The following is a 72,089-nucleotide window of genomic DNA, read 5'->3' as shown; positions in this document are numbered from 1 at the left end:
GAGATTGTCCTCTGGCCTCCACATGTGTGCACTCTAGCATGCTTTCACACACACACACACACACACACACACACACACACACACACACACACACACACTAAAACCAGGAGGCAAGGCCATTTTTCAAAAAAAAAAAAAAAAAGATTGGTTGGATAAAGGTTGCCTTGGCCTTAAATGAGTTAGTTCCCAAACCCATAGGGAGCATGGGCAACAGTTTGCAGAAATTCTCCTCGTTAAAAGTTTCAGAAAAGAGAACTTGAACCAGGTAGGGCCCCTGGATGTGCGGAGGTCTACAGAGAAAAGTCCCTAAATTCGAGAGGCCTGTGTAGCCAGAGATTTCCGCCTTGCCCACAGTCAGGACAAATCTCTGCCACTCGCCAGTCCCACAGCCGTTCAGACCCAACCAAGTAAACACAGACACTTATATTGCTTTCAAACTGTATGGCCGTGGCAGGCTTCTTGCTAACTGTTCCTTTACCTTAAATTAACCATTTCTTTTTATCTATGCCTCGCCACGTGGCTGGTGGCTTACCAGCACCTTCACATGCTTCTTGTCATGGCGGCAGCTGCAGCATCTCTGGTCATTGCGGCGGCTGCAGCGTCTCCTTCTGCCTTTCTGTCCTTTTATCTGTTAGTCCCGCCTATTTTTCCTGCCTAGCCACGGCCGATCAGGTTTTATTTATTAACCAATCAGAACAACTTGACATACAGACCATCCCCCAGCACAGCCAAGTGCAGACCATCTCAAACACCTGCACTCAGGCCCATGGTCCTAATCATCCTCTATACGGACCTGCTGGGTAACGCCACAAGGAACCCAAGAACAGGCTCCCACAGGACATACAAATCATCCCACAGCAGGCCTGGTGCTGCTGGTTTTTCTCACAGTTTATTGGATAGGCAAGCATGCCTTTTTTTTCTTTTCTTTTCTTTTCCTTTCTTTCTTCCTTCCTTCCTTCCTTCCTTCCTTCCTTCCTTCCTTCCTTCCTTCCTTCCTTCCTTCCTTTCTTTCTTTCTTTCTTTCTTTCTTTCTTTCTTTCTTTTTTTTTAGTAGAAGGTGTGTGGAGAGATGCTGGTTGCTACTATGGTCCTTCATGCATGTTGGTGCTGATCAGTGGCTCACATTGTGGAGTGGGTGGGTGGAAGCTATCTACAGCTTCTTCATTCACTCCAGCTTCCTCTCAGCCTCTCAGACCTCTAGAGCAACCCCATCACTAGACACAGGAGCAGTAAATAGACATATATTGTCAAATATAGTCAAATATCTATGATAAATTGCATATTCCCTATGCTTCGTAGTGGTTCTTGCTATTGCCATTATTTTTCAGTAGTATTCTGACCAATACACCTTACAGACAGCAAGCATAAGAACACTGGAGTGACTGTATTCATGTTACACGAAATCATCTTCAAACCAAAGAGAACTGCTAGAAACCAAGGTGGACAATGCATAATGATGATGGGATGTCAGGGCAGGATGATGTGAGTTACAAATGTTGTTCTGTGCAATGACAGATCTATGAAATGCATGAAGCAAGACAGAACTAAAGGGATGCAGAGGAATCTTTCAATATACTTGGAGGCTTCAGTACTCTCATTTGGCCCTTGATTGGTACAGTCAACCAATTAGGCTTGGGTAACATTTATCCCATACGATAAGCACAGAGAACACGTTCATTTCAAGGACACATTGACCATTAAGGAAGATATGCAAGGACACAGAACAAGTTGTAAAGCACTTGGAAAGACTGAAACAATGTGTAGTATGTTCTCTGACCATGACAAAATTAAACTGTCAGTCACTTACAGGGTGATATCTGGGATGGCTCCAGGCATTTGGAAATTAAGCAAGTCTTTCTTCTTTTAAAAAAAAATGACATCTTCCTTGCACATATTCATTGAATATGTTATTGTGTTGAATATGGAATTTTCATGTAAGTATATACATTATACATTGAGCACATTCTCCATGTGTTCCCAGATTTCTCCTTCTGCCTCTTCCTGCTCCCATATCCCCTCAGACATCTTTGCTGCTACTGCCATGTCCTATAAAAATGCACGATTATCTGCACCTATGTGAAATCTAGGAACCTTTTGTGAGAGAGCTCAAATGATATCTGTCTTTCTGAGACTGGCTTAATTGGTTTATATGATGATCTGGCATCCAATGCTGCATTGTCTTTATGGCTTAAAAGTGCCATTGTGCATACAATCCACAATTTCTTTATCTATTCTTCTGTTGTTAGATGGATATGTCTAAATAACCCACAGATTAAGGGAGAAATTTTGAGAGAAATTAAATATTTTGAATTAAACAAAAATGAAAATATATATTTGTGCAGTGCAGCTAAAGTAATGTCGGGGAGTGGTGGAGTCTGGATGCTTCCTGTTGGGAAAGAGGCAGGTTCGGAGCAGAGAGAGGGCTCAGTGGGCCAAGGGCCTGCTGCACAAGTGTGAGGATATGAATGAGAGCCTCTGGAATCCACACAAATGGAGACATGGTAGCGTATACATCTGTAATGTCAGCACTCACCAACGGGGCACAGAGACAGGAGACTCCCTGGAAGTTCTCAGTTCAGCTAGCCTGCCACATGCAGTAGTGGACAAGAGACACCCTGTCTCAAATAAGGTGGAAGAGGATGACCATGACCTCCACACACACAAGTCATGGCAAGGTGTGTGCCTGCATCCGTGCATGAACATAAAGACAAAACGCCTTGATAAAATTTTATAGAACAAATCAGCCTAAAGAAATACATGTTTTAGTGTTAGAATATTAATCACTGAAATTTACACTAACAGAATAAACCTGAGTGATCATCTCCATAGAAGCAGGAAAGTACTGAACAAAATTAAACATGAGCTTTGGAAAGCTTTCAGAAATCAGGAAATGAACAGCTTTCCTCTGACTGATAGAACATTTATGTGAAATCCAGAGGCGATGCCACCTTTGGTGCTGAAGCTGCGTTGGGAATTCTTCCTGGGAACGGTAGAGCAAGGATGTCCGATGTCACTTATGTTCACATCCTCTCTGAAATCCTAAAAATTGCAACAAAGCCTAAGGAAAGGCTTACAGACTGGGAAGAAAGACATGAAGTTAATCATCTTTATTCTCAGGAGACGTGGTTGGGAACATGGCAGATCCCGAGGAATCTCCAACAAGGTTCTGGACACTAATCGATAACTGTAGCAATATCCTCTCAAACAAGGGCAGTATTCAAGAGTCCACAATGGTTTTATGTGCTGGCAACAGACAGTTAGAAATTGGGCTGTTTAAATAGCATTTACTCGGCCTGGGGGATGGCTCAGTCTGTAAAGCTGTAAAGTGTTTGTTTTGAAAGCAAAAGGACCTGAGTTCGATGTTCAAAGGCTGTGTTTAAAAAAAGAAAAGAAAAGAAAAACCCAAAAAGCTGGGCATGGTGACGTGCACTTGTGATCCATGTGTTCACTGAGAAGGAGGGAGACAAGCGGCCGCCGAGTCTATTTGATAAACTCTGGCCAGTGAGAGGCTGTCTCACAAGGAAGGAGACAGCGTCAGGGATGGCATCTGAGGATATCCCCAGACCCCCAAAAGAGCTACCATAAAACTGTCCTTCAGAAAGGAGCTTTACCGAGACAGCCTCATGACCATGGGGGCCATGATTGGGTCCTGAAGTGGGGGGCATTATGAGAGACAGAGCATCATGCCAGAGGCAGCAGCCTGGGGATTGGAAGGGAGGGGAGGCTTCCCTTTAAATCCTGAAGAGGGGGTTCATTAAGAGGAAGTTTAGCCGGGCGGTGGTGGCGCACGCCTTTAATCCCAGCACTCGGGAGGCAGAGGCAGGCAGATCTCTGTGAGTTCAAGGCCAGCCTGGGCTACCAAGTGAGTTCCAGGAAAAGGCGCAAAGCTACACAGGGAAACCCTGTCTCAAAAAACCAAAACAAAAAAAAAAAAAAAAAAAAGAGGCAGCTTAAAGCATAAGAGAGTCACCGTGGCCTGTGTGTGTGTGTGTGTGTGTGTGTGTGTGTGTGTGTGTGTGTGTAAAACCAAAGAGCACAGTAGAGAGAGAGAGAGAGAGAACACCAGAGTACCTTGCTTTATAACTATTCCCAAGGCGGTGGGAAGAAGCCAGAGGTCTAAGCCATGGTTTGTTGGGAGTGGCAGATACAAGGAAGAACATTTGTTTGCAGATGGTAGAGCCCGGAGTCAGGTAGAGACCCGATGTCCAAGAATGAGAGCCACAGCCAGGAGCTCTGTGAGGTAACATTCTGGCTAACACACACACACACACACACACACACACACACACACACACACACACACACGTTCCTCTGCTATGTGATCTGTGAGAGTAAGGTGCTGCTTTAGGGGCCACTCTGCTTTTCTTCTGGAAGCTTCCACACTCTCAACATGTAATGTGGCTTGCAGCAGTGTCTAGGTCAGGATGAAGCCATAAGTATAATGAGGACTCTTTCCCACTCTGTCTTCATTGCACCTGTTCTCCAGAGCAAGAGGGAGAAGAATACACGGAATTAGATATGGTGATATTGTGTTCTCCAAAACATTGTGCACCCTAATAAACTTATTTGGGGTCAGAGAACAGAACAGCCACTAGATAAACATAGAGGCCAGAAAATGGTGGCACACATGCCCTTAATCCTAGCATTCCAGAGGCAGAGATCCACCTAGATCTTTGTGAATTCAAAGCCACACTGGAAACATCCAGGCATGGTCACTCACGCCTTTAATCTCAGGAAGTGATGTCAGAAAGCAGAAAGATATGTAAGGCGTGAGGACCAGGAACTAGAGCTGGTTAAGCTTTCAGGCTTTCAAGAAGCAGTTCAGCTGAGATCCATTTGGATGAGGACTCAAAGGCTTCCAGCCTGAGGAAACAGGATAAGCTGAGGAACTGGCAAGGTGAGGTGGCTGTGGCTTGTTCTGTCTGATCTTTCAGCATTCACCCTAAAACCTGGCCCTGGGTTTGTTTTTATTAAGACTCTTTAAGATTCATGCTACAATTGGACACAACAGCCCTTGATTTCTGGCCAGGCTTCCCGACACACTACTCCTTCTGACTCTGGCCACACTGTGGCCACTCACCCAGAGCAAATCCACACGTGTTGGGTATCCTCTCTTTCCCTTCTCATCTCCGCCCATTTCCTACTCCTTCAGAGGCTCCCAGTGTCTGTGGTTGGGAGGACACTGTGGGAAAAGACAGTGTCTACCAGGGCTCCCATTTCCGGGACATGGGAAATGTACCTAACTTTTAGTTTCTACTGCTTACTCACCCGAGGTGTGTGACCTCTCCGAGCCTCAGTCACACCATGTGGTTGTTGGGTGTCACGATATCGATGTGAGATGTTGAAGATGCCACCACCTCTACCTTTCTTCCCCAGTATAGAAATATGCTGACTCCCTTGTCCTTTGGGAAGCATCCCTTGAGAGCTCTGTGACTGAACTCTACTTACTGGCTGATTAAGGTATTGCTTAGACAATGTATTTTAAAAATTAATGTAGCAAGATAATAATACCTGGTATTGATATAGTCTGGTCTGTTATCTTAATTATGCTTTATGAAGCTACTATAAAAGTGTTAAGTAAGATTACTGCAAATTAATTAATATTTATTAGACTCCTGGAAGCTAAGTAGTACCTTCATAAATCAGGTAGAGGGAATTGAAGATATTCTCCCTGAATTTGTAGGAGCTGGTGCCACCGAGGCTGCTGACTTCCAGCGAAATTAACCCTCAGCTGTCGGCCAAGACTGCCGGAGCCATCAGGGACCTTTTGGGAGAAATATTGGCAGGAGCTAAGAGCCAAGGATTCGCCGAGGACCTGGAGCCCCATGGAGTGAGCAGCCATTGCGTGTCTGTAGGGTAAGAGCTCCAGCTCTTCCAGCTCACTGCCTTGGTTTTCACGGAGTCTCATAGCTGGTTTCCTGACCTGACTTTTGCCCTGTAGTCCACGCACATTCTTTCAGGAGGAGGGAGAGAAGAAGGAGTGGGTAGGATGGGATGAGAGGTAGTGAAGTTTCTGGACCGGACACAGCGTTAGCTCTGTCCATTAGGTTGATATGCACTGAGCAGTGTCCTCTATCCTCCCCCTGCTTTGAGTTCCATGGTGGGACGGCATTTTGGTGTCTGTACATACTTTGATTGACGTGATCAAGCATAAACATGCTTTCGTACAGCCCTGTCACTCATCATCACTTACTTTCTATTGTTTCAGAACTGATTTATGTTTGGTTCTCTAAGGAGCCTGGCCAAGCTCAACCAATGCAGGAAAAAAAGAATTGGCCATTTTGTCTACAAGCCTACCATGGGCTCAGAATAGGCTGTGTGTGTGTGTGTGTGTGTGTGTGTGTGTGTGTGTGCTCTTGTGTAAACATAAACCATATGTAAATATTTACATAGTACCATATGTACAAGCCATATTTCTAGGATTTCTTTCGATGTTGGGATTTAACTACAGCGTGGTATGGGGGGAGGGATCTGACATTGGGTAAAAAGCCCTGTGGGTGAAGCTTCCTGGAGTCATGTCAGCCTATGCTCCATCTGCCTCAGTTTCCACTTCTTTGATGTAGACCCACCTCTCCCTGCAACCTCACATATCATATACTTGAAAGTGCTTTGCACATGGTGGAATTTTGCCTCAATCTGGTTCCTGCTTCTAGATTTCCGCAAATGTAGATATCCAGAGTTTTGCACAGGACTATGGATTAGATACTACACAAATAAAAATTTTGGAAGAACATAAAAATTTTGGAAGAACATAAATTCTGTATTTCCTGCTGTCCCTACTTCATACCCATTTGGATGGCTATTATCAAAGAACTCAGAGTAGGCCAAGTGTAGGCAGGGCTAAGGGGAAGCTAAAACCCTTGAACATTGCTGGTGGATGTCAAATGGTGCAGCTACAGTGGAACCAAAAGTGAAACTTAAATTACTCTATAATCAACCAAGTCCACTTCTAGACATATGACCAGGGATGTTGAAAGCAAGAACTTGAGCAGATATTTGTGAGCCAATGTTCATGACGCCATTGTTCATAGGCGCTCAAAGGTGAAAACATGAAACATGAAATAACATTGTGTTTCTCTCATCCCTGCTCTCCCCCATCCTCTCTTCTCTTCTCCCCCCATTTTCCTCTTCCCTCTCCCATCCCTCAGAATGCCCATCTTCCTTCACTGAGACCTTACCCACCACAGATCTGCATTTGTCCCTAGCAAAGAAACTTTTGCTCATTTCTCAGTACATTTTCCTGCATTTATGCTTCTGTCTTGGAACTAAACATTGTTCCAGCATTGTTTGCTTGGGCCAAATGCACCAGAATGTGTGTGTGTGTGTGTGTGTGTATGCGTGTGTGTGTGCATGTGTGCTCGTGTGTGCGCATGCATGGTACATGTATGCATGAGTGTGAGTGCATGTGTGTACCCATGTGTGTATGTGTGCGTATGCTTGTATGCATGTATGTGTGTTTCTGAGCATGAATGCAACCTCACTTCTTTCTCCCGCCTGGGCTGGCCATGATGTTCCTTTACTTCACAGGGTCTTTCTCCAGTTTCTTTCCAAGTTTCTTTGTTGGTGTTGACACTATGCTGATTTTTCACATAATCCTTCTAAATGACACTTTGGAAATTTTAGAATATTTTCCATGTGCTCCTTTTCTAATGATGTTATCCCATGAAAGGCACATGACTTCAGGGAGCCCCATGGCAGAGGAGGTGAAAAGAGTGTAAGAGCCAGAGGGGATGGAGGACACCAGGAGAACAAGGTCCTCTGAATCAGCTAAGCAAGGTGCATGTGAGCTGAGACAGCAAGCACAGGGCCTGCATGGGTCTGCACCAGGTCCTCCGCATCTGTATTATAACTTTTAGCTTAGTATTTTTATGGGACTCCTGACCATGAGAACAAGTGGGTCTCTGTCTCTATTGTCTGCTCCCAGGACTCTCTTCCTCCTGTTGGGTTGCTGTGTCCAACTTTGATATGATGATTTTTTGCTTCATCTTATTATAGTTTACTTTGTCATGTTAGGTTGTTATCTCTGAGAAGCCTGTTCTTCTCTAGTGAGAGACAGAAAAGGAGTGGATCCAGAGGGGAAGGGAGGTCAGGAGGAACTGGAAGGAGTAGAGGAAGCAGAAACTATAACCAGGATGTATTGTGTGAGAAAAGAATCTATTTCCAATAAAAGAATAAAAAGAAAAATGATGAAAGAAAAAGAAAGACATGTGACTCTAAAGTGAGCCTTTGGACCCCTGCTGATTCCTCCCCACGGGCCAAGCTCACATCATCAGGTCATCCTGGCCTTCCATCTCAGAACTGTGACTCCATGTGATACTTCCTCAGGTCGATGTCCCAGCTTTTGTTGGCTGTGGAGTTCAGTAGCCTGTGTGGGGTGGTGGGTGTGAATGTGGGGTCTACTGCTGTCCAGGCAGGGGGCGCTGCCCAGGTTAGCAGCTCACAGCGCAGCCCTTTGGACACTATGCCCACCTCTTGCTGGACTGTGTTATCTCTGAACATGGAAAGGGAACTCACCTCTCTGGGCCTGTTTCCTGGTCTGGACAAGTGGGATCTTTCTCATCTCCACGTGATTAGCTGACACACAGGAAGTGCTCGGCACTATGTCCAGATTAATGACGGTTGGGGCCTGGGCTATTGTCCAGGATCTGGATCTACTGGATCTGCCTTTCCCTTCCCCATCTTGCTCACTGCAGTGTCCCCAGCCCTGCACTGTGGCTGGTAGAGTCAGGTGAGCATGGAGGCAGGCTGAGGAATGAAGACAGGATGGAGCTTTATGGAGCCTGTGTACCCCGGGAGACACCACACTAATCCCTGGGTCATCTTGCTAAGCTCTGGTCTCCTGGATTTGCTAGTTTCTTGCTTCTGTACCTTCCCCTTCTCATCTCCACCCTATCCAGATCTTCTTCATAGCTTTAATCTTTCCTGAAGTTTCCTGGCGAGAAACATGCCATGTCCTGTCCACGCCCCACACCTGTCCAGCTCACCAAGTGGTTTCAGTCTTGCTTCGCCCTCTCTGTGCCCAGAGACCTTACTCCAGGAGAAGGAGTCTATGATGTCTGTGTTGCTGGCGTTTTTAGACTCACACATCAGCCTTTCTGCTGAAAGTCCCAGGCACTGCTGTAATCTGATTGAATAACACTGGGGTGCCCAGTCTCAGGGAGAAGCTGTGCCCATTTCAAGAAATGTCTCAGATTCTGCCATCCTGACACATCATGTAGGAGCCCAGGAGCCGCCATGAGAAGATGTTAAGATACCGGTAAGCCACGAGCCACATGGCAACTTATAGATGAATAGAAATGGGTTGATTTAAGATAAAAGAACAGTTAGCAAGAAGCCTGCCATGGCATACAGTTTATAAGTAATATAAGTCTCTGTGTGTTTACTTGGTTGGGTTTGAGCAGCTGCGGGACTGGAGGGTGAGAGAGATTTGTCCTGACCGTGGGCCAGGCAGGACCGGGAAAACGCTAGCTACATAGCTGTTCGGCCACTGACTGACAAGTTGCTGAGCTTCTCTGTTGCATCTATACAATGTGACTATTAACAGCTTCTGTGTCTCACAGTTACTGTGATGCTTAAGTGAGCTCCCTGTGAAAAGCTTCTTGTCTACAATGCAACAGGCCCCCAGACCTCAGTAGGCCCCAGACCTTAGCACAACTGACACCATGATGGAAGCACCATTCAGACCTTGGAACCCAGCACAGAGGCAGCAACCCCTGCTACAATGAGAACAAAGACCCAGTCCATCAAAGCCCATAGTTCTGGAGAAGTTCCTAAAGGTACGAACCTTGCTTTTTGGCTTCTGTAGCTCCACTTTTGGCTAACTGTTCTTGTTAACTGAAGTATGTCAACCCAGGATATTTTTGTGTGCTTAAAAGTTCACCCTGAGAAAGGCCTGGGACTGCACTGGGGTCCCAAACACCCAGTGTGGTCACTGGTGGACAAAGAGTTTCTATTGGCTTAAACTCGAGTTTGAATAGTCTTCACTGGTGGATACCCCAAACGACAATGCTCTATTATTTCCTGTATTTTTATTTTTATTATTTTTATTTTTTTTTTAAAAGAATTCTTTATTTATTATCTATACAGAACAGGGTACCAGATCTCATTACAGATGGTTGTGAGCCACCATGTGGGTGCTGGGAATTGAACTCAGGACCTCTGGAAGAGCAGTCGGTGCTCTTAACCTCTGAGCTATCTCTCCAGACCCCTGTATTTTTATTTTAATCCTGTTAAGGTTAACCAGTTTCCCCATGTTTCCTTTTGTGTGTCTGTGAGTATATGTGTGAGCATGTGTCCGTGTGTGTTTGTCTGTGAACATGTGGAGGCCAGAGGTCAACCTTGTCTTGTTGTCCCTATGGAGATGCCCATTTTATTTTTTTGATCCAGAGTCTCTCACTGGCCTGGAGCTCACCAAGTGGGCTGGGCTGGCTGGAAAGGCCCAGGGGTCTGCCTGTCTCCATCTTAGTGTTGGATTTTAAACGTGTTTCTTCCTTCCTTCCTTCCTCCCTCCCTCCCTCTCTCCCTCCCTCCGTCCCTCCCTCCCTCCCTCCCTCCCTCTCTTTCCCCTCCCTCCCTCCTTTCCTCTCTTTCCATCCATCCATCCATCCATTAATCCATCCATCCATTCATTTGTGTGTGTGTGTGTGTGTGTGTGTGTGTGTGTGTGTGTGTGTGTGTGTGGTGTGTGTGTATGTGTGTTAGGGGGTTCTGGGGATCGAACTCTGGTCCTCATACTTACAAGGCAAGCATTTTACTTACTGAGACATCCCCTCAGCATTGTTTCCTCCTTTCCGGTTTTTGCTCCCCCAAGCCTCCTGGAAGTCACAAGGGAAATTGTTTAGTTGACTCCACTTCCTCCTCCCACTGCCCTCGCACTGCTGGCCTCATAGGAGCTGCTCACATGAGCAGTGGTGTTATCTTGGGCACCCATGGGAAGCCAGGCAGTGCCACTAGAGCAGCTTTGGTTTTTGAGCAGCTCGGGGTGACCACCTTTGGCTGTGTGGCAAACACTTCTTGGATGTTTGCTGTGAGCCTGGCCCAAGAAGCCAATGCTCCAGAAAGTGGGAACGCTCTTCCTCTCTCTCCTTTCCTCCATTCTCCATCTCATCCAGACCCGACTCTGTGTTGGGGTTTTTAGAGGGGAAAAGCTGGGGTGATAATCCCATCGCTCTCGGGTCCCTCCTCTCCTTTGTGTGTGTGGAGCACAGAGCTCATCACCCAGCAGGCTGTCTCCAGGCTGGAAATTCTCTTGGATTTTCCAGCCGTGGGTAGCAGAAGTTTGACTGCGGAGGCCCCTCTCAAACTTGCAATGGGCAGACTCCTGAATCTTGGGATGACAAGTGCATGGCACGCTAGTGGACTGTCCCTTCTAGTCCACCCTGTGAGATTTTGCACACCCCCACCTCCACCACTCATTAGGTCCTGGAATTGGGACAGCCATTCTCTTTCACCACTGGTTCCCTGTAGACTGTTTTTGTTCATTCTTGTTTTCCCAGGGCCTGGGACAGTAACAGAGATGCAAATAAATGAATCAATTGTTCATTATTAATTTAGAGGTGGCCAAGGAGAGCCCCGCTCACTGTTTCTTCGGAATGGGATTTTCTGCAAAATTCTAGGAAACTTAAAATGGTTATTTGCTAAAACTTGGGGAGCCATGCCATAATGAGAGCCACATGGGGGTACAGTTTGCATATTTTGCAGAAACTGAGGTGAATGCAAAAAAAAAACATGACACCCTCTGGGGAAATTCCCAGACTATCGGTATTAAGGTATATCCCAAACGTCACCTCCCTGGAGAGCTGTAAAGGAAGCTAGGAGCGGGGGTGGCATTGGACCACACACCCTATGCTTTTCAGGACTCAGGAGATGGGAAGAATCCTCCCCAAGCAGGCGAGACAGCAAACGCATTTGCAGCAGCTCTGCCGCAACAGATTCATTTTCGGTTCTGAGATGGTGCGCGGCAGACAGGGGACTCATCGGATCCATCATTAGGGTGCTAATGAGAAAACATCACACACCTATCACCTGAAAGCTGCAATTGAAAGCCTCACTGTATCACTGGAGGAAGCTGAAAATGGAGTAATCAACATCAACAAAATCTATTGTTCCCAGAGAGCAAAATTGAGGGATTATTTCTACCGAGATTCAGAATGAAACCTGTTTACATTTGTCAGCAAAATGATCACATTTTATACCATTAACATTTGGCAAGATGGAGCACCATCCATTAGCTAATCTGCAGATGCCCCAACCACAGATTCAGGGAAAACAAAGAACAGCCAGAACAGGGGCTGTCTGGTCTGCACCAAGCCCAGGACGGGAGCTGAAGCTGCTCCTGGGTTTCTGCCCAGGTTCCCTGGGCGGCAGGGAGTGGGCAATCCAGAAGCTAGTGGATGCTGGAAAAGATGTCAGTGGAATTCATGCAATGCCAGGGGCTACACAGGCAGGGGTCACTAGCATGGTAAGATGTGTCTGGAGTACCCACACAGGCTATTCATTGACTTACTGTCCCAAGCACGGTGGCGCCGTGCTGGTGTATTTGGTCCAATGTCCTTTCTCCACCCCCTCTCTTCTCCCTTCCCCTTCCTCTTCTCTTCCACCCTCTTCCTTTTCCCTCTGACTTTTTTTCCGAGACAAGTTCAAACAATGTAGTCCATACTGACCTTGAGTTGTCCTTCCTCCTGCCGCAGCCATCTGGCATTACAGATGTTCAGGTACACCTGGATGAGAATCTTTTCTTGAATCCCACCCCAGGATAATGGCCGCATGAGAACTCAGGTCATTCTTGGCCCTGGCTTTCTCTGAGCATGTAGTTACATTCCTGAGCTTTCTCAAGGCAGTCCTTGATAGGAGTTAGTGGTTGGCTTAGTCTAGCCCTCAGCCTTCCCCCCTTGGCTCGAAACGAGTTCCTCTTCAGAGCTGCAGTTCACAGGGGCCAATCCATCGCTGGAGCACCCAGCGCTCACAGATGTTGAGAATCTAAACTTGGTTGTGAGGCAGTAAGTAGCTTTAGCCAACTACACCAAGCACAGAGGCCAGCTCTGATGACTTGGGAGTTAGCCAGCGGGTCCATCCATAGCGCCGCATTGAGTGCCATCCGTCAGCCCCCTGCTGTGTCTTCACAAGTAGTGACGTTGCGAGTTTTGTAAGCATGAATCCAAGGAAACATTCTAAAACATACACATAACATTTATTAAGAAAGGAGTATCATTCAGAGTCTTCCTGACATATAATGGAAGCACAGGTATTGACTAAAGGAATGAAGCAAGGAATCCTGACCCCAAGAACCGACAGGCCTGCAAAGCTACTACTGTTTTGGTTTGCAAACTGTCCAACTTCCCAGAAACAGGACAAAAGCAAATAAATACAGGTCTCCGGGAGCAGAACTGCCTCAAATACTTGTTTTATGCATGAAGCTTAGTGATGATGGAGACTGAGAAACATCAATGTAAAGTCCTCTAAGTCAGCAAACAGGCCGTTTAATATGGGGTGGGGTGGGGGATAGCTTCGGCTTGCCAGGGTTGAGCCAAACTAGCCAGACATCTTTCAACCTGGAAGACCAAACTGATATACCCAACCAGTGTCCGAGTCATGTTGAATCACCAGGAGAATCTGCAGTCTAGACAACACACTGCCATTCTTCGCCGTTCTGTTCTTTGCCGGGGGACTTCCGTCTGTTACTTGGTTTGCATGCACATTACCTCTGGGACAAGAAGGGACAGGCATGTCCTCTGTTGGGAAGCTAGATAGGGAAAGCCGCCAGAAGCTCCATGACCACCCTTGGGGAGGTAGGGTGAACTGGACAGGAACCCACACTCAGTTCTGCTGGAACCTAGCGAGATGCACTTCTGCTGTGATACCCGATTCTTCCTGTCTCTAGCGAGCCTCTTGCTTGTGACAATCCTCATCCCCACCCCCCACTCCCTCCTCACACTCTGTAAGTGGGACCCCCACTTCATACCTCATCTCTCACCTTGGAAATAAACTTTCAGAGAGGCCGCCACGGTTCACCCCACCCAAACTCGTCACAGGACTCATGCCCTTCTTAGAACTTACCAATATTCATGATCAGATGCTTATATTTCTGCATCTTTCAGTATCTGTTCATCCCGGTAGCATGCCACTACACCAGGACACAGACCCTTTCTCCATTTCCTGACATAGCCCAGGTCATTGTCGTCAGCCCTGGCCACACTGTGTATGAAGTCCTGTTCTGAAGTCCCAACCCTAGCTTCTGTGGACTCCAAGTCTCCTTTGCTAGCTAGTCCCAGATTGGGCAGGGTGTGGAGGTGGGGTGGGGAGGAAGGAGACGAAGGTTGTTAGCTCTTTTGGGCTGGCTCTTCCTGCCAGGGTTTCCCCAGCAGTAAATGTCATGTTTGATTCTTTCCCTAGCGGGTGATAGGCTTTTCTTTTTCATTTGCTTTTCCACACTTTAAGAAGTCACCATTGCAGCCAGAGGGATGTGTGGGAGTCCCTGAACCTATGTCCCTGTTCAGGGCACCATCTGCGGGAGGCCAGCGCCCACCTTTTAAAGGGTTCCTATGAGGAGGAGAGAGGAATAAGAAACTTTCAGATAGAAAGGTAGTGGAGAGGAGACAGACAGAAATACAGAATAGCTTCAGGAGGACCTGGATCAAAATCCACCGGCCCATACATTTATTCAAAAGGGCTTTTTATACCAATGCCAAGGGGTGGGGCAAAAGTCCTCCCCCTTGCTAGATCAGAGCACACCACACAGCCAAGTGCAGACCCTCCCAAATACCTGGTAACCACGCCTGTTGTCAAATCATCTCCTTACACTACCCTGCTGGGTAAAGCAAGCTCAGATTCACTGACCCTGAGTAATTTACGCCTCCACAGGGATGACTCTGTGATTAGGAGCACTTGCTCCTCTTGCAGAGTACTGGAGTTTGATGCCCAGCACCCTTCTGTGGCAGCTCACAATCACCTGTAACTCCAGCTCCAGGGGACCCTGAACACCTTCTTCTGGCCTTCTGGGGGCACCCACAAGCACATGCATCTACAAACATGTAGACACATATACACATAAAATTAAAAAAATAAGAAATCTGAAACCAAGAGGTTGCAACCACAGCTCCTCAGATTCAGAATCTGAGTTCTGCTGGGCACCTATTCCAAGGGCCAGTAGGGCAGGTCATAATCACCTCACCGTCCATGCTCTCCCTCCCCAGGTGGGTTGTGGCTGCTCTAGTCAGGTGTGGGTCACTTTCCTGTCCTCTCCCTTTGCCCCTTCCCCAATGCTTGCCCAGCCTGTCTCCTGTAAGATTCTTCCTGTTAAAATAGAGGCTGTAGCTTCTCTCCTGACTGGACCCCTGCTGATGTAATCACCATGCTTAACATCTCCTGGTTAACAGTTACTGACTGCCTATGCATCAAACTGTGGCAAGTGTTTTCTGAGAATCCCTCCAAATCTCCCAGGCCTGTGAGCTAGGTGCAACTATTACCCTCAAATTAAACAAGGGACTGGGAGAAAGAGAAAGGTCTGGAAAAATTGCCAAGACTTTGCTACTACTAAACAGCAGGATTGTGGCATTTCTGAATGGGTCAGTGACCTCTCTGGTTGAGGGACTAGAGGACACCATTGTGTAACTGGAGTCGTGACAGTCCATTTCACCTGGCCCACAGGCTTTGGTTTGGTTAGATCTAGTGTCTCAATATTTCTTGTATATTATCTGTGTGTGCATGTGTGCATGTGCTTGTGTGTGTGTATGTGTGTGTGTGTGTGTGTGTGTGTGTGTGTGTGTGTGTGTGTGATGATTGTGGGAATGGAGGCGAGAGGCTGATGTCAGCTGTCTTCCTCAACCACTCCCCACCTTATTTTTTGAGACAAGGTCCTTCCCTGAACCTGGAGCCCACTGACTCAGCTAGACTGGCTGTCCAGCAAGACCCAGGAATCCTCCTGTCTCTGCCTCTCTGGGGCTGGGTTACAGGTGCATGCAGTCATGTCCAGTCTTTTATTTGGGTTCTGTAGACCCCAACTCTGGGGTCCTTACCCTTGCACAGTACATGCTATATTGACTGAGCCAGCTCTGCAGTCCTTGGAGCCTGGCTAGTTCTGAGTGCTATGCTTTATGTCTTTTATTAGAGAGAGCACGAAAGGAAACAAGAAAGCCCCTTTCTCTAAATTGCAGTGTGGTCTCTGTTTTCATTCCAGGTGCCTCCAAATGGCAGGAGAAGTGTTCCCTCATGGTCAACAGGGGAGGCAGTGGGGTGACATGCAGTGATGTGTTGCAGTGGAGTGACATGCAGTGATGTGTTGCAGTGGAGTGACATGAAGTGATGTGTGGCAGTGGGGTGACATGCAGTGATGGGTTGCAGTGGGGTGACATGCAGTGATGTGTGGCAGTGGGGTGACATGAAGTGATGTGTGGCAGTGGGGTGACATGGCAGTGATGTGTTGTAGTGGAGTGACATGCAGTGATGGGTTGCAGTGCAGTGACATGGCAATGATGCGTGGCAGTGGGGTGACATGGCAGTGATGTGTGGCAGTGGGGTGACATGGCAGTGATGTGTTGCAGTGGAGTGACATGGCAGTGATGAGTTGCAGTGCGGTGACATGCAGTGATGTATTGCAGTGGAGTGACATGCAGTGATGAGTTGCAGTGGAGTGACATGGTAGTGATGTGTGGCAGTGTGGTGACATGGCAGTGATGGGTTGCAGTGGAGTGACATGGCAGTGATGTGTGGCAGTGGGGTGACATGCAGTGATGGGTTGCAGTAGAGTGACATGCAGTGATGGGTTGCAGTGGGGTGACATGCAATGATGTGTGGCAGTGGGGTGACATGGCAGTGATGGGTTGCAGTGGGGTGACATGCAGTGATGTGTGGCAGTGGGGTGACATGGCAGTGATGGGTTGCAGTGGAGTGACATGCAGTGATGTGTTGCAGTGGAGTGACATGCAATGATGGGTTGCAGTGGGGTGACATGGCAGTGATATGTGGCAGTGGGGTGACATGCAGTGATGTGTGGCATTGGAGTGACATGGCAGTGATGTGTGGCAGTGGATTGACATGCAGTGATGTGTGGCAGTGGAGTGACATGCAGTGATGTGTGGCAGTGGAGTGACATGCAGTGATGTGTGGCAGTGGAGTGACATGCAGTGATGGGTTGCAGTGGGGTGACATGCAGTGATGTGTGGCAGTGGAGTGACATGCAGTGATGTGTGGCAGTGGGGTGACATGCAGTGATGGGTTGCAGTGGGGCATGCAGTGATGTTGCAGTGGGGTGACATGCAGTGATGTGGTTGTGCAGTGGCAGTGACATGCAGTGATGGGTTGCAGTGGGGTGACATGCAGTGATGGTGGCAGTGGAGTGACATGCAGTGATGTGTGGCAGTGGAGTGACATGGCAGTGATGGGTTGCAGTGCAGTGACATGGCAATGATGGGTTGCAGTGGAGTGACATGGCAGTGATGGGTTGCAGTGCAGTGACATGGCAATGATGGGTTGCAGTGCAGTGACATGCAGTGATGGGTTGCAGTGGGGTGACATGGCAGTGATGTGTGGCAGTGGGGTGACATGGCAGTGATGTGTGGCAGTGGGGTGACATGGCAGTGATGGTGGCAGTGGGGTGACATGCAGTGATGGGTTGCAGTGGAGTGACATGGCAGTGATGTATGGCAGTGGGGTGACATGCAGTGATGTGTGGCAGTGGAGTGACATGCAGTGATGTGTTGCAGTGGGGTGACATGCAGTGATGTGTGGCAGTGGGGTGACATGCAGTGATGGGTTGCAGTGGGGTGACATGCAGTGATGGGTTGCAGTGGAGTGACATGGCAGTGATGAGTTGCAGTGCGGTGACATGCAGTGATGTGTTGCAGTGGGGTGACATGCAGTGATGGGTTGCAATTGGCCAGTTCTTTGTACTTTTCCCTGCTGTACAAGACCCAGAAGAGCCACTGGGAAAGGCACCATGTTTCTGGGGCCATAATTTGGAGAGATGGGGCCTCAAAGTGCTGGTGAGTGCCCTGCTTTTTAGCAGAGCTCTGATTTTGGAGTAATGGTTATCAGGAGTTATGCTCTGCTATTTGTCTGGGGTACTCTGGGACAGAAGAGGTTTTCCTCTACTCTGCAAGATAATTACTTCAATTCCCCTCATTCACATGGATGTTTAATTTTATAACATTGCTACTAGGCCCAGAAAAAAAAATCCCTCTAGAGCCCATTATTAACGTCCTGAAAATGGAAAGCGTAATCTCAGAACAAATAGCTAAAATAATATTTTGCCAGGGTTTTATTTTTTCGCATCAAGAAGGAGGAAGCTAGGCAGCCGCTGTCTGTCTCTCTTTATTCCTTTTAGGGTTTGGTATATTCAACTGAAATGCTAACAGAAATAAAGGAGACAAACCGCAGCCCTGAAGTTCAGTGACCGTGCCCTTGACAGGCACCTTGCTCACCAATCCTGTGTGCTTGGGTGGTTCCTGGATGGCATGCATCAATATTACCTTGTACATCTGAGCTCAGACTTAGTGTCTGTCCATCCAGGAGCTCTCTCAAGATGCTACACCCATAGTCAAAGCCGGGATGGGCATTATATCACACCGTTCCACTTGCTGAAGCTTCTGGCCACTGAGCGGGTTTTGGACCCGTTTTCTCAGCTCCAGCGCTGAGTGTCTGTATCTGCTTCATCCCAGAGCCCAGGGCAGCGTAGTTCACATCACAGGGGAGCGGACAAGGGAACAGAAGCTGCCCCCTTCCCTCAGTTCCTGTGCTGTCTGCCTCGGGTCAGCGCATTCATTTTAAGCCGTGGCACTGATGGGTGATTTTGTGCTGGGGCTTCCTGTGCCCATGTGTCACCCTCAGAATGAGTGCTTGGTGAGTTCCTGCAGCCACGGTGACTCAGAGCACGTCAAGGACACTTGTCATGCCACTGTCCTGACTTAATCCTGGCTGGGCAGCTGTCTTCAAGTGATCAATTACAGCATACCATTTTAACACTGCACAGTTCTGTTTCATAAGCAATCATAAGAAAGTAGTTTATAAAATATGAGTAATAATATATTGGCACAGGAGGCTCTAGCTTTGATTCTTATTCCAAAATATGCATTAAAATTATAGGACAGAAATGCAATTTAAAATTTAAATAAAGGGGCTAGAATGGTGGCTAAGCAGATGACAGTGCTTGTTGTGCAAGTATAAAGATCCGAGTTCAAATCCCAGCTAAGCATGCCTGCTAACACACCATAACCTCAGGCAGGGTGGGGAGAGACAAGAAAGAGGCCCATTTGACTTTCTAGCTGTTAACTCAGCACAAGGCTCACTGAGGAGGCCCTGACTCAAGGGAATAGACAGAGAACGATAAAGCGGGCCAACTGACGCCCTCCTCTGTCTTCCACGCATGCACACCCCCAACCCACACACAGTAAAAAGTAAATAATGATCATTTTAAATAAATCCACTAGGTGTTTGTTTGTTTGTTTGTTTGTTTTTTGTACTCGGTGAACACTGTAATGATTACATTTGAGAGCGGGGCCTGCGATGATCACATGCTTGCCTAGCAAGAGTGTGGCCCTGAGTCCAAACCCTAGCACCACAAAACTAATCCAATACAACTCACGGAGTCGATGTTGGCACTTACCATGGCATTCCAGGTCCCATTCCAGAAACCCCGGGCGGTTTGTTAGACCCATCAGAGGTGATGTGGGAACCTTCCAAGGCTACAGTGAGCTGGAGCTGAAGCAGTCCCTGGACACGGCAATTGAGAGGAGCCAGGTGGACCATGCCCCTGGGACAAGTGGTGAATACCCACGCTTGTCTTAATTACATCTGTGGAGTAATGCACTGATTTGTTGGATACTAGAGTCAGTGCCCTGCGCCTGCGCTCCTCCCTCCTCCTCCTGCGCTCCTCCCTCCTCACCCCTCCTCCCATCCCAAGCCTCCTCTGCTGACACTTCAGGCTTTATTTCACATGCTCATTGTACTCAGCTCTGAGCTCAGGTGCTTGGAATCCCCCATTACTATCACTTGGGTTCTTTATTGCTTTTTTTATTTGCTCGTCATCCCACAGTCCAGTTGTTCTTTGTGGCCAGGTGGACTATAAAATACTCTGATAACAAGTTCACACTGAGAGTCGGTGACGGGCTCAATCAGTAGCAAGCACAGACTCTCCTGTAACCAGTGTGTCCCCAAACCACAGCTCTCAGAACTGCGACACATTCTGGTCCTTTCTATGAAGCGCTCTTCCTTGCTCTTCTGGTTCACTGCTTAGAGAATAGCTCCTTTCATGCTCACAATTTTTCTTTTAAATACTCAAGCCTTTTCCACCCTTGCTTCTTAATTACCTCTTTTCTCTAAAGGTATTTTAATCTATTGCTATGCATTTAATATTATTTCTGTCTACATTAGCTCTCATAAATATGAAATAAAGTTGGTCTCTGTGGAACGCCTTCATTAACATGTCACATTCTGCTGTGTCTTCAGGGTGCACCTCCCAGGCTTGGTACCCGGCTGGGGAGTGATGTCAGCTCATGATACAGTCTGTGGGGTCAAAGTGTCTGTGGGTCACAAGCTGTAACCTTGACCTCTCTGGGCCTTAGTTTTCCATTTTATTTGTTGTATGGACTAGTGACAGGTCCTTCCTCCTTCCTTGGGGCTCTCCTGAGGATGGCATGAGAAGGCTGTGTGATCACCTGGCTCACAATGGCTTGGACATTACAGTTTGTGCCCTCCTCTCTCTGAGCATTCTGTCCCTGGATAACAGCTCAGACCTTGCCTCTCCCTGTCAGCTTCTCCTTGTCTTGAGGAAGAATACTTAACTGCCCTTTGCCTCTGCCTGCTGCTCTGAGGGCCAAACCATGAAAGCCCATTGAAGCTGGCCTTGAGCTGGTGGCCTCTGCTTTGGAAGTGAGAGTTGTTCCCAAATGATCCAGTTCAGGACCCAAGCTATTTTTAAGCTTGTGTTGACTCAATAACAACCCAATTTTCAACCTAATTCCTCAACCAAATTTCATTTTTCTTTTCTTCTTCTTCTTCTTTTGGTGTATATAGCTGTGAGTAGAGGTGGTCATGTAGTGTGGAGGTCAGAGGACAATCTTGGGCATTGGTTCTTGGACATTCCATCTTTTTGTTTGAGATAGGTCCCTTATTGACCTAGAAGCTGCAAAGGCTAGCTTAGCTAGCCCAGAAGCCTCCGGGAACCCAGCTGTCCCCACCTAATCTTGCTGTCACTAGAATGATAGGTGCATACTCTTACCTGGTTTTTGTACAGGTTCTGAGGATTTGAACTCAGGTCTGAACATCTCCCCAGCCCCGATTTTGCTTTTAAGTTTATTTTTCCAAAAACATACACATGACTTCTGTAGCTGGAGTTTTTCCTGCCTTGCCCTCATTCAGGACAAATCTCTGCCACCCGCCAGTCCCACAGCCGCTCAGACCCAACCAAGTAAACACAGACACTTATATAGCTTACAAACTGTATGGCCGTGGCAGGCTTCTTGCTAACTATTCTTATATCTTAAAGTAATCCATTTCTACAAATCTATACCTCGCCACGTGGCTGGTGGCTTATCGGCGTCTTCACATGCTGCTGGTCATGGCGGCGGCTGCAGCATCTCTGGTCATTGCGGCGGCTGCAGCGTCTCCTTCTGCCTTTCTGTCCTTTTATTTCTCCTCTCTGTTAGTCCCGCCTATCCTTCCTGCCTAGCCACAGCCGATCAGGTTTTATTTATTAACCAATCAGAACAACTTGACATACAGACCATCCCCCAGCACAGCCAAGTGCAGACCATCTCAAACACCTGCACTCAGGCCCATGGTCCTAATCATCCTCTATATGGACCTGCTGGGTAACGCCACAAAGAACCCAAGAAGGGCTCCCACAGGACATACAAATCATCCCATAGCAGACTTCCATAACCATTGGCCAGATTTTGGAATGCACCAGACCAGAGTCAAGAATAATATAGCTTTTGTTATAAAACTTTATAAAACACATATAACTTATAAACTGTTTGCCAATCAAAGCCAGAGACACTCAACAGGCATTCTTAACTCTAAATCCTGAACCATGGGTGATATTTTTACACATTTTACAGATCAAGAAACTGAGGCTCAGAGAGGCTAAAAATCTTTAAGTGGTGGCTGGCATGCCGTCGCAAGCTTGCCACTTCCTGCTGTCACAAACCTTCTCCTAACACCACGCTCTGCAGGCAGACTGCACCTCTGGCCTCCCCGGGTTCCCCGTGGACTGGGACTGTCTGGTCCCTCACTTCCCACAGCCACCTGGAATCCTAGTGCCTTAGTCAGGATATGCCAACAGAAGGAAGCAGAATATCAGATGAAGAATTTGTCTTCTGGAACCATCTTCTCTCTGAGACCAATGGTCAGCAATCCTCTAAGGACAGTGGCCCTTCTAGAGCACATCAATCTTATTTTGCTTAAATCTGGGAATTGTTGTATCTGAGTTTATTCAATTAAAAGTAATAAAGTTGAGATCCTTCACTCTTCCACTGCATTTTTCTTTAAGGTGTCTTACTCCTTTTGGAATAGAAAGGACCTTGAGATGATAATGAGCAGATGAGATAACTCATCTGTAGGACTTGAAATCTATGATCCCAGATAACTACACATTTACAATATGCCCACCCATTTCTAAATGTTATTTGAGGTGACTCAGAGCAACGAATATGTAGATGCCCACGTGCCTGGGGATGGCACTGCCCACAGTGAGTCAGGCCCTCCTACATCAATCAGCAATAAAAAAAAATGCCCCTACAGACATGACCATGGCCAATCTGGTGGAGGCAATTCCTCAACTGAGATTCCCTCTTCCCAGGTATGTACAGGTTTTGTGTCAAATCGCAAGAACTAATTATGATAGCAGAATGAATTGTGACTCTCTAACTTTAACCAGAACAAACCATTCCTTCCCAACAGTTCTTCTTTCAGGGATTATTACAGAGAGGAGAAAAGTAACTGATGAAGGTGTTCAGATGTTTGAAGACACAGGCATGTCTGGGTTAAGGTGAATACCTTAACACATAGTTCAGTGCATAGCACTCTATGAAGGTTTGCTGCCTAGGAGCAACAGGTTAGGCCATGCTGTTAGGTGTGTAGGGGACTGTGCCGTGTAGGCCTGCGTAAGTATGCCCAGTTGGTGTTCACACCGTAGTGAAACCTCCTGACAATATGCCTATCAGAACATATTCCCATTACTAAGGGACGCGTGAACTATTTATTTCATCAAAGCCTCCCAGCTGTCAATTCCTGGGTTCAAGATGGGATAACGACTTGGTGCCTGTGAGAATTTGCCAGATGCCTCAGCCTTTGCAGGTTCTGAGAAACACTGCCCTCAGGACTGGCTCACAGAGCTGCACAAAGCTCCACGGCACAGCGTTCCACCTCAGGAAGCTTCTTCCAGACCTGGCCTCTGGTCCACTTGCTCCCCGCTCTTCCTGTTCACTGAGGTGAGTCTACCCTGCTGGACCCTTTGCTCGTCTTCTTCCCATCCCTCTGGCCTGGTCATCTTCCTTCCTGTCACACTCCCTGGCCTAGCTGGCCCCAGAAGTATGGCTCCTTTGGTGACAGGATATCTCTGAATAGCACATGATCACCCACTTGTTGACCTTTATCACCCAAGTGGGCCTTGGTTGATCCAACTATCAACTGCCAACCATTTCGCCTTTTTCTCAAGGCTCCCAAGAGTGACATGTTTATTGTAGTGACACACTGAGGATTGTTGAGTGAGTGAATGATAATCAGCATCACCCCGGACCACATCACATCACCAGGATAACTGACAGATAACTGGTAGATGCCAGAGGCAGGCTAGACACCCCAAGCCACACACTTATGAGAGGCAGACATTGTTGAAGTGTGACCTCTTTCCTCCTGGGCAGGTTGTGTCTAAACAAGGCTGGGCTCTGAGTGTGCTACATAGCCTAAGCTGCTTTCCAGCCTGGATTCCATGCAGACGGTGCTTCCTGAAGATGTGTAGACACTCAGTGCTGCTCTCCTCTGGTCATCTGGGCTTTTTCTATGAGGGCACTGGCTATGTTTTCTTGCCCTGGTGCTGCCACCAAGGACATATCCTTCTAGGGCATAGCCAGCCGGTCCCCATTAGATGACCACCAAGCTTTGAGCAGGACCAAGCCTGCCTCTTCACAAGCTGTCTCTGCCTTGGGAAGCCACAATGGAATATTCCACGAGTGTCACACTTGGCTTCCTTAGAACGCCTGTTCAACAGATTGTTTGGATGGCAACATCACAAATCCATTTTGTGAAAAGCCAATGATATTTGCACCCAAGAATTCAATAATGGGACATAAAACTCAGGGAAAGAGATAATCAAATTGTCTATCCAGAGTGGAGTTAAAATTGTCATAAACATTGATCCTTCATTGCAGGGGACAGGAATAATAAACAGTTACTGAAATTGCATAGCTGCAGAGATTTCATTCTCTAATTGTCAAGAAGCATTAAACATCAACCATTTATTTTGCAGCAGAGGGAGGCACGAACAGGCTTTGGTTGCATTCCTTCACTGGAGGTTGTCCCTAATTGTCATGCATCGTTTGCAGCAAGGTTACTGAGAAAAATTGTTTGCATTTATTAATCAAAAGGAGTCAAAGACACACACAGATATCATCAAGGCTCCCTTGTGCGAGGGGGAGGCTGACAGGGAACATTCCTGATGAAGTGTTTGCAGAGGGCGCACAATCTGTTCCGAGCCCCTTTTCTTTGCAGGTGCAAAACCTTTCTATCCGAAACATCAAAGAAACAATTGAGAATTAAACAGAGTAAACATCGAGATGCAGGTTTCAATCTTCCATTTTTTGAAGACAATGGGAGAGGTATAATTAATTTCCAGGCAATATTTGTGTGCTTTCAAAATTCATTTGTGCACATTAGCATCTCATTACCCGAGTAGTGAGCACGGCTGCTCCTTCCCCCCTCTTAGGCACCTTTTGTTTTTCGAAAAATTAGAAAGTTGAACTACTCCTAAGATGTCTTTTACTCCAAAGCATCCGTGCATGGATAATTATCTTGTGCGGCTTGTTTGATCAGTTGAATAAGTCAGAACTGCTGGAGTAAAGACGGGAAGCCGGAAATAGGTTCAGAAAAAAAGAAGTGCTGCGTTCCTTGTACATAATGCTAAGAACTGCAGAAGCGTGGTGGTTTGCATGAGAAATGTCCCCCACAATCTTGGACATTTGAATACTTGGTCCCTTACGAGGTGTGACCTTGGAGGAAGTGCGTCATTAGGGGTGGGTTTTGAGGTTTAAAAGCTTGGGCCATTTTGAATGTGGTCTCCTGGCTTCTTGCTTGTGGCTCAAGATGTCGATCCCAGCTGCGGCTCTGGCTGCCATATTCTCACCCATTCGTGGTGGACTCCCCCAGGCACTGTAACCCCAAATAAACTTTTTCTCCTATAATTGCTTTGGTCATAACATGCTATCACATCACCTTCTGTGGTCAGAGTGGTGACAGGAGTTTTGTTGCTGTGACAAAATGTCTGTCAAAAGCAACGTGAGAAATAGAGACTTGATTTGGGCTCACAGTTCCAGGGGATAGATCGCTCCAGGGAGGTTGTGGTGGTAGCCGGCCATGTATCTGCCTATAACACCTGTGCTAGAGTGGGGGATGGAGATGAGAGGATCCTGGGGACTCACTGCACTAGCCAGCCAGTTTAGACAGAAAGGCGAGCTTTCGGTTCAGTAACAGACCCTGTCTTGGAAACTAAAGTGGAGAAGCATCTAAGGAAGGCATCCTGACGTCAGCCTCTGGCTTCCTTCCACATGCACCTGTACAAGTAAGTGCACACACACACTCACACACCCACACCCACACCACTTAAACAACTAAATGAGGGCCATAGAGATGGCTCAGTGGTTAAGAGCACTTGCTGCTCTTGCAGAAGACATAGTTTTAGTTTCAAGCACCCACATGGTAGCTCACAACCATCCATAACTCCAGTTCCAGGGGATCTGATGTGCTCTTTTGACCTCCGCAGGCACCCGGCATACATGTGGTGCACATGCACACAAGCAGACAATACATACATGTATAAAATAAAATAAAATAAAATAAAATAAAAAGAATCTTTAAAAAAATGAAACAAGGGTGGAGAACAGCAACATATTAAAGGTGGCCTACCTTAACAATATTAAAATACATTGCTTAGCAGCAGGAGGGGCAGACAGCCATTTTTGCTTCTTGTATTAGTGCAGAGGACACTAACCCAGATCACAAAAAGCCAGGTTTCTACAAAATTACAGAGAACCCTGCCGAAGAGTAATTTTCTCTTCCTGTGGGGCTCTCTTTGGGTGTGTGTGAGCTCCGAGTCACCTTTGTGGCTGGCTGCTGTGGTGTGCTTCTGTGTCCTGTACAGGCTCGGGGATGCTCAGGTCTCCTGACATGCTGGGTGTCTCACACCGTCCCTTGGAAGTGCACCACTTTGAAGCAGCAGTTAAGAACACGCTGAAAGGCCCCGTGATTTACTTGTTTGTGCTGTCTTGGTGGCTGGATTTGATGCCAGGGGCCAGGCAGAAAACACAGCTTTGGAGCTGGAGAAGCTGGAGGTCCAGAATGCGCACAGCTAGGAGAGCAGCTACAGCCTGGGAGGTTCCCTAGACAATAGGGAGCACATGCTTGGTGTGTGCTGGAAGGGAGGCAAGTCTCTGGTAGCTTGGTTTATTTGCCAGGTCAATAATTTCAATGCCGCTTTTCAAAGATTTCCTTCAGAGAGGAGAGCAGCAGTTCCCCTCAGATGTGGAGCTAAAGGACATTTACTAAGAACTGCTGCTTTGCTTCAGAGAGCCTGAGGCCACATGCTGACCAAGGACAACCTCTCTTCAACACAGAGCACAGGGATGTGAACTGCAAAGGAAACAAAATGGATAGTGCCCTGAGTCCGTTCGCCCGCTGAGACTCCAAAACCGGTCCATTCTGAGGGGATTAAATCTTTTCTATTCGGCTAAAGAACACAAGATTCTTTTCTTCTCCTTTTGTGATTTAACATGGCTTGCTACGTGACCGAAGGCGAAGACATGAATGCATTTAGTCATCTTACAGGAAATATTTAGTGAGTGGCTATGCAACAGGTCCTGAGCTCACGTCTAGATGTGAAGATGAACATACTCGGTCCTTCATCTCAGGAGCACAGCCTCGGAAAGAGGCGCAGGCAACAGGGAAGAGCTCTCCTTTACAGCAAGCAGGCTGGACGTCTCCTGGAATGTGTAGGTACACTCCCAGCTCAAAGGAGCTTGTGCCAGTGTCTTCTCCATCTTCCAGGTCACTCACAGAGATGCACACGCTCAAGCGTTTTGTCTTCATGGGGCATGGACATTTACCATGAGACACAGCACAAAAAACTAATGATAGCAGTTCTCAATGACTGTGGCTAGTACCGCAACACATGGAGCGGGGCTTGTTTAATTCATACCCATGTCTCCAGCTTAGAATAGTGCCAATATGTAAAACTAGTTACTTCATAACAAGTCAGTTCAGCAGGAGCCTAAATATGTACAACAGCCATAACTAGAGGAAAGATGTGTTTTAAGTCTGATATAAAAGAAGGAAATGGCACTCACAAATGTTACAGCTAATCTTTGAGTTAAAGCTTTGAGCTAACAGATTATGTCCTGACAAATCCACAAGTCAAAAGGCCTAATTGGACTGCCTCTCTTAGTCACTGTTCTGTGCCTGTGAAGAGACCTCATGACCAAGGAAACTCTTATAAAGAAAAGCATTTAGTTGGGGACTTGCATACAGTTTTAGAGGGTTAGTCCATAAACATCATGATGGGAAGCAGACAGGTACAGCACTGGAGAAGTAGCTGAGAGCTTTGCATCATTATCCACAGTTAGCAGGCAGAGAGAGAAAGATAGGAGAGAAAGGAGAGGAGAGGAGAGAAGGGGAGGGAGTCTGGCATGGGCTTTGAAGAAAGTCCACTCACTCTCAGTGACACGCCTCCTCCAAGGCCACATCTCCTAATCCTTTCCAAACAGTTCCACTAACTGGGGACCAAACATTCAAACATATGAGCCCATAGGGCCATTCTCATCCCAATCACCACACCCTCCAAGTGTCCTTGTCCCACAACACAGTGCCTCCAGGGCATTACTTGTTCCAACTCTCAATTGGCTTGACCGTGAGTTACATTATTGCTGTCCTGCCACCCAGTTTGGAGAGAGAATCCTCTGGAATATTTCCAGGCAGGACAAGATCAGAATCCAAAATTCAAAATGTGACATATATAATGCAGAAACTTATATGCTACGTAACTCATTCATCAGATGTTTGGATTTGCAGTGTTTGTCTGTCTTTCTCGTCTGTTTCTTGTAGAACGCGTATGCAAGCTCAGAGTAGAAACAGGATTGGCGGTCACCAGAGAGGTGTGACCTACGTATGGCAGGATTGCGAGTGGATTAAAACAAAATCCTATCCAAGCCTTGGATATTTGAACATTTCAAATTCCAAGCTGATGGCTCTGACACAAAGGTGCCCTGAGCTTTCGCAGTCCAGCCCTTCACGGACCTTCACCAGGCCTGATCTTGAGCTGGCCAGAAAGGGGTTCCCACGGCACACAGCCAGGAGAGGCATCTGACGAGAAGTTGGGAAGGGCTTCGTCCAATCAGCAGCCCTCGATGCACTATCATGTCCAAAGGACCTTGATGTGCCATCATGTCCGAAGAAGAACATTTTTAAGTTGCTGCGTTTCTAATAGAGAGATGAAAAACAAGGACTTCTTTAAATTAAATATTTATCTCATTAATAAACACAAGATAATCATGGCGCTTTATTGAATTAACTTTTCCATTTGGGTCCGTGCACATTTCGCAGATACACTCTTCTGTTGATGTGAAAAGACTTAATTACAAAATCACAATAGTGATTCTCGTCTGCATGAGAATGAAGTCAGTGAAATTGCTTTTCTCCCCTAAGTGCTTGTTGCTACAAAGATACACAATAGAATATGACAGTTTTCTGAGACTCACCAATTGTTTTTGGATGAAGTTTGGGGGGATTACATGCAATTATCCAACAGCACGTTTTTTTTTTTTTTTTTCTCCATGACCATCCATGTTCAGGGACTTATTTTAAAATAAAATGAAATCCAAACCACTGAAGAAATACCACCATGATGACAAATGCCTGTTATGCCCCTGTCCTTGTTATACGGCTGCACAAGACAGTGGTGTATCTAGGTCAGAAATGAGTCCGATTAAAGCCTCAGGCCTGTCAACAGGAGGCAGGCGTCTCAACCTGCTAGTTCACTCTGCAGAGGAACTCTCTGTGGGACATGTCACCTGCTTGAGCCCCCTTTTTATGTCCCAAATGGTCATTGTTCTCCCTTCTAGCCTAGCCTGACAAAGTGAAGTATTGGAACCGTGACATCTGGTGAACTGGAACTATGCCGCCCTTGCCAATGATGGCACCATCCTGGCTCCTTGTTCAGGTCTCCAGGCCACGGCAGATAGGTCTGCACTGGCTTCTCACTGACAAGAACCAAGAGCCCATGCTGCAGAAGGCCTCACAGGCGGTGCGTTATTGGATGGTGGGAGCAGATGAGGGGTGTGGACAGTACTCACAGACTTCAGTGTGAGACGAGACCTGAGGTTGTGTAACGTGGTAGTGTACTTTATCGTCTAAACTAGCCTCTCAGAGGCAAAGTCTCCAACTCTGTCTGTCTGTCTGTCTTCTAGTCCTGGCCTTCAGCTCTTGCATCTATTTGCCCTTGCTACAAAGGGACCTTTGTAGTAGCCTGCCCTAGAACCCTTTGTGCTTGGATTGAAGTCTGCAGTCATGAAATCTCGCAGCCACAGTACCCCCTCCTTGGCCGCTCTAGGGCTCAGGGCTTGTGTTTTCATTTTCCAACTTCATTATGGTTACTTGTGCAGCCCTGGATTCCATTTTTCATGCAAGTGTGGAAGCCCACCCTTTGTCCCCGAAGCTCCTTTCCAGCTGCTTCCACGGCATCTGCATTTTGCTGGAATCTTCCTCTAGCAGTCATGGACAGATCCTTAGGAATGGTCACTGCTGAGATGCTTTCTGATTTGTCTCTCTTCTGTCCCATCTTCCTAGCCCGACACCCCAAACCCCCAGAATCTGCACTGAGATCTCTTTGCTTAAGTGGCCCCCAGTGGTGACAGAATTCCTTTGACTTGTCTCCCACATCATCCTAGGCATCAAGACAGCCGCTAGCCACTCTGGTATGCTGCCCCCATCTCAGAAGAGTGTCCCTAGAGAGGTGTTTCAGGAAAGAACTTTATCTGATCACTACAGGCAATGATCAAAGGAAACTAATGCCGCTGTGTTTGTTACAACAACATCAGTCAGAGAAGTCAGGGACAGAGTCTCCAGAGGAGTGTAAAGTATGCAATAAAGGGTGATGCATAATTAATGAGCATCACATCCCCACATAACACTTTCAGGCCCAAACAGAGAGCAGGCAGAAGCTGGTTGCCTCTTACTTTGTGTGTAAGAGGAAACAGGGAAAGAGGGTGAACGATTTTTCTGAAGGAAACCACCATAGAAAAAAAGAACCCACCGATGTTGAAATGTGGTTGTGATGCAGTTGTTAATCTAAATCTCCATATCTGGTCCGAGACAACCACCTGGAACATCTGTTCTTTGGTTCACAGCGCTGGGAACCCCAGCACTGTCAAAGTCACACGGGAGCCCTGTTGGATTGCTTGCAGATGGTGCCGTGGTCCAGTCACGCTGTTCTGTCTCTACCCCAGTTCTGCAGACACTGAATTTATGTATCTTTTTGAAAGGGTCAGGTTAACAGTCAGAAGGATGAGGCATGGATGGCTTAGTAACACACATTGGTATGGGCCAACCACTACTAAACAGTTTCTCTAGTAATGAAATTATAATCACGCTCCATTTTCACTCTGACACAGAATGAGTTACCCATTCCAATTGCTCAGTGTTTGTCAGCATTGACTTGAAAGCTCTATTTTGAGAGAAAGAGAGAGAGAGAGAGAGAGAGAGAGAGTTTATGTGAAGATATATGCATGCATGTGGGTGGCCTCAGTGGCCAGAAGAGGGTGTCAGACCTTCTGGAGTTTGAGCTCTAAGTGGTGGTGAGCTACCCATTGTGGGGACTAGGAACAGAACCTGGGTTCTCTGCAGGAACAAGAAATGCTCTTAACCACTGAACCATCTCTTCAGTTCCTAAAAGATCTATTTAAAAAATAGTTTAATTTTAAAAATCATATACATCCTTAAAGTGAGATAAGCTGAATTTATTTGACAGAATATCTCTCTCTCTCTCTCTCTCTCTCTCTCTCTCTCTCTCTCTCTCTCTCTCTCTCTCTCTCTCTCTCTCCCTCCCTCCCTCCCTCTTTTGTTCTTTCATTCTTTCTGTATTTCTTGTTGACTCGGTCTCAGGTAGTCCAGGTTGGCTTCAAACTTACTGCATAGCTGAGGATAACCTTGACTGTCTGGTCCTCCTATTCCTGAGTGCTGGGATTATAAGGGTGGACACCCAATTTATGCAGTATTGGGGATCAAAGTCCAGTGCTTCATGCATGCTAGGTGGGGCCTCTACCCACTGAGCCTCATGCCCAGCCCCAGAATGGTTTATGTAAGTTATAAAAAAAAATTAGATTTCCTGAAGGGGTTGCAGACTGAGCTGTCTCATCAGGCATGGGAAGAGGACACATGCCCGTAGAGACCACAGCAAACACCAGCTTCTGCTCACACCTGTGAAAGAAAGTTTTAGGAAATACACTCAATGAATTGTATTTCATGTGTGAGCTTTCTTTTCATCTTTCTCTTTTAAAACCAATTCTAGGTGGACATGAGCTAATAGAACCAGTTTCTTTTTACTTCCACATCTTCATTATTCCAGCAATTCCCAGCCTGGGATCGCTGAGCTGCGTCTGTGTGGTGTCTGCCTATGTACTGGGATCGCTGAGCTGCGCTTGTATTGTGTCTGCTTATGTAGCTCTAACTTGAGTCCTTGGGAATTGAAGTTTTCATTTGTTCTCTTCTCTCCACCAGAGTAAAATTTCTCAAGTGTAAGAACCTCCTTCTGCTCAGCCTAATAATCAAACATACCTCTTAAGTGACTAATCATACCCAGTGCTGAGCCAAAGGAACGGGAAAGAGCTTCCAAAACTCCATTGTGCCTCCCCTTGATGTCTCAGAGCTTGCTCTCTGTGAGTGCTATCTCCAGCCCTGTCTGTCACACCTCGGGAGTGTGTGAAGTGCTTCCTACTATTTCACAGAATCCCACAGAAGCCCCTGAGGCCATTTTAATCACTATGTCCTCTTTGCAGATGGGAAACGGAGCAGAGAGAGAGAGTCGAGTGCTTTGTCAAGGTAACTCAGGTACAACATGCAGCCTTGGGGTAAGACCTGGGCTCTGCAGCAACCCTAGTTGTCTGCAGTGTGGCTACAGAAAGTTAATCATGGGTCAGGGAGTGGGACCCTACTTTTCCCTGTGGAACTGTTAGCTCCTGATGGATTCTGGGGGAGATGCAGTCATGGTCTTCTGCTGTGTATCCACTGTTGAGCACCCCCAGGCTCCAGTGGTTAATTCTAAACCCATGGCCTAACAGATGGCCCTGGTTAAAGTCAGTAGGTCACACAAAAAAGACAAATGCGGGTGTGGTGATTTGAATGAGATTATCTCCCACAGCCTCAGGTGTTTGAACACGTGGTCTCCTGTTGGTGGTGCTGTCTGGGGAGGTCTAAATGGTGAAGCCATCTTGGTGACAGAAGTACGTCACTGGGGGTGGGCCCTGAGAGTTTTGGCCTCACCTCTCTTCCAGTTTTCTCTCTCTCTGCTTCAAGTTTGAGGCTGAACATGTGATCTCTGAGCTCCCTGCCTGGCCACCTGCTGCCATGCCCCCCTACCCTCCCCCCTTGATGGACTCTTATCCCTGGACTGGTAAGCTGAGGTAAGTTTTACCATAAAAACAAAACCTTGTTAATAGAGTAGGAAAGTGACTTGTAGGGAGGAGGAGGAGGGGTCTACAGGGGTGGGAGGGGAGAGAAGAGAGGGAAGGAGGTGAGAGTAATCAAAATGTATTATAAACATGAATGAAATCTTCATAGGACAAATTATAAAACTACACACACACACACACACACACACACACACACACACACACACACATATATATATATATATATATATATATATATATATATATATATATTCCATGCTCCATAGTGCCTGCTGAAGACCACACTGTATGCGACCTTTACGGCTGCAGCACACCCAGAATCCTCGTGCGGGTGTCCCCTCTCCTTACACACAACACTCTCATTCCACTTTTAACACATGAGGCTGCTACAGAGCTGTTCTTCTGGTCCCACGCCCTTGATGGAGGAAGAAGACATTAGGTAAAAACAACTAGTATTGAGAGGAAAATTAATGCGGTTCCTAGCTAAGAGAAAGCAGACAGATGGAGTTAGTGGAGGGAGTTTTGGAGGGAGTCCTGGAAGTGGTGGGCACTGCTCAGACACCTGTAGGTCTACTTGACATCAACAGTGAATGAGGCCATGAGATTCTGGAACCACATAGTTTTATAAGCCTGATCTAATGTTTAATGTAAACATTTTAAACCAAAACAGAGAATAAACACTCTTCAAACAGCCACAAAGCAATCTCAAGAACAGAATAGGACTCAAGCCAAGCATAAAAATGCCAAGAAATTCCAAGGCATTTCAGTGGTCACCTTCGATGCCTGTGCAGCAGCGACAATAGAAACCACTGACAGGGGCCAGGGCTGAGGGCAGGGTTCAGTGGGGAGGGTGCTGGATTAGCATGCATGAAGCCCTGGTTCAATTCATAGTACTGTAGAAACTGGGCATCATGCTTCGTGACTGTAGACCCCAGCACTTGGTGGGTGTGTGAAGGTGAAGGCAAAAGCATCAGAAGTTCAAAGTCACCCTTAGCTACATAGTAAGTTTGAGGCCAGCCTGCCTTAGTGGAAAAGGGAGAGATTTAGGGGGGTGTATTGGGGGGATGGTCTTTGGAAATGGGTGGCTATGGTTTGAATATGTCTCCCAGAGTGTGTGTGTGTGTGTGTGTGTGTGTGTGTGTGTATGTGTGTGTGTGTGTGTGTGTGTGTGTGTGTGTGTGTGTGTGTGCTGGAAACTCAATGCAGGACAACAATACTGGGAGGTGGGGCCTGTGAGGGGTGTCTGTGTCATGAAAGCTCCTCCCCTACAAATAGGTCCATTGTTGCTATTTCAGGAGGGGATGTGTTATCTCCAAGAGTCTAATTGTTACTGAAACGAGTGTGGTTCCTCTTGCTGGTTCTGGCTTTCTGAAGCCGACTGATGCATAGTGAAGGCTCTGACATGGCCCTTGGACCTTGTCCTCAGCAGCCTCTAGAGCCATAAGAAATGCATTTTTTCTTTGTAAATTAACCAGATTGTGGTGTTCTCATACAGCAGCACAGAGCAGGCTAAGATAAGAGTACATCAATTTTATTGAGTCCAGTATCTATAGCTGCATTAGAAGTGAGTGAGAGGTGTGCCATGTTTAAGAACACAAGCAAAGACAGGATGGACCTGACAGACTGAAACTGAGGTCCTTCTTTCCTAGTGTCTAGCTTTGTTTTCTCTAACAAGCTTCCTAGGACCTTCCAGTGACCCACCTTAACACCAAGTGATTTGTGGTGGAAAGTCCAGACTTGACACTTGACCCTACCCGTTGAGGTCATGGACCCTTCCCTACAATCCTGTCTCCACCCAGGCCGGGCTCAGCTCCAAGAGATAAACAGCCATCTTCCACTCACCTACATTCTGAGGTTGATATAACTTTTCAATGTCAACTGTCTAGTTTTGATCCTTCAGCTGTGATTGTTATTTCTAATTTTTAAGTATTGAAACCAAAGTCTGATTTATCCCGGATCACAGCTGGGTAAGGTTTTCTTTCTCATGTTCTAAAGGACATGGAAGGGTCTATGAAAATAAGTGAACACGCCCACATCTATTGTGCTCTACAGTGGTCATGTGGCTTCATATTTTATAGCTATAACTTCATTAGATCCCCATGGGGACTTCCCAAGGATATTTGCTATCTCCATAAATCTTCTGTACCAAAAAGGAAGCCATCTGGTAGTTTGCTCAAAGTCACGTGGCCAACAAGCAGAGGTGCCAGCATCTGAACCCAGGTCAGAGGTCAGGGATCATGCTCTTTTCCACCGCCCCTCCCCTGACCTCTGAGTGTCAACTTAACCTTCAGAGTCATACAGGCAGGTAGGACCGTCACTGTACTTGGTTGGCCCCTGGGGGTGTCCTCAAGAAGAACTCTGCTTTTCTAATTTTAAAGTGATATTTATGAGATTAACTAAGCTAGGGAACTATTTAAGAAAGAAAAATGCTATTGATTGCTTAGTAGCTGCTGTGTAAATCACCCTGGGACATAGATCGTTCATGGCTCTAAAGAACAGAAGTCAAACAGCTAATGATAGGACCCTGCAGAAGGCAGCTGGAGAGGCCCACAGTACAGATGCCTAGAAAATACATCACCGGCTCAGTAGGTTTTAGCACCATGGGTCTATTTTTTTTTTTTTTAATAAAACATCACAATCAGTTAGTTTTAGAGAAAATCTAGGAGAGAGACGGTCTTAAATTCTAAAAGCTAACCACACTCATGCTATAAAGCACAAATCACCTAGATTAACTTGCGGTGGACCTTAGTCTGCAGGATATCAATTTATTGATTTAACAGATAGGTTTGGTGATGGAAGCAGCCCATAGGCACCTTCATGCAGCCAAATGAATATCTTCAATATTTGACCATAATACCTACTTCAGCTTTGGTTACTGATTTTACTGCTATAAATTAAAAATCTATGCAGTCCTTTGTGTCTTAAGTTTACTGAAATTGAGATCAGTTTCTACCCACACAGGAGCATAGTCCTGAAAATGTAAATTCCACACCCCTAGTTTTCAGAGAGAACTAAAAATACTGAGAATGCGTGTTAGGATATACAGTAGGATGGCACCTAGCTCATTTTCAATTTCAAGGAATGAATACAGTAGCTGCTAGGTGCCTTTCTGTTACTGTTTGGGGCAGAAAGTGAGATGTAGGCAACAGGACATAGTCAAACTTATTCTTGGGCATTCCTTAACAGCCTTACTTAAGAGCGGGGGAAATAACTTATTCAGTAAAGTGTCTACCATGCCATGCAGGCATGAAGACCATAGTACCCATGTAAAAAGCCAGGTATGATGGTGTGAGCTTTTAACCCCAGCACTGGGGAGACAGAGACAGGAAGACCCCCTAGGGAACCACTGGCCAGACAGCAATTTGGCAAATTGGGGATCTTCCCACCTCCCAGAGCAAGCTAGGTTGCTCAACTAGACCTATCAGAGAGGTCTGGATTCAGCAAGAAACTCTTCATCAATAAATAAACTAGAAAGCAATTGAGGAAGACACCCAATGCCAACCTCCACATAATCATGCGCACATGAATGCACGTACACCTGTGCCCACCTACAAGTGCAGTCATGCATGCTCATATACATGTGCACACATACACACAGTTGGACAAAAATTGTACATATATTATCCTGATTGTATGTACACACCTACGAATTCACCATTGATATATTGAATGGTCCTGTCAGCAGGCTTCCTCCTGCTTTTTCACAACCCTCCTCTCTGCCCCTCATCACCTCCTGAGGTCTAGGCTTTTCTAGCCATCATAGATCAGTCATATTTTATGCTGGGACTACCAGAAGGCTGCTATGCTCCGTCCCCATCTCCTCACTTCCCACTGAGCCAGCTTCCAGCCCCTATTGCCTTCTTTTGTATGAAATAGATATTTCCCGGCATTCGGCCGCCCTCCTTTCCCTGTGCCGTTATCATATGTATTTCATCTGTATATGTTATAGACCCTACCATACAGCTTCATAATCACATACGGAGTCTCAGGCATCCATCAAGCCAATGTGCATTTATCACTTTGTCACTCATCACATTGTAAGCTCAATAATATAGTTTTCTAATTGTTTATGCAATTGTCTTTTAAATCAATTAACAGAAGACAACAAGAACACATCTATTTATATTCCCTGGTAATTTATATTGTCTTTCAGAATTACTTATCTAATTACCTTTACTGGCGCTTTATATTTCTTCATACGGACTTGGGTTAGAGTCTGTTTACTTGCAACCTGGAGAATTTCTTGTAGCATTTCTTGGATGCAGATACATCTGCACTCTACCCCAAGCAAAGATAGTCCTTCTGCTGTACCCTGGTAGAGGTGCAAACTGGTGGGGAGCCTGGGAACAGGGTGGCGGTAGTCAGAGGTTCAACTGCCCAGGATACCACTGAACAATCTAGACTCCAACAGATAAAACAGACAAACAAAAACTACCAACCACTTCTTACTTGGTCATGCTTGCTCATTTTCCAGTGTTCTAAATGGGTTGTATTTGACCATTTTGTCGAGTTCTGTGCTGTTGTTTTAGAAAGAGGATTTGCTGAGAATTCTTAAGTACTATCTTATTGTTTTGTTTGTTATAGTATCCATTTTTCTTCCTTATGATTATTTTTTTAAAATATTTCCATACATGTATGTATTGAGTAGGTTTTATCAACTTGACAGAATCTAGAGTTACCTGGGAGATGGGCGTCTGGTCATGCTTATGAGGAATTATCGCGACTAAGTAGATTGAGGTGGGAAGACTTGTCCACTCGCTGTGGGTGGCGCTATTCCCTGGGCCAGGAATTTGGACTGTATAAAAAGGAAAGGTGAGCTGAGCTCACTCTGCTCTGCTTCTTGACCATGGAGGGAATGTGACCGCTGCCTCAAGCTCCCTGCTCTGACTCCCTGCCATCATGGACTGTGGGACAGAGTAAACCATTTCCCCTTAAGTTGCATCTGTCATAGTATTCTAACATGGCAACAAGAAAAGAAACTGTAGACCTTGTGTGATGAGCATATTCTTCTTCATATCTCTACTTCTGTCTTCCTTCCTTTAGCCTCCTCGGTCCCCACAGTTAGTTTACTTTTATTTTCTGTCATATGCTCATACTTTATCTTATGCCGCTGTATAAAACTCAAAAAGAACAGATAAGAGAAAATATATTTGCCTGAAATATTTTGGAGATAGGGACTTGTGTAGTCCAGGCTGGACTCAGATTTATAATATAGACAGGGACGACCTTGTACGTCTAACTCCTAGTTTCCTCAGTGCCATTTTAAAAAAAGGATACTTTGGTGAGGCCAGAGGTCAGCTGAGGAATCATTCCTCAGGAACTTTTCATCTTGTTTCCTGATGAAAGATTTCTCTCAGGCCTGGCGCTCTGCTGGCCAGTGAGTCCCAGTGGAGGGAGACCTAAGTTTCATGAAGAATAGTGAGAACAGATATCCTGAGAATTCCAGAAGAAGAGGCTGGAAAGAAGGCCACAAGGCAGATGACCTTGGAATTTCCATGTGGAGTTTAAGTCTATTAGAGGAAGAACAGTGGTAATGAAAGGAAAGGCATTTTGTTGGTTAGGGAGCTAAGATTAGCCTGGAATAGGGTATTTTGGTAAGCCAGATAGGTGAATGAGGAGGAAGGCAGCTTAGGGTGAAATTACAGAAGAGCCCAGTGGTCAGGCTGGAGAATGGAGCCTCTACCTCTCTGGATATGTTCATGAAATCAGAGTTTTGAGAAGACTATTCAAGTCTCTGTGGATGGAGGATACATTGGAATGATGAAGCCATGGTGGGAGTGAGATGGATGAAGCTGTCCAGCAGTGGCCATGTGAGTGGTCACATCAGGAAGGTGGCAATATTTCTGGAGCCCTTAGCATCAGAGCCTGGGTCCTGACATCTCCAACAAGTTACGGACGGTTGTTACCTGTCCTCTATAAGCCAATAAAAGGGACAGGTAACAGTGGGAAGTTGAGAAAAATTTATTCGCTGTGTCTACATCAGGATGAGGAGAAAAGAGGTTCACTGACACCTCTTCCATCTACATCTTCAGGTTTTAATAAGATGTTTAGGTTTAAATAAAAGGCAAGACATATGCATAATTTTTCGTCGGTCTGGTCAAGGTGTGGTCCCATCTACCATTAACCCATCATTTCTTTGGCTCCTAGTCTTTCCCGTAAGGAAGTTTGGTAAGTTGTCACAACTGTGTGAAAACCCTTCCTTGGCCAACACCAGGGACCCAGCTTTCTCCTTCTCTGAGCAAGAGAGTTCTGGAGAAATTCTAATTTCTTGAGGAGTACTGTTTCAATAGTCTAACCACTGAAGGGAGTGGTGGAGTGTCTTCAAAATGTCCTCATCCCTGCCAGGATGGTTTCAGGAGCACCAAAGGATGTAGCGTCAGCATGTAGATGCTTGGAGGGGTGTTGAAGCTCCACCCCAGTCCTATAATTAATAATGTAATAATTGAATTGGGTCGCCATGGTACAAGTTAGTTCTAAATATTGAAACTCAGGAACTGTAGACTAAGATGGAAATCAAGCCTTCTCACAAAGGAAGATCCAGCTTAGAAGCATCAGACTGTTGCTTCAAAACTACTTTCTTGCTGTGCCTTTTCACAACCCCCTGACAGAGAACAGTGATACCAGCCAGCTCTCAAGAAACAACAGACTTGATTTCCAAGCCAACATCTCAAACGCAGCATCTTTGAAAGGTCTGCAGCACTCCACGGTATCCTGCCAAATAGGCATTGTGTTCTAAAACCATCATATTCCGAAAGTCATGTTAATTTTCCCACTAGGCCAAGGACCTGTGAAGCGGGGGGGGGTGGGGGTGGTGGGGGTGGTGGTGGGGGTGGGGGGTGGGGGGTGGGGGGGGCAGCTTCTTCAGATGTCGTGGAGAGCGAGCTATGCTGGAGAGACAATTGCAGAGGAACAAACAGCTGTGTGTTTCAAATGATCAATCACAAACTGGAACAACCTGAAATCATCAGAGGTCCATGATGATGAAAATAATGATCTCAGGACAAGGGATACTTAATGGCTGGCAAATTTAGGTACAAAATAAATATTCATCTACATCCAACTGGTAACTTTCGAGTTCTGGTTGTTTTAAATGGCTGAGACTATTACCTGGAACAGCGGGGATACTTTCAGAGAGAAAGGGGGAACACATCATTCATCTTCTATTTTAATTTCACCACAATTGCGAACAGAGTGGCATGCTGCAACTGTGAATGATACACGGAGGGTATCTTTCTTACATTCCAGAGTATCTCCCTGTTTGGGAGGAATTGTTCTCTTACTGGAATTGTTCACAAAGCATCCTATTATATGGTGAGAGGGACCCTCCAGGCACCATTGAAATTAATATGAAAGGAACAATCCAGAGTGCCAAGCGCAGTGCATAAAACGCAGGTAGGTGGTGGAAGAGAGATAAGCAGCCTGGGAGGGCTAACTTGAAGAATCCGGAGCTGCAGAAAGATGTGTTATGCAATTTACATTACAACCAGTCACGACTTCAGAATGGGTAATGAAAAGCTCATATAGTTAAGGATTGAATCCATAAAAGCCACAAAAAGCCACGCAGCACAAGGGAACTCAACGATGGGTAAACAGACAAAGAAGGAAATCAGAGAGCAGGGGGAGGATGCTGGACTTGCTCTCACGGATTCATCTGGCCTTGGCAACCTCACCTGCATGCTGCAGGTTTCGGTTGGTCTCCAGGTGGGTTGGTTTAAAAGCACGCTTTGGCAACCTTTGCAAGCCTGACATTTGAGGCCAGATTGTTCTTTGTGGCTAGTGGTGGTGGGTGGGGGTTGTTGGTGAATGGTGGGGTGTTTAACAGCACCCCAGGCCTAAACCTCCTGAATACTAATAGCACCCACACCTACAATCATAACAACTGAAACACTTCTGATGTTACCAAGCTAAAAGTTACCAGTCACCCCCATGGAAGGCGACACTGTCTGTCCCCTTTGCTTAAAGGGAAGCAATGGCTAAATAACTCCAGGGTGCTATCTCTATCTTACCTTGTAATGGATGCATATCCCTTCTTAAAGATTTATTTTTAAAATGTTATTTATGTGCATGTGTGTTGTTTGTGTGTGTCATGTATGTGAGGGTGCCTGTGGGGGCTGGAAGAAGGTGCCAAAGCCTCTGGAGCTGGAGTTACAGGTGGCTCTGAGCTGACATGTGGGTGCTGGGGACTGAACTGGGGTCCTCTGCAGGAGCAGCAAATGCTCTTAACCACTGAGCCCTTTCTCCATCCCTCACTTTAACATTTAAGGAAGACTAATCAATATACTGTTAACGTTGGTAAAAAATAAAAAACAAAACCAAATTCATCTAGAAGGTAAACCAATCATCCTTTTGTAGCTGGAGTTTTTTTCCAGGTCCCGCCAAGCCCTGGCAGTCTGATAGCCCACTTATAAACACACAGACGCTTATATTATTTACAAACTATGGCCATGGCAGGCTTCTTGTTAACTGTCCTTACATCTTAAATTAACCCATTTCTATAAATCTATACCTTGCCATGTGGCTCGTGGTTTGTGGCTCACCGGCATCTTCACATGTTGCTTGTCACGGCTGACAGTGTCTCCCTCCCTCAGCCTTTCGATTTTCAGAATTCTCTTTTCTGCTTGTCCTGCCTATACTTCCTGCCTGGACATTGGCCAATCAGTGTTTTATTTCTACAGAACAATATCCACAGTATACTTTAATCAAAATGTATACACATTCTAAAAAAATTGTTGCACAAAACTTAAATGGTCCTATAATAAAAGCTCAGAGCCAGATATTGGGGTAAATGCTGAAAGATCAGAGAAAACAAGCCATGGCCACTTCTCACCTCACCAACTCCTCCACGAATCCTCAGACTGAATGCCTGAGTCCTCAGCTGAAAAGGCTCTCGCTCCTGTCTCCTCCCGCCTTATATGCCTTTCTCTGCCCAGCCGTATCATTTCCTGTCTCAACCTTCCATCTCTGGGGTTAAAGGCGTGTGTGCTTCCAAATACTGGTAGCAAAGGCATTAGATCTCAAGTGCTGGGATAAAAGGTGTGTGTCACCACTGCCTGGCTTTGTCTCCCTTTTAGACTGGATTAATCCCATGTAGTCCAGGGTGGCTTTGAACTCACAGAGATCCAGATGGATCTCTGCCTCCCGAGTGCTAGGATTAAAGGTGTGTGTCAACACTGCTTGGCCTCTATGTTTAATCTAGTGGCTGGCCCTGTCTTCTGATCTTCAGGCAAATTTTATTTGTTAACAAGCAAAACAAAATATCACCACAAAAAAATCTCTTTGCTGATTTCTGCACCCATCCTATCTTAAAACAACTGGGAAAGTGTTTGGTCTCCTGTCCATTCACATAACAAGCCATGTTTTGTCACAGACTAAAACCACACGCTGGCACTCTCCTAGGACACAGCAGCAATAATAATGTAATTGCATGCTTCACTTGGTGACATGTAAAAAGAAAAGTGTAGCTTACTTCACAATGAAAGGGAAGAGGAGAGGCAAGTGAGAGGCCTGTGGACAGGACAAATGCCTCAGGGTCAGTCCCATGATCATTAGGACGTCACAGGCATAAAGAGATTCTTCGCTGGTAAGCTACTCTTCAAGACTGCACGCCGGCTGCATGGCTGTTGCTGTGATTTGGGCTCTCTTTTCCTAAATAGAAATATGACTAGAGCATTAATTCCATGAGGGCAGGAATGATGGCTCAGTGATGGTCATCTTTGTATCTGCACCACCCAGCCTGGTGTCTGCTCTGCAGCAATCAGCTAATGCTCTGTGAATGAATGAGTGAATGAGGACAGAAATGTTCACTTTCAAGCCCATGGGTTACAGTGTTAACTTCTTACCAAGTCCTCCTCTTATCTCTGTGCTGCAGGCAGCTCCACGCTTGGCCCACAGTCGGTGGTCAATGAATGTGGAACCCCGTGTGTGAGGACTCTGCCTGTGTTGCTCAGGCAACAAAAGCCCTCCAGTTTCTGCTCAGGCAAGCATACTGCCTGAGTCCTTTGTCCTGGCTGCAGAGCATGGTGCGACGATCCTGTTTGCCCGCTCAGAAATGTCTCTGTGCCTCAGAAGGACCCCACTCCTCCACCAAGACCCAGATGAAGACGTAGTGTGGGGGGAAGACTTCTTCCACACATGCTTTATGAAAGGATAGGAAGGGTAACGCCACTCAGTGATCAGTGGATGATGGTTCATGCAGGTTGGGGTCTTCATCATCCCAATCCCATTTATCGGGAACTTCTAAAATAGCTACTCATGTGCAGAATGTGACTCTACCGTCATGCTGTAGTTTGGGCAAAGGCTGTGCAAATGTAATCATATGAGCCATTGAAGAGTTTATCCTAGTCTTAAATGGCATTATCTGTCATTTTGAGACTTTAAACATCTCATCTCCAATGAAAAATCAAGTTTGGGCCCAAGAAGCAGAGTGTCTGGAGGAATGAAGGGGATATGGCTCCTGGGAAGAAACAGAAGCTCTCTCAAAGATGAGGGCCCAGCAAGTGGCATGCACTATTACACATTAGGCTGGTGAAATGACAGTGCCCAGAAGCTACTGCGAATGGTAATGACAGGCAATAAAATACCCCTTTAAAACTCCAGCAAAAGATCAAGGCAGTAGATTGTAGCGAGGCTGTAAAAACCAACCACTAGCAGATTAGCACAGGCAGGGCGAGAAAACCCAACTGAAAATTATTCAATCATACCAAATGCTGCAGGGAAATGAGGCCAAGAAAGCAATCAAAATCAAATAGAAGCTAGGTGTGTTTATATCGTTCAGTGGTTCAAATGCACCACAGAGATGGTCCAGGGGTTCCAGCCCCAAAGTAAGGGGGGAAATGAATGAAATTTTCACTAGGAGAAAAACTGACCCAGGACCTCTCTGTTACCATCCCACCAGCCCAAGAGGTCTCACTGGGAGAATGCCGGTCCCCTGGAGAAGTCCAAGATGCCCTCATAAAACACAGCATTCATCGTGCAATTTTGTTAAACTTGGTTCTACAACATGCGTGACAGACCTCTCGAATTAATTGCATTCAATGTTTTCAGTTGTAGAAGATTCCTGACTCATATAGGCAGTAATTACCTTTAATGGCATTCACAGGTCTTTGATGATAAATTAGGCAACCACGATAATTTGATAGCTAAGGTTGCAGTTAGTCAGAGGTACCCTAAATGACCTATGGAAGTTACTTTAAAAAAAAAAAGTCTAAAATTTACACAGGTTAATTGCATTAAAGATTCCATACAGTTACAGCAGAGATGTAGTTCTATAAATAAACTAGCGTGGCCTTCTTTTAATAATTGCTTAACTCCTCCTGAAGAGGTGGAATTACACATGCCGGTGAGTGGGAAAGGCTCAGACGTTCACTGAGCTCCACAATGTCACTGTCACTATTTCCTGCTGGTCCTGTGCGGTGAAACACCTTGTTCCACACTGGAGGGACAGCAAGGTGGTGGGGGTGTGGCTTCTTCCAGGAGAGGCTTGCTCTTTATCTCATCAATGACAAATGAGATACCTATCAATGTCCTCGGGGTGAGTCAGAAGCTGGGGTTGGCTGAGGGGACGCCAAACATCGCCTTACCTGTTCTGAAGAAACCTGCTGGGCCTTGGGGTTCCAGTGGAGCTGACTTCAGAGTCTAGAAAGGAAAGCCTGGCTCTGGCCGGCCTCTTACAGCACAGAGTGATGCTGTTAAACCAAGAACCTCTTTTCCTGGGTTCTCAAGAACCAGAGGAGGAATCGTGTTGTTCATGTGAGGTAAACTGAGAAAGGAATGACTGGTTGGTGGGAGAGCGGGAGGGAGACACTGCCTCCCAGAGCATTTTAACTACCCAAAGCCAACTTGGTGTCTAAAAAGCAACTGTTCTCGTCAACTAAACTCTCTGTGCTTTTCCAGTTCTGTTCGTTTTCCCAGTGTCCCGATCTTGGTTCCTGATCCCATCTAAGATAACCCGTTACGATTTATTCCTGAGGGTCTTTTGACTTCTCCAGAGGGTGACCGTTTCTCATATTTTCCCTTTTTATCGTGTTGATTTTGACAGTTCTGAGGAGTTCTGGTCAGGTATTTTGTAGGACATCCTACAGTTTTGTCCTGATTGTCTTTTCTCACAGTTGGATGGGAAGTATAGGTTTGTGGGAGGAAGCCTGGGTTCTAAGTAACCTTCTGAGCTCATTTTGTACCAAAGGTACACAGTCAATCATTGTCCTTGAGTGTCTTCCCATCCAAGACCCTCAGGGACATGCTGATTATAAGCAGGTTGGGTTTGGGGTCCTTTCGACGGAGGGCACACACCTTAGAGAACTGTGAGGCGGCTTGGCAGGAGGATGTCAGAAAGAATCCAAGATGGGACAGGCTTTTGCTGGGCTATTTGGAGTAGGTCTAGAGAAGCAGAGGTTTCTATGGCAACATAATGCTGTTAGAAAGCAGGACAATTCTATGATTGGGTCTCTCAGTAAATCTCATCGGTAGGGTTGAGAGACTAGTACAAATCTCACTAAAAATAAAAATGTTACTGAAAAACGACCATCCAGATAGGAAAGCACTGTCAGTGATCTATTTCCCATGACTACCATAAACTGCCAGAGCCCCATGAGGCACTTTGTGAGGATAAGGAGTTTGTTTGGCCCAACATTTGAAGAGCATCGTTGAGGCTCTGGTGAGTGCTCACTGGCTGTTTTAGCTACGGTGGATGTGTCAGGGCAAGCGTGAGCGTGAAAGGGAGCCATCATTTGGGGTGTCAGGAAGTCACGGACAGGGAAGGGGCTGGGCTCACCCTTTTAGAAGTTTCTGTTATGGAATGGGCACCCTCAAAGAACCTGATCCCTCTGACAATGGTTCTGCCCACGGCCCAGTTATCTCCCCCAGACGATGCTTTTTAAAGGTCTTACCATCTTCCCCAATCACTATACTGGGAACCAAGCCTTCAGCACAGGGGCTGTTAGGGGACACACTCAAGTCCCATCTTAACGGCACCAGCCACACATACCTTACAAACTCAGCCCTCAGCCCTCAGTATGTATCCTGTTAGATTTCTGAACCACTCAGTCATTCTGCAACATGGCCAGAGTCAGGGAGTTAGTATTGCTGTCTTGTAAGGGAATACACACACACACACACACACACACACACACACACACACACACACACACACACACACCTCTTTGGTCTGATTTCCCCTCCTGTTTGCTGTCAGAACCCAGTTCAACAATCTATCTGGAGAACAACTGTCTGAACATGGCCAGAATGCAAGAAAATCTTATGGCAACCTGGATATTTCACTTCTACACAATAAGAACTTACGTTTTGAACTAGATATTTTCTTTTTTGTGTTCTTCCCTCCTCTAAGAATAAATATAGCAAATCTCTAGCCAAAGGCATACCAATCCGTATCTCTACCAGCCTACCTACTTATAGATGCTTACGGCTCTCAGAACTTCACCCACAGGGAGGGAAACAGCTGTCACTGATGAAGAAGCAACAGTCACTCGTTGTGGCTGGTGAGAGGGGTGTTTGGTGTGAGTGGCATAGTGACTTTGTTTTGTCTCTGACTGCAGCCAGCCTGGTGGGAATGCAGATCTAAAGACACCCGTGCCCCTTCTGACTCTGGCTATCAGACTATTAAAACAGCCCCAAGGAATTGGAGTTTCCTGAGCAACTTACCCTAGGAGAAGGAAAAGGCTGAAGCCTGTGTCAGTCAGAGGTGGAACTTGTCTCCAGAAGAGATGTCACTGCATTCTAACAACTTGTTAGACTCCTTTGGAGGAAGGACTGGAGCCAGGACAATGATGGGTCAGTCATGGGCAGGCCCACACCTTGACCAGGACTTCTCAGTCATATTAAACTCCTTAATCTTTACTTAAACCTCCACCTCGTATCAGAACCCCACACATGGACTGGGAGTGGGCATTGGCACTGGCTCCCTTTATTTCTTCCTCTGCCCAAGGCAGCCACATTGAATAAATCTCCTTTCTCTGCTTTTCACTATTCCTTGTTGCTTGTGGAGGATGGATGGCTTGCTTGTTAGATTTACCAGGGCCCGGGCCATGACCCTGACATAAATTTTGTAACACAGACAGGCAAAATTAGGAAGTGCTTAGTTTCATTTTGTCACTCTTTCAAAACAATGTTGAGTTTGGCTTGCTGGGAAACTGCCTGTGCCTATTTAGAAAACAAGCTGGGCTAGGCATCAGAGCCAGGACAGTCTCCAGCCTTGGAATGTCAGGGCCACCTCCTCTCTCGGTTACCCTGAGCACCCACACACTGGGGAGGCCCCTCCCGCTGCTCTGTGAAGCCGGCATGCACAAGGGCAGCCGGCAGGCATAGTGAGCGGCGCTGTGCTTCCTTACTGCCTTCGCTCTGACTCTTTAAGTATTTCTCAGGTAATTTTGTTGTGAGCCGGTCTTGGAAAAGCCCCAAACAGGTCTGGGAATGGGGTCAGCTGCAGGGTCCTCGGGGAGCCCCTTGGCCTCTAGCTGTCTGGCCTCCTCTCTCTGGTACTTGCTCCAGCAGCAAGCATGGAAAAGAATTTCAGAATGAGCCAGTGCAAAGGAGAGTTAAAGTTTATTAAGATAGATACACAGGAAGGAGGTGCACTCTGTGTGTGTGTGTGTGTGTGTGTGTGTGTGTGTTTCTCAAAGAAGAGTACTACTTAAGTATTTTTGCGGTAGACATAGCTACCATTTGGGTTGCTCTCTGGTAACATCTCTAAGGGTTACTAAGAGACTCTTTCTTTTCTTCATTTTTGACAAGTGAGATTGTAGGCTCCAGAGGTGCCTTGGATAGGATTAAATCTGATTCGAATCAGGAGCCATAGGGCTGTACAGGGCCCGGGACTCACCCCTTCTTTGCAAATGAGGTTTCTGGTTTCCCTGATCCCTAGAAAACCCCAGGTTTCCAGCCCGGAAGGGATGAAGGCCTTCAATGCTTGTGGCTTGTTCTGGAATTCTTGACGCTTTACCAGCACAGGCTTTAACCAGACCTGGGCATTACATTTGCGCATGTGTGTATTAGGGGGTGGACACTCTTCCTTTTCCATGACCCTCTAGTTTCTGTCTTTCTATCCTGCCTCAGTGGGACTTTGGGAGGCCTTTTCTCTCACTGGCTTTCATAAAAGGGGGACTGAATTCAAAACCCCACAAAATAGTTGTTACCTTCTCAGCCAGTATCGGTTCCCCATCTTGTCCTCCTTAACTGGGCTATAATCCCTCTGTCATTTCTCCCCTCTCTCTTGAGCTTCAGGACACAAGGAGAGATTCAGAAGGCTACCCTGGTGTCTTCGTCACGGTTGCTATTGCTGCGATGAAACACCATGACCAAAAAGCAAGCTGGGGAGGAAAGGGTTTATTCGGCTTACACTTCCACATTGTAGTCCATCACTGAAGGAAGTCAGGACAGGAACTCAAACAGGACAGGAACCTGGAGGCAGGTCCTGATGCAGAGGCCATGAAGGGGTGCTACTTACTGGCTTGCTCAGCCTGATTTCTTATAGAACCCAGGACCACCAACTCAGAAGTGGCACTAACAGAAGTGGGCTGGGCCCTCTCCCATCAATCAATAATTTAGAAAATGCCCTATTGCAGCGATTTACAACCTATGGGTCACAACCTCTTTGGAGGTTGAATGACCCTTTCATAGGGATCACCTAAGATCACCGGAAAGCATAGATATTTACATTACAATTCATAACAGTAGCAAAATTACAGTTATGAAGTAGCAATGAAATAATTTTATGGTTGGGGGTCACCACAACACGAGGAACTGTGTTAAAAAGTCACAGCCTTAGGACGGTTGAGAACCACAGGCTAGCCCACAGCCCCATCTTATGGAGGCATTTTCTCAGTTGAGGTTTCCTCCTCTCAGATGACTGTAGTTTGTGCCAAGGTGACACAAATCTAGCCAGCACAACTGACCCCTTGTCAATTTGGCACACATCACTGTGAAGCCACAACCTTTCCTTTCTAGTTCATTCCCAAGATCACACATTAATAAAGACACCACAATATAAAACATTTTACTAACATAAAAACCCCACAGCCTTACAAATTCAAACACTTTAAAAGTTGTCTCTTCAGTTGATTGGCTTGATCAGTTTGGGAGGCAACTAGGCAGTGGGACCAAGTCCTGTGCTCATTGCATGAGTTGGCTATTTGAAACCTGGAACTTATGCAGGGACACTTGGCTCAGTCTGGGAGGAAGGGACTGGACCTCCCTGGACTGAGTCTACCAGGTTGATCGCAGTCCTCGGGGGAGGACTCGTCCTGGAGGAGGTGGGAATGGAGGGTGGGCTGGGGGTAAGAGGAGGGGGTGGGAGGGGGGAGAATAGGGGAACCCATGGCTGATATGTAGAACTGAATGGTATTGTAAAAAATAATAATATATATATAGAAGAACAAAAAAAAAAAAGGAAGAAGAAAAAGTTGTCTCTTTAAAAATATCCAGTCACTTTCAAAATCCAAATTCTCTGGAAAACCCCAAAATTGCTCGCTCGCTCTCTCTCTCTCTCTCTCTCTCTCTCTCTCTCTCTCTCTCTCTCTCTCTCAAGTTTAAAGTCTCTCAACTGTGGGTTCCTATAAAATAAAAAAAATAAGTACTTTCTTACTTCAAGAAGGGAGAAGCAGGGTATAGTCACAATCTGAACAAAGCAAAAGCAAACTCTAACAGTTGTAACTAACTCAATGTCCAGTGTCAGGGATTCACTCACAGTCTTCTGGGGTCCTCCAAGGGGCTTAGCTCACTCCTCCGGCTCTACCCTCTGGCACACACAGCTTGTCTTCTAGGCTCCAGCTGGCTCCACTGCTGCTGCTGTTCTTGGTGGTCATCCCATGGTACCGGCATCTCCAAAATGCTGGGGTCTTCTGCTGCGCCTGGGCCACACTTTCACCAACAGCCTCTCATAGGCTCTCCTCACGGTGCCAAGTGTCAGCTTCTCTGCATGACCCCTTCATGCTTCAAAACTAGTGCTTGGGTGACTTTTACACTACCAAGTCCAGCTGCCAGTGCAAGGGACAACCTTGGACACCTCTGGAACACAGCTTCTCTGTGCTGACTCCCAAGTAACACTTCCTAGAAGATTTCACCTCAATGATGCTGGTCTCTTCTGAATCACCACTAATTTCTCAGCTCCAGCCAATCAGCATTGAGTACCCCAGCAAAGCAAAGGTTTCACTTTAGTAGTTCTGGTTTCTTGTCAACCACAGCTGATTCTTCAGCCTCAACCAACTAGAACTACAGAATCTTAATTCAAAATAACAAATGGCTCTGACAGTCTTTAAACTTCCTTCTGAAACTTCACAAGCCAAGCCTCTATCTTCTGCATTGCCTGTAATATCCTTTTTTCCCCCAAGCTCCTACAGAATTGTTCCCCAAGTATTGAACACTCAATGACTTTTATTTCACACACTTCCAAAGTCCTTCCATAATCTTCCCAAAACAACATGGTCAGGTCTGTCACAGCCCTACCCCCACAGTCCTGGTCCCAACTTGTCTCAGTTAGGGTTACTATTGCTTTGATGAAACACCATGGCCAAAAAGCAAGTATTGGAAGAAAGGATTGATTGGGCTTCTACTTCCACCAGGACAGGAACTTAAACAGGGAAAGAACCTGGAGGCAGGAGCTGATGCAGAGGCCATGGAGGGGAGCTACTTACTGGCTTGCTCTACATGGCTTGCTCAGCCTGCTTTCATATAGAACCCAGGACCACCAGCCCAGGGTTGGACCCTCCCCCATTGATCACTAATTAAAAAAGTGCTCTACAGGCTGGCACACAGTCCAATCTTCTGGAGACATTGTCTCAGTCAAGGTTTCCTCTGAGGTGACTATGGTTTGTGTCAAGTTGGCATAAATCTAGCCAGCACACTGGGGCAGAGGTGGCAGGCATTGTTTCCATGCCAGATGGACAGCAGCTGTAGTGGCTGGGGCAGGTGGCTTCACAGTGGCCCATCTATTTGGAGACTTCCTGAGAAAGACTTTGTGTCTTGGTTCCATCAGTGATGACCATGACCATGTGACTGTGAGGTTACCTAACCTCCCAGCATCCAGTGTCTTTTTCTGCAAAATGGGGGTAATGGTAGGATAAAGCACATAAAATTTCCTCTTTGACCATCAAGGGACAAGGACAGTAGTTCCCTGCATTGGCCCAAAGTCCCCGCCTGGTGGATCAGCTGTTAGGAAGGTACAGCAGAGGGGCTCAGGGTCTGGACCGTAAATGACAGCTTTATTGTGAAGTCCCTGAGATAGTTCCTTAAGGTCAGACTCAGGAAGATGGCATGTCTGTGCTAACAAACTGAATTCTAGGGTTTCCCGGGCACCGTTGTTGGGAAGGGGGTCTCCTGTAGTGATCAAGAGCCTGTTGGAGCAGGGGTCCATGTGTTAGCCTGGACCCAAGTGTGTCTCTGGAGTGTATTAGTATACCTTTCTTTTGGTTGTGACAAAAGAGACTTACGGAAGGAAGGACAGGTTGGTTGTGGCCCACAGTTTGAGGGCCACTTCATCATGGTGGGATGGCAGCATGGTGGCTTGAGGCAGTCGGTCACATCCAGTCAGGAAACTGAGGTCAATGAACGCTGGTGCTCAGCTTGCTTTCTCCATTTTATTAAATCCCTGACCCCACACAGGGAATGGCGCCATCTACAGTCAAGACAGGTCTTCTATGCCAGAAGTGGTGATGCACACCTTTAATTCCAGCACTCAGGAGGCAGAGGCAGGTGGATCTCTGTGAGTTCGAGGCCGGTCTTGAAGAGAGTGAGTTCCAGAACAGCCAGGGCTATACAGAGAAACCCTTATAGACATGCCCAGAGAGGTTAGTCTCCTAGGTGATGGTAGATACTGTCAGGTTGACAATAGAAACCACCACAGGGAGCCCGGTGTCTGCCCTGCTTTAGCGGAGAACTAAGCTGGAAAGCCAAGCACTCCTCTGTATATTTGCTTGAATGACACACCCTATCCCACGCAGCAGGAGCAGCCCACCGATAGATGGAATGTGGGCTTTCTGGCCCTGCTGGTGATTTGAAGAAAATAGGTTGCCCTTTAAAAAAAAAAAAAAAAGGAAGAAAAAAGCCCGAGAGCTTTTGTTCTGCACCAGTAAGATAGAGTTCTTTCTCTCTGGCAGTCAGCTTCTATACCACGAGCATTCTCCTCCGTGGAAAATCAATAAAGACAATAAATGAGAGGCAATCCCATCGAGGGCTGCTTACTAAGTGATTAAATGTTTCAAAGCCCAAAGACTTGCATGCTTCGGGGAGACAGATCTGAACGAACATATGTAAACGGAATTAATGCTCAAATCATTTTCTAGTTACTTAGCACAAATAGGCGATCATTAGTACCACCATAATTTATGTTCCAATATTTATCCCCATTTTTCTCAGAATGAAATCTTTAATCTACTTTCCTGACACAGTTTGAAAATAGACATGGGAGTCTGTGGTGTTCTGAATAAAAATGGCTCCCATAGACCCATAGGGAGTGACACTATTAGGAGGTGTGGCCTCGTTGGAGGAAGTTTGTCACTGGGGGTGGGCTTTGAGGTCGCAGATGCTCAAGCCACATCCAGTGTGGCATTCTCTTCCTGCTTCTGCCAATCCAGATGTAGAACTCTCAGCTCCTTCTCCAACATGTCTGCCTACACACCACCAATGCTTCCCACCATAACGATAATGGACTAAACCTCTGAAACTGTAAGCCAGCCCCAATTAAATGTTTTCCTTTATAAGAGTTGCTGTGGTCATGGTATGTATCTCTTCATAGTAATAGAAACCCTGACTAAGGCAGAGTCTTTTTGAAACTATCTTAATGCTTTTGTGGAAAGGCTTCAGGAACATTTGTTTTTGGGTAAGATGAGATGATCTCCAAAATCCCCATCTGATCAGGGAAGCATGTGGTTTTGCAAATTCAGAATTTGGGAGAAAATAGGAAAGTTAAATTTCTGTTTTTGCTGCAAAGACATAAATAAGTGTTTTCAGCAGGAAGGTCCCTTGAGTTATAGAAGGCTCCTGGAGGAGGGTGCTGAAGACGTGAACAAAAACTTGCCTCAGAGAAGGTGCCCATAATGACAAAAGAATGATTGTACCCAGGTCTACTTTAGGGTACTCATGAGTTTATTGAGGTCACTTACAAAAGCATGGGAGAGGGGTTTCTCAGGAGCATGGGGTGATACTCAAACAGCTACATCATTGAAAAGCCTCATGCCAGCTTGGACAATGACATTTCCACAGCTGCATAGATGGAGTTTCTTTAGTTAACCTTCTACATCCTGTTATGTAGTCTAGCACCTCCAGCACCACATGTAGCTGGGTCAGAATTTCACACGGGGAGGTGCAGGAATCTCATGTGAGAGCGATGACCTTCCTACCATCTCCTATAAGGGAATGTTCATATCCCTGTAGCTAGAGTTTTCCTGCCTTGCCCACAGTCAGGACAAATCTTTGTCACCCACCAGTCCTACAGCCGCTCAGACCCAACCAAGTAAACACAGAGACTTATATTGCTTTATAAACTGTATGGCCATGGCAGGCTTCTTGCTAACTGTTCTTATAGCTTAAATTAACCCATTTCTATAAATCTATGCTTTGCCACGTGGCTCGTGGCTTACCGAGCATCTTCACATGCGGCTTGTCCTGGTGGCGGCGGCGGCTGTCTGTCTCTCCTTCTGCCTTTCTGTTCTTTTATTTCTCCTCTCTGTTAGTCCCGCCTATATTTCCTGCCTAGCCATGGGCCAATCAGGTTTTATTTATTGACCAATCAGAGCAATTTGACATACAGACCATCCCCCAGCACAGCCAAGTGCAGACCATCTCAGACACCTGCACTCAGGCCCGTGGTCCTAATCATCCTCTATGCGGACCTGATGGGTAAAGCCACGAGGAACCCAAGAACGGGCTCCCACAGGACATACAGAACATCCCACAGCACATCCCATACTTTTGTTTTGTTTTGTTTTGTTTTGTTTTCACGTGAAGAGTTTTATTAGTGGTGAAGAGGGGAGGGAGAGGGAAAAGAAGCTCAGAGCTGTCTTGTGGAGAGGGAGAGAGAGAGAGCAGGTGAAGAGGGCTGAGGAGAGAAGAAGAGAGAAGAGAGAGCAACCCATACTTGTTAAGGATCTCTTGTGGGTAACCACAGCTTGTCTGATTAAATGGTTAAGCCACAATATAGGGACATAGTTCAACAGTCATGGCTGTCTTTCCATGTACCCACCTTGGTAAGATTTGTATCTAGCCAACATGGTACTTACTGTTTGCTCTCCTTGACAGACTATGAGGGTCACCTTCCAGGTCAATCTGCATCCAGCCTCACTACTGCTGGTTTGGTGTCCTATGTATCATTCCCAGGCTGTGATCAAATTGCCATGACCTGAAAATTATGGTGTTTCAGATGCTCTCCAAGTATTTTCCAGTCTTTCATTGCTGTGTGACTTTTCCTGGAGAGATGCCTACTTGCTTCAGATAGAGCATCAATTACAGATCAAAGAAAGGGGTCTTTAAAAGTCCATAATGAGCCGGGCGTTGGTGGCGCACGCCTTTAATCCCAGCACTCGGGAGGCAGAGCCAGGCGGATCTCTGTGAGTTCGAGGCCAGCCTGGACTACCAAGTGAGTCCCAGGAAAGGCTCAAAGCTACACAGAGAAACCCTGTCTCGAAAAACCAAAAAAAAAAAAAAAAAAAAAAAGAAATATGGGCTAATTTAAAGTGTTGGAGTTAACTAGAGCTGGGCAGTGGTAGTGTGTAGCTTGAGTTTATCTGCCTTGCCTACAGTCAGGACAAATCTCTGCCACCCGCCAGTCCCACAGCCGCTCAGACCCAACCAAGTAAACACAGAGACTTATTTTGCTTTCAAACTGTATGGCCGTGGCAGGCTTCTTGCTAACTGTTCCTTTATCTTAAATTAATCCATTTCTACAAATCTATACCTCGCCACGTGGCTGGTGGCTTATCGGCGTCTTCACAGGCTGCTGGTCATGGCGGCGGCTGCAGCATCTCTGGTCATTGCGGCGGCTGCAGTGTCTCCTTCTGCCTTTCTGTCCTTTTATCTGTTAGTCCCGCCTATCTTTCCTGCCTAGCCACGGCCGATCAGGTTTTATTTATTGACCAATCAGAACAACTTGACATACAGACCATCCCCCAGCACAGCCAAGTGCAGACCATCTCAAACACCTGCACTCAGGCCCATGGTCCTAATCATCCTCTATACGGACCTGCTGGGTAACGCCACAAAGAACCCAAGAAGGGCTCCCACAGGACATACAAATCATCCCACAGCAGTAGTGTATACATACCTTTAATCCCAGCACTCTGGAGGCAGAGACAGGTGGATCTCTTTGAGTTCAAGGCCAGCTTGGTCTATGGAGTGAGTTCCAGGATAGGCTCCAGAAGCTACACAAAGAAACCCTGTTTCAAAAAAAAAAAAAAAAAAAAAAAAAAAAAGCTAGTAACAAACCTGAGCTATTGGCTAATCAGCATTTTATTAAACCAAATTGAGTGTCAAATTTTTACCATGTGCAAAGGGAGTATTCCACAGCAAGGGACAACTCTTTGTATCCCCCAAAAGTCCACACAACATGAGTGATGACTCATGAAAGATGCATGATTGGAACTCTCTGATGACTTACAGGTAGCCTGGCAGGTCAGAGATTCTCCTCTGCAGCCCTCACTGCCTTTATTACCTTGGAGGAGGGGTGTGAATCTTGCAATTTTCGGTGACTTCCTGAGACTTCTAGGTTACTTACTTTCAGAGTCTCAAAGAACCTCCCTCCAGGATGGAAATATTTCTGTTTGGAGGATACTGCTACCCAGCATCCATACAGGACAGAAATGTCCATACCCAGCTGCTTTACTGCCCCCTTCCTGTGACATGCCCCAGAAGGGGACAGCACACATACTCAGCAAGTTAGTGAGGACAGAAGCCTCTGGCTTCTTTGTCCTTTGACTGAGAAAGGAGACTTGGATTTGAATTCCAGTCTGCTGCTCACTCTGACTAGTAGACAGTTGTTTGCTTTGAGCAAAGCTGGGTCTAGACTCCACAATTAATTTTTGTGGATGTCATCATGATTTAATGATTGCCCTCTACCTGGTTCATCCTGAGACTTGAACATAGCACAACAATGGAGACTAATGAAATGAACTCCTACCTGAACAGACTTAGATTGCATAATAATTGATTTTTGAGGGATTTGAGTAGAGGACTGGCCATTCATCTAATATCATGTATATACGTGTGTGTGTGTGTGTGGTTAGGTAAATTAAATATAAAATTTATTTTTCTTTAGTGAAAGACTGAAACTGAGGTTAACTTCCCCTTTTCTGCTAAGTAGGAAGGACTAGGAAAAGAGGGATCCTAGAGAATACAGAAGGCTCCTGTGGGATATAAGCACTTAATGGCTCATCTCGTCCCCAGACTCCACCCAGAAGATGCTTTCTGGTCTTTTAGGTATCTACTTAGTGACAGCACCATCATAGACAGTCACATTCTCCAGGAAATTAACCAATTAAAATTCCCAGGAAATTTAAGAGCAATTGTGGGGCCACAAAATGCAAATAATATGATCAGGGAGATGCAGAACCGAGGAAAGTAATGGAAGGCAAAATGAATCCAGGGCAGAATGTATCAGTTCGTTATAAACAAGAAGCATTGGCTTTGCAGAAACCTGAGTCAAGAGACACAAGGAAAAATGAGGGAGAGGTAAACAACATGCAGAAAGAAATAAAAGTAAGATGAGAAGCATGACAATGGGTGAAGGGAGTAGATGGCAGCAACTGAAACACAGATCACCAAGGTCCCATCCTAACAGAGAGCTTACTGACGAAAGGAGGAGGAAAATAAAACCCCCAGGAATATCCTTGCACTGTGAAAATATTGAGTCTCCTTAATCTAATTCAGTGAAGCAAAGATCATCTGGTGATTTGAATGCAAACAGACCCATAGAGTCATCTGTTTAAATACTTGGTTCTCAGTTGGTGGAACTGTTTGGGAAGGATTAGAGCGTATGGCCTTATTGGAGAAAGAATGTAGGAGATGGGGCTTTGAGGTTTCAAACCTCGCACAGTCCCCAGTACATTCCCTGCCTCTTGCTTGCAGATAGAGAAATGAGGACTCAACCATGCCTGCCTCCACGCTTTTGCCCTGCCATTGTGGACTCTCACACTCTGGAACCAGCAGCCCAACTAAATGCTTTCTTTCATAAGTTGCCTTGGCCATGGTGTTTTATCACAATAGACGAGTAACTAACACAGATTGACATCAGGAAGTCATGTTGTAATGAAGATGATAGTGTTCATCGTGGGGATTTCAAAGCTCATTCCCCGAGAAGGGTGGACAAAGAATGACCTGGAAAGATAGAAGGCCAGTTCATAAAGGAAAAGAAAGTAACAGCTTCATCTCTTTGGCATGTGATGAGACTGTAGACAAGGAAACTGTTAAAATGATGGTGATTTGAGAATTTTTAGGGCTTATGGGTCCTCCCCTTTCCAATATTGGTCCATTTAGATACCCAACCCTGTGTCTTCCCACCATTCTCCTCCAAATGTCTCCTTGGGACATGAAGCCACTATCTCTAGGAGCCCACTTTCACTTTCTTTGTTTACCCATGTTCCTGTAACTCTTCTTCATCTTAGGGAAATCTACCAAACTTTAGAAATACAGAAGGGGCTGGAGAGATGGCTCAGTGGTTAAAAGCATTAGCTGTTCTTGCAAACAACTGAAGTTTGGTTCTCAGCACCCACATCAGGCAGCTCACAACTCCAATTTCAGGGGGCCTGATGCCCTTTTCTGGCCTCTGTGGGGAGACACACACTCACACACACACACACACACACAAATTTTTTTTAAAAAATATGAAAGAAGGAATACTTCATGCTTGGAAGACAGAATAAGTCTCTGAGAAAAATTAAACTGGCCTCAGAATCCAGCTGAGAGACATTTGATGTCAACAAACCTTCATTAACTGGGAGGGGGATATTTAATACAAGGCTTCTTATTTGCAGCCAAATGGTCACATATATAATGACAGCGCAAAGACAGTCACAAATGTGCAAGGACTAAAGAGACAGAAAAGGCTGCTTAAGTAGCAAAACCACTAAAAGAATTAGAGATGAAATTTAATCTATACAAGTAAAACTACACTACTGGTAGCTGCAATATTAAAACACAGAGTATGGATATATATATATACACACACAAAATCTAGAAAATCCTCATGAAAAAGCTAAGAAATTTAAAAGAATATAGAAGTTGTGGGCTGGACAGATGGCCCAGCTGTTCAGAGCACTTGCTGCTCTGGCAGAGGACCTAAATTTGGTTCCCACCACCCACATCAAGTGGGTACAACCACCTATAACTCCAATTCTGGGGAATCTGGCTCCTCTGGCCTCTTTGGGCACCTTCATTGAATTGCCCATATCCCCCTGCCCCCGCCACCAGATATACATAATTTAAAATAAATCTTTAAAAAAAGCAACAAGTCTTTTCCTACTGCCTTAGTTAGGGTTTCTATTGCTATGAAGAGACACCATGGCCATGGCAACTCCTATAAATGAAAAAAATTTATTGGGTGGCTTACATTTTCAGAGTTTAGTCCATTATCATCATGGCAGGACATGGCAGCATACAGGCAGACATGGTGCTGGAGAAGGAGCTGAGAGTTCTATATCTTTCAGGCAACAGGAGGTGAACTGAGACACTGGGCATGGCTTGAGCATATATGAGACCTTAAAGTTTGCCTCCACAGTGACACACTTCCTCCAATAAGGTCACACCTACTGCAACAAAGCCACACCTGCTAATAGTGCCACTCTCTATGAATTTATGGGGGCCAATTACATTCAAGCTATCATATACCACTCCCTGGCCCCCATAAGCTTATAACAATATCATAGTGTGAATTGCATTTAGTCTCCATAGTCTATCACGGTCTCAACAATGTTTAAAAGTCCAAAATTCAAAGTCTCTTCTGAGAGTCATGCAGTCTCTTAACTATAATCCCCTATAAAATCAAAATAAAAAAGTAGATGACTTACTTCCAGCATATAATTGTAAATGGATGTTTCCTGTACTGACCACTCTATCCCAAATAAACACACAGAGGCTTATATTAATTACAAATGCTTGGCCAATAGCTCAGGCTTGTTACTAACTCTTACATTTAAATTAATCCATTTCTATTAATCTATGTGGCTCATGGATTCACCTGTTCTTTAGCACATGTTACTTCCTGGGAGACTGGCTGGCATCTCTCCTGACTCCACCCTCCTTCTTCCCGTCATTTTCCCATCATCAGTTTGGCTTCCCCACCTAACTTCCTGCCCAGCTACTGGCCCATCAGTTTTTTATTAACCAATGAGAGTAATATATATTCATAGTATAGAAAAGGATTGTTCCACAGCATTTCCCTCTTTTTGTCTAATTAAAAAGTAATGTTTAACCTTAATATAGTAAAACTATATACAACAAAAACAGTTATTAAATAAGAATTACAGTAACAATATCCAATACATTTGTATTTGGCAAAATTAGAGAAAATAATTATATATCTTCTTTTGGTGAGTCTAAAGTTTTGTATCTAATTTACTTTCTATTATAACTAAGAAAAACTATAATTATAACTATTTTGTCTTCAACTCCAACAAAGACCCCAAAAGGATAAAATGTTACCTAATGACAGGGACATCAGGCTGTCTGAACAGTCATCCAAAATTCCTCTGTAATGTTGGGGCATCCATCTTTGGTCTATGGGCTATCTTGTGAAGCAGCAAATGCTAAAGAACTGTCCTACTTTGTCTTGGCAAAGTTTAACAGTCTCCCTTTTCACATCCTGCTGGTCCAGTTTGGACAGTGACTGTCAGCAATAAGGCAAGGGCAGTTTTTTTGCCCACATGGCTGGCTTTTGTCATAAAGAAAACAAACTCCAAAAATAAAAAAATAAAAAAGAAAGAAAATAAACTCCATATGGGGTTTCTTAGATGCCCACCATCTTCTCTGAAGTATATTGGTGGTACCAGGAGCAGGCATGTCTCACTGTCATAAAAAGCCTAAGTTATTAAAATATTTTAAATGCCATATTCTATAGGTCTTTGAAGTGTTTAAAGATTGCTTATCTATCTGAAATATATCTCTGTATACCTAGAAAACCTGACTAACATTACCATAAGTTTGATAGATATGGGTGACTGTTATAGATGACCAATTATGAACTGTACTTTTTAACTATACATTATATATATATATATAATGGTTTTTCGAGACAGGGTTTCTCTGTGTAACTTTGCGCCTTTCCTGGAACTCGCTTTGGAGACCAGGCTGGCCACGAACTCATAGAGATCCACCTGCCTCTGCCTCCCGAGTGCTGGGATTAAAGGTGTGCGCCACCACCACCCGGCTCAATGAGCTACTTAAGTGCAATATACCAAACAAGAGTAGAAACACACATGCAGAATAACAAAAATAACCTCAAATTTGTATCAATATACAAAAATCCATACCAATATAAAACATTTGAGATTAGTAATTGTTTGTTTGTTTTTGGTTTAAAAGTAGATTCAATAATCTGCTCTTTTATCCTATTTCTATCTCCCTCTTTTTCTTTTTAGAATGAGATTCCTGAATCTAATCTCCTTTGTTCATATTTTTTCCTAATCATTACCAATTACAACTTGTAACCAACCCCCCTAAACAATGACAAACGTTCATAATTTATTTTTGGGAATGTAGGCATAGTTCTCTGGACTACTTCCTGTTGATTGGGGATGCTGGTAGTCTTTGGGGAACCCTGAGAAAATTTAGGATTATGGTCAAGTCCTGACTGGAGTATTGTGTGAGGCTGGATCATCTCAGCCAGTAGCCTTGAAGCTGTTCTGGGTGCAGAACTCAGAGGGAACTGCAACAGAGACTCTCTGAAATGTTGGATCATCTGGGCCAGGCATTCCCAGCAGAGATTTTTCAGGAGGTCTTTCTTGATCAAACCTGAATTTTCTTAATCCAGATTCTCTCATTTCCTATGGAAATAAAATCAGAACCTCTTTCCCAAAATACCGTATCTTTTGACTGAAAGCGTGTTTACAGATAACATTATATAGACTGAGCAGGTAGTGTTTATGTGTTTAGGGATACACACACACACACACACACACACACACACACACACACACATTTAGGGATATATATATGTATATATATATACACACATTTAGGTATATATATATACATACATATATACATATATATATACACACACATATATGTATATATACAATTAATGAAAAAAGAGGCCAAGAGTTTGAAAGACAAAGGGAAGGTTTGTAGGGAGAAAAATGAAGGGGGAAATAATGTATTATATTATAATATTAAAAACAAAAAAATTATTTGAAAGATAATAATGGTCTGGGATAGAAAATGTATACTAGTTAAATAGATTAAAATATATAAATTAAAATTGGGAAAAATATAATCTAAACAAAAGCAATGTAAAGGTACTTAGTGTCCTCTGGTGGCTCTCCTTCTGACTGGCAAGGGGAGATTTCAGTCCACTCTTTAAGGTTACAAAGATAGCCATTAATTAGAATTAAAACAAAGTACGTACCTTCCATCTGCTCCTAAGGAAAATCAGGAGGCAGAACATCCAAAGGATACATTGAAAGGAAAAAGAAACAAGAAAACTCTTAGGAAGAAAAACCTAACACAGAAAATATGAAATAAAATTACAAAATTGAAATGAAACATGGGTATTGTAAGCATAAATGCAAAGGTCATAAAAATTAAGTTCTATTAAAAAACTTATCTAAGGGATTAGAAACTGAATCTAGCTACATGCTTTGAGGCACAGACTTAGAAATTAGGACAGCCAAAGATACTGTCAACCTCCATAACAGAGACTCCAGAAAGAGCAATCTTATTGATAAATGAGAAGGGAGACTGAAAAATCTGAGAAATGGATGTTCTGATAGATCCTAAGCAAATCTGGGTACACAGAAGAAGACAAGGATCTCTCAGATAACACTCGGAAATTTCTTTACATTGCTTTGAAACAGCAATCCTCAGGTCTGAGCATCCATCACAAGGGTGGTGTCTGGACAAATGTCCTCATAGACATATTTCTTGCATAAAGTGGCATAAGATGGCTTTTGTGTTCTGCTGTGATCCTCAGAGAGTTCCTGCCATTGTGTGGTCGTCCCCAGCCCCGACTTTAGGGTTAGACACTTTCCCATCACATTAGGCAGCAGATAGAAAAGAAAGCTGTATTTGTGATATTAGTATCAGGCAAACAAATTTCAGGAGACCATTGAGCTGGAAAAGCCACAGAGAAATGGTACATTTCACGTATTTTATGTCAAACAATTTAACATTAAACCAAAGTGAAAATTGCAGGGAAAGGGGTAAACTCTTAAAAACCGAATAATAAAGGTAGACAACACACTTTCCATAGGCACTAATGACTTCCATAAACAAGGCCTAAATAAGGAGGTAGACAAACACAAAACAAACAAGAAGCTGGCTGGACCTGGCCATTTCTCTTCGTATCCATTTATTTATAAAAATTGAGTAACAAGCAAAACCTCAGTAAATTCTAAGAAAACATTAAAGGTTAGTTTTGTTTTTTAAGCAGCACCATGCAATAAAACAAAAAGTAACAGCCAAGGAAGGTAAACTCAGCTTCATCCATGGTATATGACCACACACTTCCTAGTCTACTCTAATGGCAGAAGAATGGGAAGGGAGAGAGAGAGGCATCAGACCCACAAATGCACAGTAACTAAAAATAAGTAACAAAAGCAAACCAGACTGTCTCCTAAAGCTCTCTGAGAAAAATGCAGTCTTTAAGTCTCTCACTATTAATCATTCCAGAATTCAAGTTGGCAGAAAATAACTAACCCAAGTAACAACAAATAACCACTAACAAGAAAAAGTAACGAGTCAATACAGTAAACACAGCAACGGATGGAGTAGCGAACAAAACATGGCAGAATCAAATCCAGGGCTGGTTTTTAAGGAGGAAATAAAGAACCCCACAGTCAATTCTTGTTAGACTGATCAAAGAAACATGAGAAACCACAAAAATACAAAATTAGAAATGGGAAAATAACCAAAATGGGTTAAGAGAATTCAAAACTTTTTGCACAACTCAAGCTAAAACATGGATGAACCATAAGGGTCCCCAGTCCCAGTCTCCCTTGCTAAGGGGACAACCATGTGGGGGTGAGAGGGTGGTTGGCATCCTTGATAAAAGGACAGACACAGGTGTATGACTAGTTTTCTTATAACCATGAGGAAAAAGTCAAGCGACTCACAAACACGAGGTGTTGTTAAGCTATGTATGGCATAATCATGTGTTAACGCTCTTGATACGGGGAAAAGTGAACTTTTTGTGTGAATCTCTGCTACCTTTGTTCTAGGTTATTCTCAATAAAACACATGTCTCACTGGAGAACTTTATTTCCATGATAACTCATTGCACTCATTTTAAAAACAGCAAGGTAAAGCAAGGAAGCCCCTATGGGTAGTTTCAACTGCTTCCTAAAGTGCTAGCCAATGCAACATGACAAGAAAACCAAATGTGAAAATGATAGGTAAAGAGGAGAAGTCAAATTATCATGACTGACACAGTGCGTGTCTTAGCTAGCTTTCAGCTGCAGTGATAAGCACCATGATCAAAAGCAACTTGGGGAGGAAAGGGTTTATTTCATCTTGCAGCTTACAGCCACCATCAAGGGAAGCCAAGGCAAGAACTCAAGGCAGAAGCTTCAAGCCAGGAGCTGAAGCAGCAGCTTCTTAAATGAGGTTCTCTCCTCCAGATGTGTCTAGGTTTGGGCCAAGTTGACACAGACTAACTACTACAGTAAATGAGTGAACTAAAAACAGTTACTAAAAGTATACTGTGATTATGTGCTGGCTAGAAGGTGTGTCCAACACACAGAAAACAGTACTCAAAACGAGTTTACTAGAAACATAATAACTAATTAGAAAATATAATAGAAGAAAATATTCTACTCACAATAGACACAAATTGAAAATAACTAAGAACACATTTGTGAAGATGAAACTTAAACCTACAGCATTTTCCCTGGTTTTCAAGGGTGATGAGAAATAGCATAATGCAAGTTCTTGCTACAAATCAAATCATAAAACCGATCCAATCTTAACATGAAAAAAACCAGTAGAAACATGGAGCTAAGCCACAATTAGATCAGGAGAAAAAATATTGGATGGAACAGGGTATTTGAGCTACCCAGAGAAATAATCCATGAAGTAAATAAGATAGTTACAAATGCTTATAGTTATAGACTGCAATGCAAAAACTGCTAGAAAAGATAAGAGCAATATTAACTAAAATTTTGACAGACAAATGAAGACATAGAGATTTAAAAAACATAATGTATAATTATGACACATATCAAGGAAGAGGGATTATATGCCCAATAAACAGAAAATAGTAATTCTACTCAAAACTATTCAATATTTTAAAACATGTGGTCATGTATTGTGCCACAAAGAAATCTCAGAAAATAGATTATAGATAGAAATCTTGATTGTTACCTTCTCTGTCTATACTTCAGTTAAACTGGAAATTAACACTTTGGATATTTAAAAGCTTTGTTCTAGATAATGAAGCTTAAAAAGAAGCTTAAAAGTAAATTATAGAACCTTTAAAAATTGATGTAAACCAAAGTACAGTCCATCAATATTCTTGTGATGGGGCCAAAATAATATTGAGAGAGAGCACTTACCGTCTAAAGCACATTTATAACCAAACAACAAATACTAAAATTCAATGGTTGTGGTGGTTTGGCTGACATGGCCCCCATAGCCTGGGCCTTTGAATGCTTGGTCCCTCCTTGGTGGCTGTTTTGGGGAAGCTTAGGAGGTCTTGCTGAAGGAGGTGTGTTGCTGAGGTTGGCTCTCATGCTTCAAAAGACTCCCGGCATTTCAAGTTCTCTCTCTACTTCCTACATAAGAATCAAAATGTGAGCTCTCAGTTTCCAGTTCCAGCCACCTTGCTTGCCCTGCGCAAGGCTTCTCCACTGTAATGGTAATGGACTCTTATCCCTCTGGAACCATAAATCTAAATATTCCTTTCTCCTGTAATGCCTTCATGGTGGTGCTTTATCCCAGTAATAGAAAAGTAACCAAATCGAAGGCTAAGCATTCAGTTCAAGAAACCAGAAAAAGAAGGGATAACAAAATAAGAGCTAATTTACTCTCAGCTCAAGCAGAAAGTTGGAAATTACTGACGTGAAAGGTGTGAAGACAAACGTGATACATATAGTGAATTGTTGTCTTTAAAGTTGTTGGTCAAATGAGCCAGTCTCTACTGAGGTCTAACCAAAGGGATAAAAAAAACATGGTAGGGGGCACACTTAAAATGTTAGAAAAGAAATAGAAAATCATGAAAAAAAAACTCAAAAGAATAGCCACATTCTTCATCTTTCCTGAGACATTTTAATAGATCTTACAAATTGTGTCACAGGGAAGGTCATAGCTGCTGGGACAGTTGTCCAGCCTGCTCACACAGGAGTGTGGCTTTGCTTGGGCGCTCCCACTCCCTTCCGCTGTCATCTCGGTGAGGTTAAGTGCACTGGTGGTGAAGAAGCCGGGCAGTTTTTAACAAATGTAGATCCTGTGGAGTCACATCCAAGATACCTAATGCCTTCAGAACTGACGACGCCACAACAAAACATTGGAGGGACTCAGGCTGTGTGTTCAGATCTAGTTCAGAAGTCTCTTTGTCTAATATTGACTGCAAATCCTTCCTCCTTCCTCCCTTCCCCCTCCTTCCTTCCTTCCTTCCTTCCTTCCTTCCTTCTTCCTTCCTCCTCCCTCCCTCCCTCCCTCCCTCCCTCCTCCCTCCCTTCCTTCCTTCCTTCCTTCCTTTCTTCCTTCCTTTCTTGTTTTCTTCAGTCTTCCTTCCCTCCATCCTTTTTGTTTTTTAAGCTAACGTTTTAGGTCAGCACACAAAGCAGTAGGTCACCTTACAGTGTTCTCATACATATGTGTTGCTATACTTTTCCCCCCTTCCCCCTCCTCCCCTCTCCTGCTGCATCTTGTTGGCCCCCAGTAGTCCCTGTCTTAGTCAGTGTTCTACTGCTATAAAGAGACACCATGACTATGTGATTCCTTCAAAGGACAGCGTTTAATTGGGGCTGGCTTACAGTTTCAGAGGCTTAGTTCATTGTTGTCATGGTGGGGACGACATGGCATGAGCTGCTGGAGAAGCTGAGAGATCAATATCCGGGTCCATGGGCAGAAGGAAGAGAGACACTGGGCCTGGCTTGAGCTTTTGAAACCTCAAAGCCCATGCCCAGTGACACACTTCCTCCACCGAGGCCACGCCTCCTAATCCCTCTCAAGTGGAGCCACTCCCTAACCACTGAGCATTCAAACCTATGAGCCTCTGGGGGACATCCTACTCAAATCACTGCAGCCCCCTTCTCTGATGTCTTATCACATGTATTCCACTACTCTCTCTTTCCCCCTCCCTTTGGATTTCCCCCTCCTCTCACGATTCTTGTTGCTCTGAATCAGGGTCTTACTACAGAGCTATGAACATTCATCAGCCCCCAACCTGGGCTCCATGAGCGCTAGGTCACGGGCAGGCACCAACACACCTGACTTAACTAGTCTGCTTTCTTTCCATTTGTTGCCTGAGTACTATAAATGTTGGTGGAATAAAAACAGAATTGTTTATGTTAAACTCTGATGAAATGTAAAAACCTAGGGAGAGTTTTAAGGCCTCCACCTGGGTACCAACACTGCAGGGAACCAAGGACCCTCTTAGCTTTGACTGTTTCTCCAAGAATTGTTAGGAAATTCTAGCTATGAGAACAACATGGTTCACATGACAAGGGACAGATAATTGTATTAAATAGAACAGGAAAAGAAGAATCCAGAAGCACTGAGCACACTGAAACCCCAGACCTCTTTTTCTAATATCACTCCCCAGTACAAGTAGCCAAGACTCCTTGAGCTAACAGTGATGCAGGACAGAGGTGGCTGTTAGGACCAGAAGATAAGACTGTGTTCAAACCCAAGCCCCAGGGCCCCTCAGTGAGGGACACAGAAGCCAACTGAAAGGAACTCCCAAGGCTGAAGGTGGAGAAACTTGAGCAGCAAAGAAACCCTGTCTTGAACAGGAAAAAAAAAAAAAGCACTGTAGGAGACATGACCACTAAATGCAATGTGGCATTCTTGGTGGGATCCTGGGACAGAAAAGGGGACATTTGGTAGAAATGGAAGGAATCTAAGGTATGGTCTTTAGCTAATAATAACATTTCAGCATTGGTTGGAATCGTACATAAGATGTTAATACTGGGGAGCAGTGGATGCAGGGTTTATGGGGATCCTTAGATTTTCCAAATCTAAGCCATAACAACAACAACAATAACAACAACAACAACAAAATGGTCTGTTAAAGAAAAAGATGCTAAGTGGGATTTAATCAAAGAAGCCTGACTCTGTGGCCCATGCTGTGAACATATGAATAAGCTCCAAAGAAAGTGGACATTACCATAGTTCTCTCAACTAATGGAATATGATAAACACAACAGTCAAAACTGCACCTGCCACTGTTCTTCCTGCAAAGGCTGGCTGGCTAGATAAGTAAGTTTTACCAAAAGAACTCAGGACTCTTGTGACATTTAGGTTTTTCCAGAGAATAAAAAGAAAGAAAAATTGAAGTGTTTTCAAATCTTTCTGTGCAGCTGCTATAAACCTACACAAAAAGGACAGAAAAAGGCACACACACCCAAATGTCATCTATGAATGTCCATGCAAAACCTGATGCAAGGAAAAATGCCATGCCAGAGGTACTGGAGGAGCCCTGAGGGGACAGCGGGGACAGCTGGGATCAGCAGCTACTTTCCACATAGTGTGGAACTGGCTTACCACTTAGCAGCTTTCCTGGTAGGCTCTGGTTGCCTGCCCAACATTGGAATAAGCCCATTTATTTTGCGTTTTTGTGCACATTGCCCTGTTTTTGGTTTATAAACATATCTATTGAGGATTGGAAGGGAACACTTCAAATTACATAGCAAAAACTATGACCACGAATAGTAAATAGAATGTGTTTTTTTACTCAATTATCTTCTGTTATTTAATTTTATAGTCAAAATATGATTTGCATATTCATTAAAGCTCAGTAAAAAACAATGAAAAAGTGTTTGGCCAGGGATATAGCTCAGCAATATAATGTTTGCCTAACATGCCCAGGCAAGACCCTAGGTCCAATTCCACTATAATCGCCATCACTAAGAAAAGAATGGGAAAATGTTTGATGTGTTGTTAAGATGATGTAATAAAGTGGCAACAGCTGGGGGAGAATCAGCGTGATGGAACAAAAGCTTGCTTTAACAAGATGGATCAGGAAGACCCACTTCTCGATGTAGGATGTCCTGTACCCTGTGAATATGTGTTGCTCATCACTGGTTGGTGAACAAAACTGCTTTGGCCTATGGCAAGACATGATAGAGCCAGGCAGGAAATCCAAGCAGAGATATAGGAGAAAAAGGTAGAGTCTGGCAGAAGCCATCCAGCCGCCCAAGGGGCAAGATGTCAACAGACTGGTAACGCCACGGCCATGTGGCAAAATATAAATTAATAGAAACAGGTTAATTTAAGTTGTAAGAGCTAGTTAGTAATAAGCCTGAGCCATAGGCCAAACATTTATAATTAATATAAGCCTCTGAGTGTCTATTTTATAAGCATCTGTGGGACCAGGGAGGACACAGAAAAGCCTCTGGCTATAACTTCTCCCTGGAGCACCAAGTCAGGAGCCAAGCAGTATTAAAGCACCATTAAATACCATTAAAGTTAACAATATGCCCCCCCTTTTTTTTGCAAGCACCCCCTTGAAACATTTACTTCCTTATAGACAAGGTGTTGGGGCTGCAGTGACTTGGTTCCTTGACTAAATTCTCCCCTGATACCCTGGTTTCTTTGAGTGAAGAATTATGAGTCAACAACCAGCTGTACTCTCCCGTGCCAGCAGCAGCTGTTCTGAACACGACACAGATGCGGTAAGGGAAGTTTATACTGAAACCACGGATACCTTGAGGAAGGTGCACTGCAGCTGTGGCTGCTTGCTGCCAATGCACAGCTCTGGTTCCAAAGGTCACCGCCGCAACTACGATGGTTTCAAGAGCCTGTGCTGGACTTCGGGTCATGGGAATTCTAGAAGACCCTGCAGCTATATTCACCCCGGTCAGAAGGGGAGTGTGCTGGTTAATTTTTGTCAACTGATGCAAACGAGAGTCCTCTGGGAAGAGGGAACATTAGTCGAGAAACTGCCTCCGTGAGATTGGGTCTGGGTGAGGCATTTTTCTTGACTGCTAATTGATGGAGGAAGGCCCAGCTGACTGTGGATGGTGTCATCCCTGGGCAGATGGGCCTATGTTGTACAAGAAAAGTAGCTGACGCAAACCTGGGTGGGATCCAGTAAGCAGCACTCCACCATGGTCTCTGATTCAGTTCCTGCCTCCAGTCCCTTCTTTGACTTCCTTTGATGATGCATATGAAACTGTAGGATGTGATAAACCCTTTCCTCTCCAATTTACTTTTGTTTCCTGGTGTTTATCACAGTAACAGAGAAGCAAATTAGAACAGGGATTGTTTCTCTTGGTTGTTCAAAGGAGACTTATGGTGGTTCAAACACAGTCCTTCGTTTGCACGTGGAAATGTGATCACTGATGTAAGTGCGGTCCTTCATGGGCACACATGGGCTGTGCTGTGATGGTTGCAAACACAGTTCTTTATTTGCATGAGAGACTGACACGATGGCTGCAGACACCCTTGCCATACCATTTCTCTCAATATAAGCAGGCTGTTTGACACACTTCGTAAACCAACCACGAGACACCCCACCCTCCTGTGGGGCAATGTTGCGACGTTAAGTCCACTAAAAGGCTCGTCTGACGTGGTCTTTTCTTGCCTACTTTTGATCTTTATCAGTAGTAAAGTAGGCCAAGCCGGTCACACAAAGGAAGAATAAGTGACTTTCAGTGGAATGGCCCCAGCAGTAATGGCAGTGTGGCTGGGGCAGAGACAACAGAGGGCAGAGGCAGTGCAGACAGTGAGAGCTGCGTGAGCTGAAGATGAGAAACTGTGGTCACTGAAATAGTTCTGAGGAACTGACCAAGGCCCAAGGATCTAAGGCACCCTAGGCCAGCCAGCTGTCACACTGGTCACTGACCGTGGCTGAGCGTCCTGACACTTGAGGTCTGAACAAGAATTGTAACACTAGGGGCCCTGCCAGTTGCTCTGTGCTGCCACTATTTAGTGTTACCAGAAGCCAAGGATTACAAGAGCTCCCAAGTGCTGGGGCCCTTGGTGGTTGAAGCCCAGAGCAATAACCCTCCAACTTGATTGCCCACAGCATAAGTCGTTGCTTTTAAAGTCTGAAAGTTCTAAGGTCTCAGACTGTGGTCATTTTACTTGTTAATTTGAGGTAATTTTGGAATTACCTGGGAAGAAAGTCTCATATCAGGTTGGCCTGGGGGTGGAGGGCTATCTTAATTAAGTTCATTGCTATGGAAGACCTGGACCAGGGTGGGCAGCACCATTCACTAGGCAGGAGGTCCTGAACTGTGCAAGAGTGAAGAAATCCAGCTGGTTTTCTTCAGCCAAGCAAGAGCAGGTACACATTGATTTCTCTCTGCTCTTAGCTGTGAATCTGATGGGACTTTGTGCCTTAAGCTCTGGTCACAGTGACATGAAGCTAGAACACATAGTTTGGAACTATAGGGCCCTGGGTCTAGCCTCTAAGGCTTTCACAGCCAAAAGCTCGGGATTGCCAACAATGGAAGAGTTTCTCCTCTTCCACCCACGATTCCTGTCCTGGTAAAATGGATCAAGAATCTCAGTGTTTTTATATATATATATATCTTCCTGACTCAGGACCAGGGAGAAACAGAAAGCAATCATAACACACCATCTAGAAATAGACCTAAGTACACATAGACATTGAGCATGTGATGAAAGTGTCATTTCCAGTCAATAGAGAAGTGGTGGAGAACTCAGATGGCTAGCCATTTGGAAAATATAAAGTTAGCGCTCTGCTGAACTGTTTACATTGAAATGGGTGATAGACACTTCAAAGATTGGGATATAAAAGTCTAAAACCATGAGAGCACCAGAAAAGGAGGCGAGTGACATATAATCCTGGCACATGGAAGGCATTTCTAGAAGGGCAGGATAAGCAAGTATTGTACATAACTGGATTATTGGGCTCCCTAACAATTTAACAGTTTTACACAATAAAAATACCACAATTAAAGTGAAAAGGCTAAGGATAAGTTGGGTAGAGAATCCTTGCTGCACCCAAGGGACAAAACATTCGTGTCTTCTATAAGACATAAGAAAAAGTGGAAAGCCCCAAGATAAAGTCAAAAAGAAATGGTGAGAAGGGAAAGGCAAAGTCCTTATGGGAGGGGGCCTCAGCAGTTCACCCTCACATACACAACAGGAACTGCTGTGGATATCGCTATATGTAAATAAACCTGATTGGCCAATAACCAGACAGGAAGTATAGGCGGGACTAGCAGAGAGGAGAATTGAGGAAGGAGGAAGGAGAGGGGAGACAGCCTGGAGCCGCCGCCAGGACAAGCAAGATGTAAGGTACCAGTAAGGCACGTGGCAAAGTATAGATTAATAGAAATGGGCTGAATATAAGAGTGAGAGCTAGACAATGATAGGCCTGAGCTAATGGCCAAGCGGTTTAAATAATGTAAGAGTCTGTGTGTTTATTTTATAAGTGGGCTCTGGGACAGGCGGGACTTGGGAGCTGGAGAGAAATTCTACAGCTACAAGGAACATCTGGCCTAGATATTACGTTCCTCAGACTCTACTCTCTAGAAATACAGAAGCTGGAGTGTTGGCTAAAAATAAGAAAACTCCGGGGCAAGTCCAAAATACACTAGTAGGCTATTAATTCAATACATTGTGGTACATCCATACATGCAATAGAATATTGTGTGATCATCAAAAATTAAAAAGGTAAGACTATGGATACTGATAAGGAAGTGGTACAATAGTTAGGTGAAAAATGTGTTCATGGCTTTGTAAACTAGTTAAAATACGTATATTGATAAAGATACAAGAAAAGATCTTGAAAGAGCATATATCAATCTGTTAAGAGAAAGCAAAGTCCCTCCCTCACCCCCCATTGAGTGTGCAGGTACTCATGTGTGTGCCTGAAGCCCAGAGGGCAACTTCAGCTCTCATTCCTCAGGTGCCATCCACTTT

This window comes from Peromyscus leucopus, chromosome 1 (genome assembly GCF_004664715.2).
Source record: "Peromyscus leucopus breed LL Stock chromosome 1, UCI_PerLeu_2.1, whole genome shotgun sequence".
Lineage (NCBI taxonomy): Eukaryota > Metazoa > Chordata > Mammalia > Rodentia > Cricetidae > Peromyscus > Peromyscus leucopus.
Note: the sequence above shows the minus strand (reverse complement) of the source record.